This window comes from Glycine max, chromosome 6 (assembly GCF_000004515.6).
Source record: "Glycine max cultivar Williams 82 chromosome 6, Glycine_max_v4.0, whole genome shotgun sequence".
Taxonomy (NCBI): Eukaryota; Viridiplantae; Streptophyta; class Magnoliopsida; order Fabales; family Fabaceae; genus Glycine; species Glycine max.
Window position 1 is genome coordinate 26,338,382 of NC_038242.2, and position 72,089 is coordinate 26,410,470.

Sequence of the window (72,089 nt, forward strand, 5' to 3'; positions counted from 1 at the left end):
AAGGAGAAAAAGAGGGAGAGAAGTTGAACTTTGAAATGTGTCTCACAAGACTCTCATTCATCAAAGTTATGATAAGTGTTACACATGTTTCTATTTATAGCCTAGGTGATGGAAGCTTGCTTGTGGGGCTTCTATGGAGGCTGGATCTTTGAGCTTCGATGAGGTCCTTTAATGGTGATTTTCCACCATGGAGATGCAGCGGAAGACAAAGGAGAAAAGGTGAGAGGAGGCGCCATCCACTAGGGAATAAGCCATGGAAGAAGGAGCTTCACCACCAAGATGAGCCTTAGATAAGAAGCTTGGAAGGATGCTTCAATGGAGGAAAAGAAAGAGGGAGAGAAAGAGAAAGGGGGGAACACTAAATTGAAAGAATAAAAGAGAGAGAGAAGTGGAACTTTGAAGTATGTCTCACAAGACTCTCATTCATCAAAGTTACAACAAGTGTTACACATGCTTCTATTTATAGACTAGGTAGCTTCCTTGAGAAGCTTTCTTAAGAAAACTTTCTTGAGAAGCTTCTTTGAGAAAACTTCCTTGAGAAGCTAGAGCTTAGCTATACACACCTATCTAAAAACTAAGCTCACCTCCTTGAGAAGCTTCCTTGAGAAGCTAGAGCTTAGCTACACACACCCATCTAAAAACTAAGCTCACCTCCTTGACAAAATACATGAAAATACAAAAAAAAAGTCCCTACTACAAAGACTACTCAAAATGCCCTGAAATACAAGGCTAAAACCCTATACTACTAGAATGGTCAAAATACAAGGCCCAAAAGAAGGGAAAACCTATTCTAATATTTACAAAGATAAGCGGGCTCATACTTAGCCCATGGGCTCGAAATCTACCCTAAGGCTCATGAGAACCCTAGGGTCTTCCCTTGGATCTCTAGCCCAATCTACTTGGAGTCTTCTATCCAATGCCCTTGCAGGGTAGGATTGCATCACTAGGTCACTAACTAAATGAAAGCTTCCTTGAGAAGCTAGAGCTTAGCTACACACACCCCTTTAATAACTAAGTTCACCTTCTTTAGAAGCTTCCTTGAGAAACTTCCTTGAGAAGCTAGAATTTAGCTACATACACCCCTCTAATAGCTAAGCTCACCCCCATGCCAAAATACATGAAAATACAAAAAAGTCCCTACTACAAAGACTACTCAAAGTGCCCTGAAATACAAGGCTAAAATCCTATACTACTAGAATGGCCAAAATACAAGGCCCAAAAGAAGGAAAACCTATTCTAATATTTACAAAGAAGAGTGAACCCAACTTTGGCCCATGGGCTCAAAAATCTATCCTGAGGTTCATAAGAATCTTAGGGCCTTCTTTAGCCGCTCTGGTCCAATCCTCTTAGAGTCTTTTATCCAATACTCTTGGGGGGTAGGATTGCATCAGAAGTAACTCCTAAAATTAATGCTTTTGATGTCAATGATGAGGAGGTTGACCTTTAAAATGAAGATTTTTTTGGATCAAGTGGCCTCGGAATAATTAAGAAGGGGGGGTTGAATTAATTATTAATGTACCTTGACTAATTAAAACTTATCCTTCTTAATGTTACTAGATTCAATTAGGCTTTACTACTAAGTTATGTAACTTAAACAAAAGTAAAGCGTAAAAGTAAAGTGCACAACGGAAATTAAAAAGTGTAGGGAAGAAGAAAACAAACACAAGAATTTTATACTGGTTCGGCAACAACCTGTGCCTACATCCAGTCCTCAAGCAACCACTGGTTCTTGAGATTTCTTTCAACCTTGTAAAATCCTTTACAAGCAAATATCCACAAGGGATGTACCCTCCACTTGAACTGATCCACAAGATATGTACCCTCTCTTGTTCTCAGTTACAACAACCCAAGTAGATGTACCCTCTACTTGTACCACAAAGGATGTACCCTCCAATGTGTTAAGACAAAGAATTCTCAGGCAGTTAGTCCTTTGAATCTTTGTAAGGGGAAACAAAAGATATCTCAGGCAGTTAGTCCTTTGAAATCTTTTGTTTAAGGGAAAGGGAAGAATCAAGAGAAAACTCTTGGAAAGGGAAAAGGGAGACACAAAAGAATTCAGGCAGTTAGTCTTTCGTTCTTTTGGAAAAGGAAGAAGAGAGACACAAAAAGAATTCGGGCGATTAGTCCTTGTTGAATTCTTTTTGGCAAAGGGAGAAGAGAATGAAAAGATAGAGCACACTTTTGTTTTCTGCAAAATTTTCACTTGCAGAAGAACAAGGTTTGGAAAACAGAAAACTTAAAAATCTTTTTGACAAAGGAAGAAGAAGAAGAAAGATGAGTAGGAAAGAATTGTAAAGGTAGTAAAGGTTTAAAGGTTTCTCAAAAGTTGTTCAAGAAGTTGTTCAAAAAGATTATTGAATGCAAGTCAAGGTGTTGCTTTTATAGACTCTTCATGTCTGGTCAAGAAAACCATTGGAAGAGTTTTAACCTTGAGAAAAGCATGTCAAGAGTTACATCTCTTGACCTTTTATTCAAAACTTGTCACTGGTAATCGATTACCATAACCATGTAATCGATTACACAATGCATTTTAAGAAACGATGTGACTCTTCATAATTGAATTTGAATTTCAATGTTCAGATACACTGGTAATCGATTACCAATATATTGTAATCGATTACACCATTTAAAAATCATTTGGAACGTTGAAAATTTAGTTAAAAGCTTTTGAAATCAAACTTTATCACCAGTAATCGATTACAGGAAACTGGTAATTGATTACCAGAGAGTAAATACTCTGGTAACTTAGAAAAATTTGAGAAAACTCTTTTGTAAAACAAAACTGTGCTATGTTTGGTTTTTTGAAAAATCATTTTCAATACTTCCCTTGTGAAAGCATCTTCTCTTAAATCTTGATTCTTTTTTATGTCATTTCTTGAATCTTGAAATTAATCTTGATCTTATCTTGATCTTGAACTTGTTGACTCAATCTTGAAATCATTCTTTTGGGCTTTTTGTCATCATCAAAACTACTTAAGTCATACTTGATTCATCATCATGAAGCTTGCTTCTACAGATTTGTGTTGAGGGTGGGTTTGTTAAGTGAATTATGGAAGCTATCATTAAAATGGGAATCTTTGTTGCACCAAAAATCCCAAAGCAAATGGATTAGTCAAGGGGATGCCAACACATTTTTTTTCCATTTGGTAGTGAATGGGAGAAGGAAGAGGAACAACTTGAGAGGATTGAATATTGAGGGAAATTGGGGGGAGGATCCACAAAAAGTCAAAGAAGAGGTAAAAAATTATTTTGAGAATAGATTCATAGAATATGGCTTTGAAAGGCCAACATTGGATGGTGTGAGCTTTAGGGAACTTCAAAATGGGGACAATGATATGCTTTTGGAAGAATTTGAGGAGGAATAAATCAATGGGGCGGTGTGGGATTGTGAAGGAGATAAGAGCTTGGGACTTGGCGATTTCAACTTCAAATTCATCAAGGAATTTTGGGAGATCCTCAAAGGAGATTTCTTGAGACTAATGATTGAGTTTAATTCTCAAGGGGTCTTACCAAGAGGAGGTAACCCATCTTTCTTAGATTTGATCCTTAAAAAAGATAATCCACAATGCCCTAGTGACTTTAGACCTATTTCACTTATTGGGTGTATTTACAAAGTCATTGTGAAAGTACTATCCATTAGGTTGAGAATGGTCATTGGCAAAGTTATTGATGAGAAGCAAAGTGCTTCTGTTGGGGGGGGGGGGGGGGATATGTTAGATGGGGTGTTGATAGAAAATGAAGTGGTAGAGGAGGCAAGTAGAGGGATAGGAATGAATGTCTCATTTTTAAAGTAGTTTTTGAAAAAACATATGACTCGGTGTCTTGAGAATTCCTTTATTATATGATGGGGAGACTAGGCTTTTGTCAAAAGTGGATAATGTGGATCAAAGGGTCTGTGGAGTCGGGCACGATCTCAATATTGGTTAATGGAAGTCCTACATAGGAATTTAGGATGCATAGGGGTTTGAGGTAAGGAGATCCTTTGGCTCCTTTTTTGTTCCTTATGGTGGTCAACGGATTATCCGGTCTTATGAGGCAAAGCTTGATGAAAAATCTATTTTCAGGGATAATTGTGGTAGTAAATGTTTGTTTGCTACATTTTGTTGACAATAATATTTTCTTTTGAAAACTCACTTTGCAAAATGTTATGTGAATCAAAAGTATGCTTAGATGTTTTGAATTATTGTCTCGGTTGAAGGTGAATTTCCATAAGAGTATCCTTGTAGGTATAAGGATACAATACCGTTGTGAATAATTTTGCGTCTCTCCTAAATTGCAAAACAATGTCAATCTCATTCATCTATCTGGGGATTCCGTTAGGGGAAAATCCTAAGAGGAAAACAACATGGGAACCGGTGATACAAAAGATTGAAAAGAAGCTTAATCTCTCGAAGTGTAAAACTATGTTTCCTGGTGGGAGAATTTGCGTCATAAATTTGGTTCTTTCGGCTCTTCCTTTGTTTTACCTCTCTATAAATTGCCTATGGTTGTTAAAAATAAAATTTTGAGCATTCAACAGATTTTTTTGTGGGGTGGGGTAGAAGAGAGAGAAAAAGTACCACGGGTTAAATGGGAGACGGTATTAGGAATTAGGAATGTTCGGGTGTTTGATAGAGCATTATTGTGTGTACGTGGCTTCATAAGTGGTAGGGCGAATGCACTCTTGGGGAGAAGTACCCTCAGCTTTTTGTGAATTCGGAGCAAAAAGAGAGCACTACAGGGGAGAGTGGCGAGTGGGTGGAAGGAGTCTAGGTGTGGCAATTTGTTTGGAGACGAAATTGGTTTGAGTGGGAGAGAGTGATGGTAGAGACGTTTTTGGAGGAGGTAAATGGATCTCGGTTATTGGAAGATAGACTTGACTCGTGGCTTTGGAAAAAAAACTTCTATAGGAGTGTCCACTATCAAAAACGCAAAATTTGGAGGCTGAATCTGAGGAGGTTTTCTCGCGTATTTGTCATGTTCTGGTTCCATCTAGCATTCAAGCTTTTGTATGGGGCTTAATGCTTGATATTACCAACAAAATTCAATCTCAGCAACAGAAACATTCCTTTGGCTGAGGAGGATACGCGGTGCCCATTGTAATGCAACTGAGGAGAGTGAAAATCACAAGTTTTTTGCTTGCTGGTTCTCATCACAAATCTGGAATAAATGTTATAAGTGATTGAGAGTATAGATGGTACAACACTGCAACCCACGACAACACTTTGTTCAAGACTATGTGGGAAGCTTCACGAAAGAACCAACAACCTTGGCTTTGGCAGTGTGGTGTGCCACAACATGGGTTCTTTGGAAAACTGAAACATGGCTATATTTCGCAATGAAAGGATTGATGCACACAGAGTTTGGAATTTAATCATTAGTAAATCATGGTTCTGGCTAACAAGTAAAGTTACTTCTTTCTCACACTCGTGGCACGCATGGGCAACACTGCCACGAGTATGCATTTTTGGGATAATCACATAATGGTACATGTTCTTCAAAAGACTCGTGCAGCGGTATGTAAACCAGGTGGTGTTTTAAAGGATACATGAGTGCATTAGGGAGAGTATTCACGAAATTGCATGAAGTTGGTGTTTTAAACCGCTGATGGTTTGGTTGTCAGTTTTTATAATTTCTTATGTAATGTGGTAGGAAATACTGATAGTATAGTGGTGGGGAGCATTTGCATGGGGTTTAGATTAGGAGTGAATAAATTGCCTAATGTCCATGACCGGCTCGCGGTTCGTGCATGTCATGGATCAAATTTTCTTAAAAATTCATTATTATACAGAATTTTGGGTCCATTTCACATAATTCGCGGGTTGTGATTGTGCGAGTTTGAACCATAAGTTGGCCTATAAGTCCGCAATCACTCACTAAGCCCAACCCAAACTCAATTAAGCTTAAAAATTCAATCCAATTTTTTTTTCCATTTATGTTAAAAATTTATTTGGTTGTATTAAAATATTTGTAATTGAGTATTTGTTAGAGATTTATTAAGACTTTTTAATATATATATATATATATATATATATATATATATATATATATAAAATTGAGTGTAATTGACTTTTTTAATAGAAAAAATATATTTATTTTAAAATTGTAGTTTCTTTTTTAAAAAAACAAAATTAGGTCCCTTTGGTTCGTCGGATCCACGGGGTGGAGGTGGACCAATATGTTATGTTCATGTAAGAGTGCGGGACAGACTAACCCAGTCCACTACCAATGCAGACTTACGCAAGATAGATCGACCCGCTTACTTACCCCTAGCTGAGATCATTGTTGTCTTTATTTCTATACAATCATGATCATAAACAAGTTATAACCATTTATCTCAAACCTCCATCGAATTGCAGGTTCATATGTGGAGAGATTTGATGTCAGAATTACTTCATGTAACCTTCAATGTGGTACTTCTTGTATCGTTATATATAATATTTTTTGTTGATCTAAAAAAATATTAATAGTGTAAAATAATTTTACACTATTATCTAGTCATAATTTAGTGTTGGTGTGACTTTTAAGGTTTTGTTTGGGTAAGCTTGTCTAGAAGGACTTCTAGGAAAAAAAAATAAAAAAAAATAAAACGAGTTTTTCCATAGATTCAAATTAACTCGTGCACAAGCTAATTTACAACTGTTCTATTATCTTTTAGGAAAACTATATGAGAGTTTTTACAAATTAACTTATAAATAAGCTAATTTTAACTTGTAAAGAAATTCATTTCATTTTTCGTTCCTATATTCTTCTCCCAGACTTTATTTTGGATAAACTTGCCCAAATAAATACTTAATGTAGTTATTGAAAAAGTTAATAAACTTACAGTTTATGTTAATTTGTGATTGAGTAATAATTTAAAAATTTTATATTATCAGTATATAATATTTTTTTCTCTAAATAAAATTATATTCTTTTTTATTTTTTATCTATGATAAATGATATTCTTTATCATATATTTTTTTTTGGGAATACCAAAATTTTATATCTACTCATTTTGAATAGGCTTTTTAATATCAACCAGACGTATTTTTAACTGAATAATTCTATGTACGCGCTTAGTGGTTATTTCTAAACATTATTTCCATGTATATAGCGTAAAGACTAAGACATGAGAACGCAAAAAGTTCTCAACCATTCTTCCATGTCAGGCGCGACCATATGTCACAATTATCATTTTAAGCAATACCCCACAATTGTTGCTGATCTGGAAACAGAACGCAGCAATTGTTTCTTAAGGAGTACCCCTGCTCCACAGTGACAGGGAAACACATCCAGTGTTCTATTATTGTCAGCTATTAACAATGGGAGTTTATCATTACGAGTAATTCTTGTGTTGACACATATGTGCTGACAAATCAAAGGTTTAAGATACATTAAAATAATAATATAAAAGATAACACAATCTGTACTTTCATTATTTTAATACTCTCTTCAATATTATAACATAGGCACGTACTCATGCAAGAATTGCTTCTCATGGTTTCGAATTGGATTCTACTTGGTCCAATAGAGTGCGTGCATGTGTAAGGTGGTTCAAATGGGGGGTCCAATAATCAATACGAAACAGGATTCTAAATGGTGGTGGTGAGTGTTTTGATAGTAAAACACATCTCTTATTATGTGCCATTTAATATTAGTCTAGGCCATTGTTGTCTTGTCATAATTATAATGTTTTCTAAACCGTAATGTCCCATAATTAATGTTTTACATTAAAATGCATAGTGAGAGATATGTATCATATAAGTGTGACTCAATTGGTAATATACAATGAGTTTGTTAACAAAGAAGGTTGAGTTTAATTTTCACAAAAGCATCCTTGGAAAAAGATTAAAAGGTTTTAAGTGTAGCTAAGTCTTGGACATTTTATATTCAATCCAAAGGATAAAAGTTTATGGATTCCCGCCAGAAAGTCAAAAATCCTAATTATGATAGGTACTAAACAAAGTAAGATATGTGTTCATCTAGGGAAAAACACCTAGGTTTTCTCTAAAATGAGATGGTGAAAAAGAACAAAGAATTGGTTACGTCTATTGCCTGCTGCCACTGGCTTCAAAGAAAATTCTAATTACTGATCCTTTAAACTGTACAAAAAATTGTACACCAATTTCTAAGGCAGAAGCCTGGTACAGCAGAAAGGGTACGATATTGATTTAATTTACTTGTGCTTTTAGCAAACTACAATCTAAGAATTCATCATGTTTAGGGACTGGATGATATTTATACAGATTCTCCTCCGTCATTACTAAATCTAAGACATCATTCAGAGGCGAAGCTCAAGTCCTCCATGGCAATAGACAGATCTGATTCCATGATGTTTTCACTCTCTTTCTGATCAGCATGATTGTCCATGATGCCATTCTCTTCCTTCCCTTCTGCTGCGGCTATACACTCCTCGAATCTGAAGCAACTGATAAGATGGTCAATGGTTAAACCAGCAACCTGCATGAAGGAATATACCACTGTGGGGCCAACGCCTCGGAAACCTCTCCTCACCAGGTCTTTGCTAATAACATCAGCCTTTGGTGTTTTCACAGGAACCTGTCTTGGATACCTGAATCTGCTAACTATAGGCTTGTGGTTCACAAAACTCCAAATATACTTGTCAAAGGACCCAAACTCATCTATGACCTGGTACCGGGAAAAACCTGCAAAAGGTTAGTTGGAATGACAATCATAGGCAGAGCCATGATGAAAATATGCAATTATGGCAGCTTAGAGATAAAGGGCATCATGCTGCTGATAGATGATGACTTTGAGATGTACTGGAATACCAACTCAGCTATGCATGCTGGCAGGTTAAAGAATCCAAATGATCGGGTATATCACTATTGCAAATTAGATTACTACAAGCTCACTCTGTACTGAAGATTAATATCATGTTTTGTCCCATATGGGGTCATGCAATTGAACAAGGATCAGGACCACCATCCGATTTATCTTTATTACCTAACCTACCTTATCAAATAATCATTAAACAGCAATTCCAAGTCATTCAATAGTTTGTTAGGGGAGGCAGAAAAAATAAAAAGAAGGAAAAAAAGCCATACAATTTATCAAGCAAAATATTTTTAAGAGGGGGGAAAATGTGACAATTACCAACACAAATGATTGATTCTATTTGCACATTTTGTTTTCGTAAACTGTGCACCAACCACTAACATGAATGCATTTAAGTTCAAGTGGTCCCATTATTTTGTCAAATTCAACTGCAGGCATAAAAGGGGAAAGCTACTTACACTGAAAAAAAACAGAATCACACATACCTGATTTTTAGTTTGAAATGGTTAAATAGAGAGACAGAGAGAAGCACTCATAAAACCATAAAAATTGAATCTGTTTTATGTTAGCACTGGTCATAAACCGGTTGTGCACATTATTTTGCCAAAAATAGAAACCATTGGCAGCCAAATTTTGAAAGATGACACTGTAAGTAGGATCATTCAATTTTACATTGGCAATTAATACTTTCAGTTTCCTTTTCTGAAATAGGTTTGACTTACTTTCCTATTTTTGGTAATTTCTCCAAAGATAAATGCAGAAAATGAAACAATTTTTTCAAAAATATTATAGAAAAAGCTCCAATCTACCTGCAAGACATTAAGTAGTTGACTTTCCCAATATATCCAAATAAGGATAAAACATGAAGGTGCCCCAGTATTTCATAGATAATGAATTTGGAAATTTGAACTACCAACTACTTCAGCTGGTAAAATTATTACAATGTTTTCTGGATGTTGTAAATATCACAGAAAATATAAGATAAGATTCAGAGATGGAAGTAAAATACTGCCAAAGCCTGAATCCCATGGTTGTCTTGGTTTTCAATAAATGGTCCAAAAATAAATAAACATTAATGAATTAACCCGAGAGTTTGCATATTCTGAAGGACACATAAGTTAAGGGAAAATTAATCTACCTTTGATATTTGACGAGCATTCTCAATTATAGCACGCAATTTAACTTCAGAAAGTAGGGAGCTCGCAATTGTTCCTGGTGTCATTATCTTCTTCTCATTCAGTTTTGACACAGCAACTGGCTCAAAGTCTACAAAAACTTCCCTGTAAAGAGCCTTATTAACAAAAATGATGTAAACATAGTCGAGGAAATAGGCTACAGATGAGGACAAAGTCTTCAAGCAGACAGATAGTAAAGATTTGAAGCTAAGAAGAAAAAAAGTACAAAGTACAGCGAAGAATACCTAAAAATATGTCTTTTGCTTAGAATGGCTGGCCAAGTGTGTTCAGCCAGAACACTTGAAAGTACAAGAAGCTCAAATAGTTTCCTGCATGAGATAAAAAATGTTCAAGCAAGGCATCCAATAGAAGCTATATTCCTCTTCCAAGCAGCATAAAATATTTGTTCAGTGTATGACATACTTGTCATCATGTACTGGAACTCCCCATTCTTCATCGTGGAAAGTAGCATAACATGGTTCTAGTATAAAGATAAACTTGGTCAGAAAATAAAACAATAATGAAAAACAGTTTAGTTCAGAACTTAGAACTCGGTATCATGGTGGAATACTATGAAAGATATGGTTGACTCCATATCCATCAACATATTAGGTTCATATCATCTAACAGCTTAGAATTCCCGAATTTCTCTTCAATGTGCAAAAACATCTATTAAAAACAAGGTAAACATTTAATGCATCAATATGTAACACAAGCAAATGGAAGGAACTTTATCTTAAAAAGCACCTTTAATAAACCAGAGTTCTTTCTCATTTGATAATTTATATGGAAAAAGTAGGCTACCCAAATGGAGCTATATTACTTTATGTAACACCAAAATATCCAAGAATTAAAACTTAAATTAAATGAGAACAGCACAATTCACAAGATCAACTAAATTAACGCATGCCAAATTAAAATGAACTACCATGTACATATTTTTTAGAGTACTTCTACATTCAAAAGAAACTAAAGCATCTGCCAAAAGGCTGAAAACTTAGTATAAACGTTGTCATAAATATATCTATGGCCTATGTTATTTTACAATAAGTACTAATATAGAAAAAGCCAAGAACAAGAACAAACCAGTATTAGGAGTGACCCAAGCACACCTCTTGTTGGATTGTGATCCATCAGTGGGAGATTCCAGCACACCATCAGAGGCAACACTTCTTGGCTTTGACACATAGGGCTTCCTTCTGCTACCTAGGCTATAAGACCGAGTCAATCTCCCGGTAGATGCTCTGCTATGAAATGAATCTGTAGAGGCATCAGATGAACATGAAGCATTCAGGGACAGATTAGAATGCAGTAACTGCTCATGCCGGGGGAGCAGCAAAGAAACACTGGCTGAATGTGACTGTGGAGAGGAAGTGGCAACTGAAGACAACAACACTTGATGGGGTTTCTTCTCTTTGACTGATGCAATCTCATCCAGCAACTTATCAACCTTCTTCCTCAGTGGCTTTGAAGCTGTTTTCCTTGAACTCAAAGAGCCAGTCTTGTTTCCAGCTGGTCCAAGCACAGGCCTTGCCTCTGAATCAGCAACATTCATAGACCTCAATCTTGGAGCTCCAGACATTGATGATAATCACCTCAAAAACACTCCACTGGATATGAATTCTGCAAGCTCTAATTGTCCATCAGCATCATCAGCTACCTACAAAATTCACTTAAAACCTCATTTTCTTTTCCCATTACTTTAAGGAAACCAATATCAAACTTTTGACAAACACCAAGTGCACAGTGATTGAGCTCCCCAAACTCCCAAAACAGATCTCAAAATTTCATATCCAAAATGAACTAACTGAAGTAAGAGCTGTGTTAGGGGTATCCCTCAAAATCCTCAAATCACACAACTACACACTCAAAACCTCAACTTTAAGAGCCAGTGTAACAGAACACCTAACCCTCAAAATTTCAAATCAGCCCCAAACCCAGAAGAAAGCTCGAATCCAATAATAGGGGGTTTGTAAAAATGGGTTCACCTTTTGACCAGAAAGAAAGTTTAGGGGTTCAAAATGGAGCCAAAAAAGGGTAGCATTCCATGTTGCTGATAAGTTTCAAAAACGAGTTTCGCAGACAGAGCCTCGAAACTCTGAGATTCCATTGTGCATTGTGGAAAACGAGAGAGAAAGAGAGAGAGAGAGAGAGAGAGAGAGAGAGAGAGAGAGAGGCTCTGCAACCTCAAAAGGAAAAGGCTGGTTCAAAGCTCAATTTTTTTCAGTCACCCCACATGGAGAAAAAAAGCTGACACATTCCTTTGCACTTCTCATGATGCTTCTTTTATATATTTTCCCAGAAAACACCACGGAAAGCTTAGTTTTCCGGGAAAAGGGTGGCCTCTCAGAGTGCTTGCTTGCTTATTCAATACTTAAATTTAATCTACTAACAACGCTATAGGCTATAAGGCATTGTGTGAATGCCTGTGTTCTTTTTTTTTTTTTTTTTTAAATTTCAAAAGGATGATGAAATCAAAGATTGAGAAGAAGATAGGAGAGAGAGAAATACAGAGTAAAAGATTAATCTTTTACCGGCCGTGAACGTTACTTGTATGTTGGATGTGCCTTCTTGCTTGACATGTGTATTACCTTCTTACTCTCAATTTTGGTTGGACCGGACACTACATGGTTTCAATTTCATTAAAACTGTTATTAGTATATTATGTATATGTTTTTAGTATATAATAATATTTACTTGTTGATAATTAAATTTTTACTGGGAATTCAACTTATGACCTTTAGGGACATTTGGTAGGCCATAAATTTTTTATGTTTAGAAATCATGATTCATGTGAATCATATTTAGTTGATTATTAAAAAAATTTAGATAAATTTTCTAAAAATAAAAAATTTACGTGATATTTTTATCAATAACTTTAAAATTTACCACATTGAATAACTTAATAAGAGTAGCACCTGTTTTTATTATAGTGAAGCAAAAAATTAAACTTTAAAAAGTAAGATTCTACCCCTCATCCTTCTCCATGGGATTTTTTGTTTTTGCAAGAATGTGAGTTAAAAATTATTCCTAAGAATCATAGTTTTATAGTTTCCTAAAAACATGTTTCTTAAAAATACATATCAAACATGAAAAATTAAGTTTTAACTTTTTTAGTAACTTTGTTTGAAGTTACATTTTCTTAAAACATTAATTTCTAGCTAGCTTTCCGGCTAGTTGTCAAACATAGCCTTTAATGAAAAGAAAGAGAAAGAAAGAAAAAAAAATGTTTTTATTTTCTTTATCCATAAAAATCGAACACAAATACTAGGAAAAAAAATCATGTACGTTGCTCAACAAACTAAACTAGACTACCTCAGTCTTAATTAGATATCCTATTTGACTAATGATCATCTTAAGATATCAAATCTTGTTTGAAATGACTTGTTTAATCACAAGACTTAAATATGTTTGAGGCCCCTGATAAATGGATTGATTTTTGTTTTGGGTCTCTGATAAAAAAAATTGTTGCATTGGATGAATCCCTAATATATCAAAACTTTCATTTTGAGTCTCTGTCGTAAATTAAGTGATGATGAGGTCCCTAATATATAAGGCTTAAACTAGTATTAGTCTTTCAACTATATTCATCATTGTTTTTAGTCTCTCCCATCAAATATCACTATTAAGTGGTGATGTGAGGTCACATAACTTTTCATGTGGACTATTAGTTTGACGTAATAGTCACATGGTAAAATGTTGTTGGTTTGCAATATTTTCTAGTGGTTCCAAGCTGCTATGAATTCTTTGGCAATGTAAAATTGGTAGAAAAGGACTTAAAAATTTGAAGAAAAAAATTGAGAAGGTGTAGTAAGAAAAATCAACAACCCATAATACACAATCAACAACTTACTTGAAAAAAACAACTACAAGGAGCAAAATAAAAGAGGAAGAAATGGCATGATAAAGTGATGTAATCATCTCTAGAAATGGATTAGCGAAAGATGCATTTTGTTAGTATAGATAATACAAATTGCTTCACTTAAGTAATCATCAACAATATAGTCTCATACATGCACAACCTCTAGATGCCTTTTATTCTAGTGTGTATTTGATTAATTCATGCCTCTCATACATCCACTTACTTGTTGGAAGCTTGCTAGGAGTTGGTCCTTGTCCATGACTATCTCGTTAGTGCTTGGGATGTTACATGCCCATCAACTTCCGCTTGATTTGTCCTCTAACCACACCATATTGGTAAGGCCTTCCTTTAATATCACTTGCAGCACCAAACTACTTTCAAGATCGATTACTATCCCCTAAACAAACACAAGACTTTTCAACATGCTTTAACATTACTCACTTGATTCTTGGGAAATTTCCAAGGAGGTAACTCATCTGGTAATTGTTCCAAGCCAAACACACTTAATTGTAAAGTTCTTAAGCGAGAAGCTACCAAAAAATAAATTCATCTTATTGGTATAGGTAATATAAATTAATTTATTTAAGTCATCATCAACACTATAGTCCCAAACATGCATAACTTTTAGGTCACTCTCATTCTAGTGCATATTGGATTCATTCATGAGCCCATCTTGTTGGAAGTATGCTAGGAGTTGCTCCTTATATGTGCCTGTCAGACTCTAATTTCGTCCGGGAACTATCATTCGCTGATGTTTTGATTCTCGCTAACCGAAAGGTGTTGTGCGACACCAGTTTTTGCACAAGGCGTGAGATCGTTTGAGGTTTTGGTCAAGGATGCGAAAGATACCCAAGGGGAGGGGCAAAAGGGTCATTTCAAGCAATTTTTTGGACCCTGGCTTGCCTAGGCCCCCAAATTGCTTAGGACTGAAGGAACCAGGGCGAGCTGCCATAGTCCCAAATGCCCCCATTTCCTATAAATAGATGTGAGGGAGATTGAGGAAGGGGTTAGGCATTCAACATTGAGAGGTTTTTGAGAGAAATCAGACAGAAGAAGAAGAAAGAAGAGAAAAATGAGGCTGAGGCACTACCGAATTGCGACTGTAATAAACTTCTACATCGTTCTTCGTTCGTCATCCAGTTAGTTTTTGTTTTAAGGATTTGGATACAATCTATTCACCTCTAGGGGTCCTCTTTGTTGTTTTGTGCATCTTCATCTCCTTCTTCTATCATCAGTAATCTCTTTTCTTCTTGTAAAGTAAATTTCAACCGATCATTAGTGTCGTAAATCATCTTTTTAAAGAAATTGAAAGTTAATGAACAAAACCAAGATTAAAATCAACATATAATTGAATTTCCCTCCATTAAAGTCACTTGAGATCGTTCAAGGTCTAATGCCTTAACGACCTATTTTTGTTCTTGCTAGTTAAAAAATGAATCTTTCAAAAGCCTAAAATCAACTCAACACACAACTTTCTTGCTTTAAAGAACTACGTAGGTCTAAATTCCTCATCGCACCTGAGGATACGTAGGAGCAAGGGCAACACCCTTGTCAACCCCAAAAAGTAAAAATATAAAAGGGGAAAATAAATAATTTTGAAGTCACGTTGCGCACACTCGATTAAAGGCTATCATCCCTTGTGATGGGCGTGTGTGGTGCTAACACCTTCCCCGCGCGTAAACAACTCTTGAACCCTTATTTTTGAAATTCACAGACCTTTTCTTTTTGGGTTTTCTAATGTTTTTCCTTGAATAAGCATTGGTGGTGACTCCCGTGTGTTCTCCTGTTTCGAAGACGCACATTTTCATTTTGCCTCGCCCTCCCTTCGAATAGTAGGTTGCGACAGTTGGCGACTTGTTGGATTTCCCCTGCGGTTACTTTTTGTTCCACTTTTTCTTCGTACAAATATATTCAAGGGAAATCTGGTTTGCCGGAAAGCGCACCGGATCATCAAGTATTTAAAAATTAAAACGGATGAATCCGAGTATCGAACTCAGGGAAACTAGTCTAAGATCGGGTTAAATTCATAAATAAGGCATTGTTGAAAGAAACATAGATAATTGATGGTTTAAAATAGAATTAAACTAGGTTTAGGATAAAAATAGTAAAAATGCAAGTAAGTAAAATTGATAGCAATAGGTAGAAGTGTTGGGTCTTTCTAACAGACCAGTTGATGCATAAAAGGATGTTTCTCTAATCGATCATGCGTTTGTGTTCTATGTTGTAGCCTAAATTACTAAACCTCGATTCCTAGTTGGACTGAACTCAATTTAGACAGCCCTCCTAGGTTTAGACTAACTTAAACTAAGCTTCATCCTCAGATCCCTCTTGTTGGATTAGACTTAGCTTAAATAGCTTACGAAAGTTTAGCCTAATTTAGCCTAAGCTTTGTCCTCAGATCCCTCTTGTTGGACTAGACTTAGACTAAACAACATTATTGTAACAACATACTTAAAACCAAAACTTAATCCGTAGATCCCTCTTGTAAGACTAAGTTTCAATTCTGCTTCATTCAAGTTCTAAGGCAACAATACATTTCCCAATGTTAAAATCACCTAACTAGGCACACAAATGGTTGATCAGACCAAGAGCATACAAAATTTAAGCACTGAAAGAAGCATTGAACACAAGAAACAAAATCAATTAGATATGAAAATAATTACATCAGTTGTTCATTAGAAATCCCCAACAAGGGTGTTTAGCCAGCCATTACAGACGAAACCCTAACAATAATAAGCTTACAAAACCTAGGTATCTCTGCGAAAGATGCTCCCCTTGCTGCCTCCAGAGCTCTTTTCCCGAAATAGGCACTGTGGTGTGTTGTGGAATTATATGCCCTGGTCCTTCATAAAGTTGTACCCTAATTCTGCACAAGACAGGCTTTAAATAGGCTCTGCATTCGCGACGTTGCGCTTAGCGCCACCCTCGTGCTTAGCGAGAGTAAGTGGATTTGAGCTTAGCGCCAGTCGTGCGCTGAGCCTGGCTGAAGACAACTGTTGTGCTTAATGCATTGATCTCGTGCTTAGTGCGCGGCCTTGATATTGATGCCTTGCCAAATTCTTCTGTTGCGCTAAGCGTGCTGAAGCTGCGCTTAGCGGTGGATGCGCGCTTAGCCCACTGATGAGCTAAGTTCAACTGTCACTTTTAGCACTTCATGACTTAGCCTCATTTTCACCTGAAATTGCACATATTTCATCATTAAATCCAATGGACATATTCTAGAGACAACTTTAACCATAAAACAAGATTTATTTACAAAAATCACTACAAAATAACCATAAATTGGGGGAACTATACAAGTTTTGGAAAATGTTTTCTATACAAAAGTTAGTCCTATAAGACGACTAACACGACTCCACCGAGGACTTGTTAGAGAGTTAAGCCATTTAATCTGTGTGCAATGTTTATCGTGACCCTTTCTTTATTTAGTTTCCCTTTTCTCTTTTATATTCTTGTTTTGTCCATATTTATATAACACTTTTTCTATGCTTTTGTGTTTGGTGTGTGGCTGTCTACCTATTACATGCATAATTAGAAATATTTGTTTGTTTAATGCACACATGACACCTACACCTTTGCACACACAACAAGTTATTAGGCCCTATGCCCAGGTCTGTGTGAGACATAGGAAGTGGAGGTCGATTTGTGGTCATGCTGAATCTCCGACTTGCTTGATAACTGTGAAACCTCATCTAGTGTTTTCCTTTTTTGATGATACATTGTCGCTGGTAGTCCCTACCGCCACAATGTCTCTAGAAACCTTTGAAAGTTATGTACGACCACCCTTGTGAGTTGTCACTAAATAGAAAACTTTTAATCCCTTCCATTAGGTTCCTAAATTAGGGACACATAACAAAGACACTATGTTTTGTTTCCTTGATCTAGTCATGCATATCTTTATGACATTGTGATTGTGTATATCATTCTTGTGTTTACCATGTTATTATGTTCACACGTGGCATTTTGGCATTAAGTCATTGTGTGATCATGCTCATTTGTTTAGCATGTTCTCTTTGTGCTACCAACCACATACTTTTTGTTGTCATTAGTCATTACTTTCACGCATGCATACTCATGACATGCCATTGCTTATGCCTTGCATTTGTTTTTGTCATCTTCATCACGGGAAGACAGAAAGTCTGCATTGCCTTCTTAATTGCATGCATTGGGCACCATGGTCATGACTGCAAATGAACCATGATACCCAATGCATAGCATAAACATGCCCTAATGCATTCATCATACCTCCTCTATGATAGGGTGTTGACGTATTGGTCATCAAAATTTTCATTCCCGCAAACATGGGGTCAGACCAAGCACCCTCCTTTGAAAAGAGGTTCTATCATGTCAAGGTCAAGAACCTAGAACTAGCCAGCTAGTGAGAACTAGGACAGCGGATGGATCAAGTTCGACGTCAAGCCTTCAGCAAGGCGTATAGGAAAATTTGAGATTTGGCCATGGTAGAAGTATCCGTTGAAGCCATCGCATCCCTTGCTCAATACTACAACCAGTCGCTCAGATGCTTCACTTTTGAGGATTTTTAGTTGGCACCGACCATAAAAGAGTTCGAAGGGATCTTAGGATGCCTGCTAGGAGGAAGGAAGCCATACCTTTTTTCGGGGTTCTATCCTTCTATGGCTAGAATAGCAAAAGTGGTCGAAATTTCGGAACAGGAGCTAGACCGGTTGAAGCAAAATAGAAATAGGGTAGTTGGGATACCAAGGAAGTGCTTGGAGGAGAATGCAAAAGCTTTGATAAATCAAGGGGAGTGGACCTCATTCATTGACATATTAGCACTGTTGGTGTTTGGGATGGTACTATTCCCGAATCTAGATGGGTTGATGGATCTAGCAGCGATCGACGCCTTTCTCGCTTATCATCACAACAAGGAAATCCCGATCATCGTTGTTCTGGATGATGCATATGATACGTTTGACCTGAGATGCGAGAAGAGCAATGCAAGAATTGTCTATTGTACGCTTGTTCTTTATGTGTGGTTGGTCTCCCACATTTTTTTTCATGAAGGTAGACCTGTCTGTCCTCTACAAGGTCATTGCATGTGCATCGAAAAGGGAAAAGCAAATTGGGAAGAACTCCTGGCAGGTATGGTAGGAGCGTCCATTAGCTGGTTCCCCCGGTGGAAAGAAGGAAGGGCAGGAGTGTTATGCTCGTGTGAAGGATTCCCAAACGTCCCCTTGATGGGAACGAGGGGTTATATTAATTATAATCCCATGCTGGCCATAAGACAACTAGGCTACCCTATGAAAGGTGCACCGTTAGAGGAGATCATCACGCCTTTCGTTGCGTGAGGTTTCAGTGAAGCCAATGCGAAGATACTTCAGAGAATCCATTAAGCATGGAATACAATGGAAAGGAAAGATAATAAGCTTAGGGGAAGTAGCAATGGCATCATCGGTGGTTATCAAAAGTGGTTGAAGTCTAGGACGCAAGAAATAAATTGTCTCCCAAAGCTAAAAGGCCTAAGTGGGAAGAAAGCTGAAGTCCCTGAGGAAAGCGAAGAAATGCAAGCTTTGAAAGCGGAGCTCGAAAAAACAAGAGTGGTCAAGGAGAAGCTAAAGATGACAGTCACTAGGGATAGGAAAGAGTGTGATGAGCTGAGAGATGTCAACATGACTATGGACGAAGCAATCGAGCAGGAAACAAAAAGGGCCCGAAAGGAAGAATGGAGCAGGAACAAGTTCCGAGGGGCTCTATGGGGCAACAACAATGAGCTCAAGCTTAGAAAGGATGAGAGGGACGAGTCAAGGATGGAAACCATGGTGTTAGAGGATAAGTTGAAGGCTTATCAAAGGGTGAAGAGAAGTTTGACGGAATAGCTGAGCAGAATGGAAGAGAATATGTTTACAATTATTCATCAATATACGGAGAAGGTGAACCTAGCTACTAGTCATGGGCAGAGGCTGGAGGATGAACATGCGAAGGTATCGGTGATGTGTCATTATTTTCTTTTATTTCTTACCCCTTTCTGTCACCATTTTAATTACTGATTAGCCTTAATTGTCAAATTAATTATTCAGTTTTATCATTTGGGCCTACTTGACTAATTCTGTGTTTTAATTTAATTTCTGTAGAATTATAAGCAATTGGGCTTGGATCCAGAATTGGGCTGAACCGGCTTGGACTTGAAGAGAGCAGACAATTTTATTTTATTTCGTTTTTGGGCGGTATTTTTGTAATTGGGCCACTAGACCTTATTGGGCCCAATAATCAGATTTGTAAGCTTTGGGGCCTAGTGACCTTTAGTGAGCCCAACTGCTAGGGTTTTAAGTGGAGGCTGGTTACTGTTCACGAGATAGGAAGATTGTTTGGTTTTTGTTGGATCAAGTGACCTCAGAATAATTAAGAAGGGGGGGTTGAATTAATCATTACTAGACCTTTACTAATTAAAAAATTACTCTTAGGCTTTTACTATGTTGTTAAGAAAATAAAGAATAGAAAAGAAACTTAACCAAAAGTAAAAGCAGGAATTAAAGTGCACAGCGGAAATTAAAAGATTAGGGAAGAAGAAGACAAACACACAAGAGTTTTATACTGGTTCGGCAACAACCCGTGCCTACATCCAGTCCCCAAGCGACCTGCGGTCCTTGAGATTTCTTTTCAACCATGTAAAAATCCTTTTACAAGCAAAGATCCACAGGGGATGTACCCTCCCTTGTTCTCTTTGAACAACCTAGTGGATGTACCCTCCACTAGAACTGATCCACAAGAGATGTACCCTCTCTTGTTCTCAGTCAACAACCCAAGTAGATGTACCCTCTACTTGTACCACAAAGGATGTACCCTCCAATGTGTTAAGACAAAGTTCTCAGGCGGTTAGTCCTTCGAAACTTTGTGAATGAGGAAACAAAAGAATTCTTAGGCGGTTAGTCCTTTGAAAACTTTTGTTTATGGGAAAGGGAATAATCAAAAGAATTCTCAGACTGTGTCTTATTGAATTCATTGACAAGGGAGAAGGGAGACACAAAAGAATTCAAGCGGTTAGTCCTTCGTTCTTTTGGAAAAGGAAGAAGAGAGACACAAAAATAATTCAGGCAGTTAGTCCTTGGCGAATTCTTTTTGGCAAAGGGAGAAGGGAATGAAAAAGATGAATAGCACAAGTTTTTGAACAAAGAACTTTTCTTGGAAGAGAAAGTTTTGAACAAAAACTTTTAGAAAGATGAAGAGAAGATGAAACCAGAAAGTTCTGAAAGAAATCAAAGAAGATTTTGAAAGATAGATTGAAAGATAGAATGATTGAAAGAGATGATGGATATGAATGTGATTGTTAAAATGTTTCATGCCAAGGTCACATATTTATAGTTTCTTGATGACTCAAGTCAAAACTTGTAACTCTTGGAAATTACTTTAAAACTAATCACTTAAAAAGATATGACTTTTGAAAGAATCTTCATAAACAAGTCACTTGAAGAAATGTGACTTTTGCAAATGAATTTTTTGAAAACAGTCACTGGTAATCGATTACCATAAAGGTGTAATCGATTACACATCAACAGATGTGACTCTTCATTTTGAATTTTGAAAATCTTAACGTTTTAAAACCACTGGTAATCGATTACTATAATCTGGTAATCGATTACCAGAGAGTAAAACTCTTTGGTAATGATTTTGTAAAAACTTCTTATGCTACTCAATGTTTTGAAAAAACTTTTTAATACTTATCTTGATTAAGTCTTCTATTGATTCTTGAATCTTTGAGTATTGAATGTTGATCTTGATTATTCTTCAATCGTGAGTCTTGAATGTTGATCTTGATTATTCTTGAATCTTGAGTCTTGAATCTTGATTCTTGAAATCAAATTTCCTCTTGATCCTTGAAGTGTTCTTGACTCAATCTTGAACTCATTCTTGAATGTCATCATCTTTGTTATCATGAAGTGATCTTGACTTTTGAGCTTTTTGTCATCATCTTTGTTATCATCAAAACTCCTTGAATCAATCTTGATTCATCATTAAGCTTGCTTCTACAGTTTTCATTTTGAGTTTTGGTTTGTGTTACTGTTCACGCATGGTACTATTCACGTAGAACTCCATTTTCGTTTTTTGCATCAAATTCCAGTTTCATTTTCTGCTTTTTCTTTCAGTTTTGTTTTCATTTCTGTTGTTAATGGAAGGTTGAATCTCTAGTGTTGTTTTCTCTTCAGGATTAAGCATAGCTCTCTTTGAGGTTTTGTTATTAATATTAAATTCTAATCAGTTTTTCCCCTTCACCAATTATTCTGTATTTGTTGCTTATATTAATCCATGCATTCTTAATGCTTGATTAATTGTCTCTGTGCTTAATTAACATTCATGCTTAATGGACATGTGAGAGGGATTAATTGGTGTATGTGTTGCTTAATCACATAATGACAGCCTTGTGTTAATTTTCGCTTAGTAAATTAATTTCGGGTTGGATTAAGTGGTTGAACTGATTAGGGATAATTTCTCATAACCTAGGATAAGAGACATGCTTTTGAATCAAGGGGAAACAACATGTTTTAGTTTTTGTTATTTTTTTTAATTCAAGTTTGCTTGCTGTTTAAATTACAAAAACAAACAAACCCCTCCCCATTTCATTATTGTTTTATTATTATATGTTATGAACGTTTGTTTGATCATTGCTCACTGGGAGATGACCTAGGATCACTTCCTAGATACTGCATTTTAATGTTTATTTGATTCGGATACGGCTCCGATCAAATTTGGCGCCGTTGCCGGGGAGTAGTGGTCCAAAGGTTCATAATTATGTTTTTGTGTCTTTGTGTTTGTTTCTGTGTGTTTTTATAAAATCTGTGTTATGTGATTAATTTGCAGTGTTTAGTTGTTTTGTGTGTAGTTCTATTGCTTAGCGTTGTTTAGTGTTGTTTGTGTGTGTTTTGGGTGTGTGGTGTTGTGTAGTGTTCTGTTTTGTTTTTCAGAGGCGCCCCCTATTTAGAGGTGAATAGTGTTGTGAATAGTGTCAGATTTTGCTAATTAATCGTTGATTTTTGTTTTGATAGCTAGAGTTGTTATTTTTGGCTGATTTTTTGTGTGGTAGTTTCTTTTGATCCATATTTTGTGTGAAAAATACCAGAAGCACTTGGTGTGGCTGAATTTGAGAGATACAAAAAATTTGGGAACTTATTTTTAGCAAAACTTAAAACAGCCATAACTTTTGCTCCGGTTATCAAAATGACTATTATTATATATGCATTTGGGGTAGAAAAAAATTTTCCATGCTGTCCTAACCCGCTTTAGCCGGTTGCGATTCTCAGAACTTAAAAAATCAGTTGTTTACTAAGTTTTTTTTTTTAAGTATTATTGTCCCATTTTTCTAAATTTTTCTTAGGCAGTTTTCATAGTTAGACTTTGAATTATTGTCTGAAAATTTTTGTGCTATCTTTTCATGATTTGAGGGTGTTGCTCACAAATGTTCAGCTCATTTGGATAGTGTTTGAGTATAGTTGTAGTTTTACCCACTTTGGTGCTTGTTTGAAAAATACATGATTTGCTGCATATAGTGCATGACTAGGGGCAATCCAGGTGATTTACAACCCTTTGATCCTGAAATAGATGGAACCTTTCATAGATTAGTTAGGCATAGTGTGCTTCCTGAGCATTCTGTGCATTTTGTGCATTTTGTGCATTCTGAGCATTCTGTTGCTGGTGATTATGAATATTCTGATTTTGAGCATTCGGCTGCTAATTTGCATACTGAAAACATGTCTCAATCTCCACCTCGTGAAAGGAATCTTAGGGAGATGGCTGCACCTGACTTCACTTATGAAAGCTTGTGCATTCAATTTCCTGATGAGGATGTTCCATATGTTCTCAAGATTGGACTAATACATTTGCTGCCCAAGTTTCATGGTCTTGCAGGTGAAGATCCTCGTAAGCATCTTAAGGAGTTCCTTATTGTCTATTCCACCACGAAACCCCTTGATGTCCAGGAAGATCATATCTTTCTAAAGGCTTTTCCTCATTCTCTAGAGGGAGTGGCGAAAGATTGGCTGTACTACCTTGCTCCCAGGTCCATTACCAGTTGGGATGACCTTAAGAAGGTGTTATTGGAGAAATTCTTCCCTACATCTAGGACCACTGCCATAAAAAAAGATATTTCAGGCATCAGGCAACTTAGTGGAGAGAGCTTGCATGAGTACTGGGAAAGATTCAAGAAATTGTGTGCAAGCTGTCCTCACCACCAGATTTATGAGCAACTCTTTTTGCAATATTTCTATGAGGGACTTAGCAACATGGAGAGGAGTATGATTGATGCTGCCAGTGGTGGAGCTCTTGGTGATATGACTCCTATTGAGGCTAGGAATCTGATTGAGAAGATGGCTTCCAACTTCCAACAATTCAATGCAAGAAATGATGCTATTGTCCTTAGAGGAGTCCATGATGTGGCCACAGATTCATCTTCATCTGCTGAAAATAAGAAGCTTGAGGGAAAACTTGATGCCTTGGTCAACCTAGTAACTCAGCTTGCCATAAATCAGAAATCTGCATCTGCACCTGTTACTATTGCAAGAGTCTGTGGTCTATGTTCTTCTGCTGATCACCATACAGATCTTTGTCCTTCTTTGCAGCAATCTGGAATCAATGAGCAACCTGAAGCCTATGCTGCAAACATTTATAATAGACCCCCTCAACAGCAAAACCAACAACAACAGAATAATTATGATCTTTCAAGCAATAGATACAATCCAGGTTGGAGGAATCATCCAAATCTGAGATGGGCAAATCCTCCACAACAACAACAGCAACAGCAACAACCTGTCCCTCTCTTCCAGAATGTTGCTAGTCCAAGCAGGCCATATGTTCCTCCTCCAATGCAGCAACAACAACAAAGACAACAAGCAACTGAGGCCCCTTCTCAACCTTCCTTAGAGGAGTTAGTGAGACAAATGACCATCCAGAATATGCAATTTCAGCAAGAGACAAGAGGCTCTATTCAGAGTCTGACAAATCAGATGGGGCAGATGGCTACTCAGTTGAACCAAGCTCAGTCCCAAAATTCTGACAAATTGCCTTCACAAACTGTGCAAAATCCGAAAAATGTGAGTGCCATCACCTTGAGGTCTGGCAAGCAAATTGAAGTGCCTTCACCAGTAGCAGCACCTGCACCTGAATCTATCAAGCTTCAATCTACACCTAAAAAAGAGGATGAGCTAGCTACACAAAAGAGAAAGCTTCCTGATCATGAGGGAGCTAACAAAAATTTTCATGCAGGTGGACCTTCTTCTAGTAGTTATGACTTGCAGTAGCCTCCTATCCCTCTTTCATTTCCACCTAGAGCAATTCCAACAAAAAGATGGAAGAAGTGGATAAGGAGATCTTGGAGACCTTCAGGAAAGTAGAGGTGAACATACCTTTGCTAGATGCCATCAAGCAAATTCCAAGATATGCCAAGTTTCTAAAGGAGCTGTGCACCCACAAAAGGAGGTTCAAAGGCAATGAAAGGGTTAGCATGGGCAAAAATGTGTCAGCATTGATAGGTAAATCTGTGCACCCAGGTACTTTCTATCACCATTTTAATTACTGATTAGCCTTAATTGTCAAATTAATTATGCAGTTTTATCATTTGGGCCTACTTGACTAATTCTGTGTTTAAATTTAATTTCAAGAGAATCATAAACATTTGGGCTTGGATCCGGCATTGGGTTGAACCAGCTTGGACTTAAAGAGAGCAGGCAATTTTATTTCTCATCCAGTTTTATTTTATTTCGTATTTGGGCGGTATTTTTGTAATTGGGCCACCAGACCTTATTCGGCCCAATATTTAGATTTGTAAGCTTTGGGGCCTAGTGACCTTTAGTGAGCCCAGCTGCTAGGGTTTTAAGTGGAGGCTGGTTACTGTTCACCAGATAGGAAGATTGTAGGGTTTTCATTTTGAGTTTTGGTTTGTGTTACTGTTCACGTAGAACTCCATTTTCGTTTTCTACTTCAAATTCCAGTTTCGTTTTCTGCTTTTGCTTTCAGTTTCATTTTCATTTCTGTTGTTAATGGAAGGCTGAATCTCTAGTGTTTTTTTCTCTTGAGGATTAAGCATAGCTCTCTTTGAGGTTTTTTTATTAATATTAAATTCTGATTAGTTTTTCCCCTTCACCAATTATTTTGTATTTGTTCCTGATATTAATCCATGCATGCTTAATGCTTGATTAATTGTCTCTGTGCTTAATTAACATTCATGCTTAATGGACATTTGAGGGGGATTAATTGGTGTATGTGTTGCTTAATCACATAATGACAGTCTTATATTAATTTTCGCTTAGTAAATTAATTTCGGGTTGGATTAAGTGGTTGAAATGATTAGGGATAATTTCTCGTAACCTAGGATAAGAGACATGCTTTTGAATCAAGGGGAAACAACATGTTTTAGTTTTGTTATTTTTTTTAATTCAAGTTTGCTTGCTGTTTAAATTACAAAAACAAACAACCCCCCCCCCCCCCCATTTCGTTACTGTTTTATTATTATATGTTATGAACGTTTGTTTGATCATTGCTCACTGGGAGACAACCTAGGATCACTTCCTAGATACTGTAATTTAATGTTTATTTGATTCGGATACGGCTCCAATCAATCGGCTCTGCAAATTGAAAGGGAAGCAAGAGAGAGGGTGATAGAATCATTGCATGGGGAAGCTATGAAATGGATGGATATGTTTTCTCTCACTCTGAATGGGAGTCAAGAGCTTCCAAGGTTGTTGGACAGGGCCAAGGCAATGGCCGACACGTACTCGGCTCCTGATGAAGTTAATGTTCTTTTGGATTACTGCCAACACATGGTCGAACTAATGACCCACATAATTAGGAATCGCTGAGGCGTTTATGTTGTATTTATGCTTTGGCTTTGGCAAGATAAATGACGTTGTTTCTTAATGAAAATGGGATTTCATTCGACCCTATGTCTTTATTGAAAGTTCTGCGTGGATTCAATACTTCAATAACTTATCATTCTCATGCATTTATGTTTAGTTAGTTGTTGCATTACTCATTGCATTGTGTTTTTTAATAGTCATTGTCATCACCAAAAAGTAATTATAGTAACCAAAAAGAACGAATGCGCTTTACGACACCCTTACTGAACGCGCGCCAAGGCTAGAATCATGAGTGAGGTAGAGGAAGTTCAGGAATAGTTGAAGGTCGACATGGAGGCCATGAAAGACCAAATGGCCGCCATGATGGAGGCCATGTTGAACATGAAGAAAATAATGGAGAGCAATGTGGCTGCAATTGCCACTACCAGCATCACCGCTGAGGTAGATCTGACTCACCCATCTGGCTTGAATCAAATAAGTCATCCAATCCCGAACGTGGTAGGTCAGGGAGGAGAAGCATTGGGAAGTACATCCAGTCCCCATGTTGTGCAAGGCAAGATTTCTTTCCCACCATACGGCTTGCCTCACAACTATGCACCACCCAATGTTGTGCATGTGCCCGACGAGAATGCTGACCACTCCATTCTTGTTCCCCTTGAAAGCCAGCAACCCCAGTTGGGGCATGCACATTTTGCTCAGCCCATGGGGGGGGGGGGGCGGCACGTGAAGAGCCCCGAGACCACGCTCTGGCCGACTTTGAGCCTTACCCCAGATATGCCACTGAGGGACCAGCATTTGGTGGCATGCCCCAGCCTAACACCTCGGGGGGCCCTCAGCATCGCCCATTGCAAGCCTTACATTTCTCGGTGGGAAGACTACCTCCTGTCATGGAGGAAAGGGAGAAATTTGATATTATAGAGGAAAGGTTAAGGGCTATTGAGGGGATTGGAGATTACCCTTTTGCTGACATGGCAGAACTATGCCTAGTGCCCGACATCGTCATCCCTCCCAAATTCAAGGTGCCAGATTTTGACAAATACAAAGGGACTACTTGTCGTAAGAACCACCTGATAATGTACTGTCGGAAGATGGGGGCATACACGAAAGATGAGAAACTCTTGATGCATTTTTTCAAGAGAGTTTGGCCGGGGCAACAATCACTTGGTATACTAACCTGGAATCTTCCCGAATCTGTTCTTGGAAAGACTTAATGGCTGCCTTCATCAGGAGTATCAATACAACTCTAACATGGATCTCGATAAAATGCAATTGCAAAACATGTGCAAGAGGGAGCATGAGTCTTTCAAAGAATACGCCCAGAGGTGGAAGGATTTGGTAGCTCAGGTAGCACCTCCAATGATGGAGAGGGAGATGATAACAATGATAGTAAACACATTACCAGTGTTATACTATGAGAAGATGGTGGGTTACATGCCTTCAAGCTTTGCAGATCTGGTATTTGCGGGCGAAAGGATTGAAGTGGGCCTAAGAAGGGGCAAATTTGATTACGTTGCTTCAACAAGTGCTAGCAATAGGAGGACCAAAATAGGTGGAGCTAAGAAAAAGGAGGGAGATGCCCATGTCGTAACCGCAACTCTCACATGGCCAAAGTCCCAACAAACCCCTCACAACCCCACTTACCAAAATCTCCCGCACCAGTACAATTACTCAGTCAATATCGGATCTCCTCCCTGTCTGACACCCATCCAATAGAGAATTCCCACTAAACCACAAAGGCCTCCCCCACAAAATCCATTTCCTGCATAGCCTTGACCAATTGGAAATCCCAACCCCAACACAAACACAAACCCAAGGAGGAACTTCCCAAAAAGAAAACCTGCGGAGTTCACCCCAATACCGATGCCTTATACCGACCTGCTACCATCTTTGCTCAGCTGATGGAAGCTTGCTTGTAGGGCTTCTATGGAGGCTGGATCTTTGAGCTTCAATGAGGTCCTTTAATGGTGATTTTCCACCATGGAGATGCAGCGGAAGACAAAGGAGAAGAGGTGAGAGCATGCGCCATCCACTAGGGAATAAGCCATGGAAGAAGGAGCTTCACCACCAAGATGAGCCTTGGATAAGAAGCTTGGAGAGGATGCTTCAATGGAGGAAAAGAAAGAGGGAGAGAAAGAGAGAGGGGGGAGCACGAAATTGAAGGAATAAAAGTGGTAGAGAAGTGGAACTTTGAAGTATGTCTCACAAGACTCTCATTCATCAAAGTTACCACAAGTGTTACACATGCTTCTATTTATAGACTAGGTAGCTTCCTTGAGAAGCTTTCTTGAGAAAACTTCCTTGAGAAGCTTCTTTGAGAAAACTTCCTTGAGAAGCTTCTTTGAGAAAACTTCCTTGAGAAGCTAGAGCTTAGCTACATACACCCCTCTAATAACTAAGCTCACCTCCTTGAGAAGCTTCCTTGAGAAGATTCCTAAAGAAGCTAGAGCTTAGCTACACACACCTCTCTAATAGCTAAGCTTACCTCCTTGAGATGAGAAGCTAGAGATTAGCTACACACCCCCTATAATAGCTAAGCTCACCCCCATTCCAAAAATACATGAAAATACAAAAAAAAGTCCCTACTACAAAGACTACTCAAAATGCCATGAAATATAAGGCTAAAACCCAATACTACTAGAATGGCCAAAATACAAGGCCCAAAAGAAGGAAAAACCTATTCTAATATCTACAAAGAAGAGTGGATCCAACCTTGACCCATGGTCTCAAAAATCTACCCTAAGGTTCATGAGAACCCTAGGGCCTTCTTTAGTAGCTCTAGCCCAAGCCTCTTGGAGTCTTCTATCCAATACCCTTAGGGGGTAGGATTGCATCATCCCTTCTACCTTGGAAAGGATTTGACCTCAAATCCCGAGGTTCTTCATACTCTGGGCTCCTTCCCTCAACACCTGTAAAAAGAATAAAAACATATGTATTAGTTGTGTTGGGTATGCTACAATAGGGTAAGGTATGAAAACCCCTTTCATGGACATCTTGCCATGAGGGAACACTGTTCCTCACCAAGTCAATGAGTGGTGCTACAAGAATAGAAAAATATGGGACAAACCTTATGTAAAAGTTTGTTAAGTCATGGCCGCCCCAGATTTCCCTTATACTTGGTGGAGTGGGCCAATCAGGAATGACCTTTATTCTCTTAGGGTCCGTGGGAACCCCTTGATCACTATTTAAAAAATTAAGGAAAGTAATGAAATGAAGCGTACCATTTTCTGTATTTTTATGTTGATTATTCCTACAAAAAAATTCGACAAACCTACGGTGTCCCAATGAGCACCTAAGTTTGTATTAAAACCAAAAATAAGAACAAACCTACCTAATGAGTCCCTATGTACATGAATCATGAAGACGTTGGGTGCATGACTAATTTTACAAAAGAGGGTTGCAACACTCAACACATTCATCATATCACTTATTGTAGGGATTTGGTGCCTAATAATACCTATTTTGGGCACCAACAAAGCACAAGGATTTAAGCTCTTACGAACCAAACACTCATCCAACAACTCCTTTACTTGAGGAATAACCTCAAGCCCAAGAGGTGTGGCAGTGTTAACAAGTGTCTTTTTACAAAGGAGAAGATGTGGAGGTTGTCTATGAGGGGAAGTTTCTTTAATAATTGTCTTTATTTCAAAATGGCTTTCCTTCTTAACTAACCTCTTGGAGGAGACACTTACCTCCTTACACTCCTCCTTAACCATTAAAGGTTGTCCTTCTTCTTAGGGGTAGATTTCTTCACTAGATTCTTACCCTTTTTCTTCTTCACTTTCACTAGAGGAAGGTGAAGTAGTAGCCTCATCTTGGCTACTATAAATGTCTTGGCCCCTCCTAATCATGGTTTTCTTGGTGGGGCATTTAGAAGTAATGTGTCCTCTTCCAAGACATTTAAAGCACTTCAAGGAGCTAGTCTTCTCTTGCATACTAGCCTTAAGGGGTTGTTTTTCTATTGTCTTCCGCTTATCATCTTTGGTCTTAGAAGGTGTCACCCATAGGATGCCTTGGCCTTGGTCTTTCTTTGGATAAGAGTGAAAGCCATAAGATTTTGAAGTAGACTTCTTTTTAAGTTGTTGCTCTACCCTTATTTCCCAATCTAAGTTAGCCTCTACATTGTCCTTCCCATGGAAGTATGGGAGGTTAATGTTAGCCTCTTGAGGCTTTCTTTCCTTTTCTCTCCTATGGGAGTGAGGTCTAAGATGTGCCCTATGCCTTCCTTCATAATAGTCATGAAGTTATTCACTTAGGCTCTTGCAAGAGTTATGACTACTATAGGAGGCATGTTTTTCTTTTCTTTACTCTTTTACTATTTTCCTTCTTTCTTCTTCCCTTATTTTCTCTTTTTCATCTTGACTTATTTCTTCCACTCTTTTTTTTCCTTTTTCTTTTCTCTCTTGTTTTTCTTTCCACAACTTAAGGGATCTCAACTCATCTAATATCTTATACAAGGGGTCCTTAGGAGTAGAACCCTCACCATTAACACTAGATGAATGAATGAAGACTCATGTTGGTTCCTAAGTTGTGGTTCTTTCTTGTTGGAGGTTTGAAAACAAAAGGTAAAAGAAACTATGGTTGAAACTAGCCAAAATAAACACTAAAAGAGGTGTGAAAGATAAGGTAAAAAACTAATTGGTAAAAGGAAAGCTATTTAGGCGGTTTGACAATGGAAGGTAAAGGAAATAAGCTATGAAAGTAAGCAAGAAATGTAAACTAGGTGAATCCCAAGAGTGTTTGGATGACCACATTCAAGGTTCCCAACAAAACACTCACTATCCTAAGGAAAAATTGCCTAAAATTATTACACACAAATGGAAGTTTGGTAACCTATTGGAGGCTCCCAACACACTTCCAATGAAAGGCCTTTTTATTACAAAACTTGAAAGCAATGAAGGTAAGTAAATTGAAAATTACAAAATTACAAAACGGTCCTCACTTTTGGTGGTGGTTCTCTCTTTGATGATTCACTCAATTTGGAGTGCTTCTTAGTCCAATAGCTCTTAAGGTGGTTGACCCCTTGCTTCTTGACTCAAATTCTTCAAGGGATAGCACCAATCCTTCTTTCCAATTCCCTATATGGCAACTCACAAACAAGGAAACAAAGAGACAAGCAATAACCAAAGACAAAAAAAAAAAGAAATGAAAGCTAAATCAATGGAGTTTTAACAAGACAATATTTCAAGGATTATTCAACAATTAAAGCAATGAAAAGGACATAGAAGCAAGCTAGGACTCAAAGAGAAACTTAGAATGGTTCTAGAGTAGAGTAAAAAAACTGAAAAAAAAGACTCAAAAAACCTCTAGCTTTGGCACTTGTCTTCACACTAATTTTCAATTGAAATTTACAATTATAGAATAAATTTTGAGCCAAAACAACAAGCACACTTCCCTTTCACCTTTTTTTTTTCTGGATACTGATTTTCCAGCCAACTTTTGTGATTTTTAGTATTTTTTCCTTTTATCCAAATCACTTGTTTATTTTTTTATAACTTTTTTCCAGATGTCTAGAAAATTCAGTAAAATTTCAGCTCAAAATTCGAAGTAACCAAATCTCAGTAATTTTTACAAGTTTGTATGTCCAAGCTGCCAGCACCAACGATTTTTTTTAAGCATTGTATATTGATTGCCTTGGGCTTACTTTCAACCTTCCTATGTATGTTGAACTCACTAGGATTGTTTACCACAGTTTTAGGAGTTCAATATTCACTTAGGATCAACATTTCAGCCAGCAATTCAATCACCAAAACTCAAATTCACAATAGACACAATCATAAGGAAACCTAGAAGTTCAAGAAAAGGTTCACAATCAAAGACTCTCTAAGAATTTTGCATGAATATGTTAAGGACTAAAAGAATATCATACACTCATGAACAAATGAGTCAGATAAAGAAACAAGAAAAATAAAATTCAGCACAACATAAGAAATCTTATGTGACAAGTTTCATGACTAGACATGACTTCTATGAAAAAACTACAATAGGTGAACAAGTCACTCTAGATTTTTGAGGTTTTCTTCTACTTTAATATTTTTGTAAGAATTTTATGGTTTAGGTTTCAGCCACAAAAAATAACAAGACAAAACTCAAAGGAACGTAAACTCAACACAATTCATGGTTCAAGAACAAGAACAAGAAATTTGAACCATAGAAAATAAAATCTAGCTTCTATAGCAAGTTTAATCGGTGAAAACTCTAAAGAATCATGTTAACAACATTTAGCACAAGACATTTGAGGAGATACATGGAGAAAAAATGAAGAAAAAACAATGGAGATTCCAAAAGAAGCTAGAGCTTAGCTACACACACCTCTCTAATAGCTAAGCTCACCTCCTTGAGATGAGAAGCTAGAGCTTAGCTACACACCCCCTATAATAGCTAAGCTCACCCCCATTCCAAAAATACATGAAAATACAAAAAAAAAGTCCCTACTACAAAGACTACTCAAAATGCCCTGAAATACAAGGCTAAAACCCTATACTACTAGAATGGCCAAAATACAAGGTCCAAAAGAAGGAAAAACCTATTCTAATATCTACAAAGAAGAGTGGATCCAACCTTGACCCATGGTCTAAAAAATCTACCCTAAGGTTCATGAGAACCCTAGGGCCTTCTTTAGTAGCTCTAGCCCAAGCCTCTTAGAGTCTTCTATCCAATACCCTTAGGGGGTAGGATTGCATCATCAACAACCAAATTGCTGTGGTGAGCCTAGGGAAGGTCTATCAACCTCCTTTTCTCCAATGGTACAATCCCAACGCAACCCACGCCTATCATGGTGGTGTTCTGGGGCACTCTATCGAGCAGTATGTAGCCTTCAAGCACAAGGTACAAAGTTTGATTGATGCTGGATGGCTGACATTTCAAGAGGATAGTCTGAATGTGAGGACTAATCCACTCGCTAATCATAGAGGCTTGGCAGTGAATGTAGTGGAAGAATGGGAGTCTCGTGCGCTGAAGCAGATAGGGAATGTGAACCTCTAGACGGTTCATATTGGAAGCATTGCGCGTGACTGGTATGATTGACCTTGATGGTGACAAAGGAGATTCTTGTTTAATGCATCCAGGGACATTGCATGATGTGGAGACCTATCCAATAGTGGAGGAGCTACTACAAGGAATGATGAATAAGGGGCAAATTGAAGTCTACAGTGCGAAGAAAGGGGAAGGAGATATATGCATGCACTCAGATGACAAAAACCCGTGTAAGCCCAAGCCTTTGGTAATCCACTTCACCAGGGACGTCACCACTCAAAGGCCCCAAGGCTTCCATCCCTTTACAGTTAAGACGCCTGTGCCCTTCCCTTATAGAAGTGATAAGGTGGTGCCATGGAAATATGCCGCACAAGGGTCTGACGGAAGGAAGGATGCACCCGTCATACGTGTTAAGGAGGACCTACTGTTCACTTCTCTACACTATTGTGAAATTTATCAGCAAGTGTACTGAATCACAAGTAATATAAAATGGTAAGTACCAAGTATCGAATCACAGAGAGTTTGTTTCATTCGGAAAAGCATTCATTCAATAAGTAGACATTTGTATAAAATCATGAAATGGAAATAAACACAGGATATAGTTGCAATTCCAAAGATAACAACAAAATTAACTATGTAAATGTGAGGGATAAACAGTTGATTAAAACGTTCGGTCCTTCTACTGAGTAACTTGATGCAATTAAAGGTTTTTCTCTATTTAAGGTTTTTTTTTTGTGTTCTATGCTGAGGGCAAATACACCATACATCGATTCCTCGCGTGAATGGACTAATTCTATTTAAACCTCGCTCTAGGATGTCTCATCGACTTAGCCTAAACGAATTGCATTATGATTACAACATATTAAAAACTAAATCCCTGCACTGTGTCCAGACATACAGTTATCTAGCCCTGCTCTATCCAGTTCTAAGGATTCAAAACATTTTCCAATGCTAAAAATCCTAACTTTACACACACATGGGTGATCAGTCCACAGACATGCAATAATTAAATGCAGATACAAGCAATGAACACATCAAAACAACATTAAATAAATAATAAAGAGTTTTTACATCAAGGCTCAGCAGAAATTCCCAACAGAAGCTTTAGCCTTCCATGACAGGTTATCACCTTTCAGTTACAATAGGGGGTTTTGGAAGCAAAATTCAGATTACACAGTGGTGGGTGTTCGAACCCGGCAAGTGCACCGGATCGCGTAAGTAGTATAAAATGGTAAGAATCGAGTATCGAACTCTCAGGGAACTTGTGTTACTTGGTAAAGCTATATTCAGTGAATAGGTGTCTAGTACGAAAAGATATGTGTGGACTATGAATAGATATGTAAACTACTATTAAAAAGGAAAATCACATGAGTAATAATGTGTAAAGACAACTAGACAACGTGCTGGTCTTCCTAGTAGGTGCCTGATGTTATAAGGATATTCTCTACTTAACAATGCTCATGTGTTCTATGGTGTCTCTTGAAATGCTAAACCCCGATCCCTCGTGATAGTCTAGCCTAATCCTGATCAAGCATCGTCCTCAGATTCCTCTTGTTGGACTAAACTCGACCAGAACCACATTAAGACAAACATACAAACAACTAGGTTATTGTACCTTGATCCTTCGTGATAATATGATAAACTAGCTCTGTCCTATCAAGTTCTAAGAATCAGACCAGTTTCCACTATTGAATGATCCTAACAAAGCATGCATCTATGTGATCAAGGCAAAAGCACGCTGAAATGACGTACTGATAGCACGGAGAACACATAAAACATCATTAAATAGATATGCATGTATTTACATTAAGTACCTACAAGGAAGAACCAACAGAGGATTTAGCTCTCCATATCTGGGAAGCTTCCTTTACAACAAAGAGAAGAGAAAAATGATGGATTGAAGAAATACAAGAATTGGGGATGTCTCCTGCACCTCTAGAACCTCACAATCACTCACAAACTTATGTCATGCTCTCAAGATGGCTTCCTCTTCAAGCTCAGTTCTCTGCCAGTCTTTGCACAACAAATGCTCTCAAAACTCTCTGGAACTTGGAACTTTCTCTCTCTAGAAATCTCTAAACATGCAAAAGCTTTGAGAATTGCCCAAACTCCTCTTCCATTTCTGATTTCAGGCTTAAATAAGTTGTTGTTCGAACCCGGCAAGTGCACTGGATCGCGCAAGTAGTATAAAATGGTAAGAATCGAGTATCGAACTCTCGGGGAACATGTGTTACTTGGTAAAGCTATATTCAATGAATAGGTGTCTAGTATTAAAAGATATGTGTGGCCTATGAACAAGTATGTAAACTAACTATTAAAAGGAAAATCACATGAGTAATGATGTGTAAAGACAAGTAGACAACACGTTGGTCTTCCTATTAGGTGCCTGATGTTATAAAGATATTCTTTACTTAACAATGCTCATATGTTCTATGGTGTCTCCTGAAATGCTAAACCCTGATTCCTCGTGATAGTCTAGCCTAATCCTGATCAAGCATCGTGTACAGCGTTCCAACCTTTACAAGTGAGCCGAGGTGAACTCTGGAGATGGCAGTGGTGCGTCTGCAGCTGCTTGCTGCTGGCCCTCCTCTGGCTGTTGTGGTGCCTAGCCCTGTGCCTGCATGGGCATGTAATACTTCTCAATGAAAGCCCTGTTAATAGGAGACCAGATAAGATTTCTAGGGGTGACCGGCACTCCATAGAACTGACAGAGGCCTGTAATCAGAGCAGGAAATCCCAAGGCCCTATTGGACATCTCTGGGTCCACCGGGTGTCTCGTAGGCACAATCCCTGCAAACTGGTAAATAGCATCAGAGATCAGTTGAGCCACATGTACACTCACCTATGTCAGTATGCCGTAGACCAGCTGACACTTTGGCAAGGGAGGTCCGAGTTATGGTCGCTAGGGAGAATGTAGCTAAGCAGCAATGTCATCCAGATTTGCGTGAGAGTGGTCATGCTGGTACGCATGATCCGTACCCTTCTCCCCGCGGCAGTCCAGGCAAAGTCCTACCCCGGCACGCACAGAAACTGGCTAATAGCCTCCTCATCAAAGCCTGAGGTTTGACATTAGCATAAAACTCCATGACTATTTCAAGATACAACTTAGCCATGGGTGATACGAGCGGAGCCCAATGCCTCCGGGCTATCTCCTCTTGGAACTTAGCAAACTCTTCGTCTCTCTGAGGAACGACCAGCCATTGATGGTCTCAAACCGCTATTGGTGTTCGGCACTTTGGACCTGTGACTATTGAAGTCCACATTAGCCTGTGGGGCCGCACTGGAACCCTCTCCAACTATGTCTTTCTTGGACCTCTTGGCGAGGAGCTTTCTCGGAGCCATCTCCTGCAAGGACACATTTGTAAAGTTAGTTTACAAGAAAGCAACTTATCACAATAAAAGCTAAATCAAACAAAAATGGCGTACACTTCCTTCCAAAAAAAATGCAAATGTCAATGTTAATTTAGAGAAAACATTTACTCATCGATGTGTAGGTTTCTCTAGGACATACATATATTTATGCACACATTTTTTCCCTTGGTGAAAAAAAACATTTTATGACATACACCTTTGTCGCAACCTACCCTTCGACAAGAGGGCGACGCGGGGCTCACGGGTGCGTCTTCCAAGAAAGGAAAATGTGCAAAGTCGCCACCAATGTTTATTTGAGGAAAATGTCGCAAAAACCAGAAAGGTGTGGTCTACGAACTTTAATCGTGAAAGGTTCAGGAGTTTTTTTTACACACGGGGAAGGTATTAGCACCCCACGCGTCCATCACAAGGGACGACAACCTTTAATCAAGTGTGCAAATATGACTTCAAAATGTTTTATTTTCCCTTTTTTATGTCTTTTTGTGTTTTTATGCTTTTTATGTTTTTAATTTTGGTGTGGTCGACAAGGGTGTTTCCCTCGCTCCTATGTATCCTCAATTGCGATGAGGAAATCAGACCTACGTAGTTCTTTCAGAACTAAACGTTGGTTAAGTTGTTTTGATCTATTTCTACAAGATCAATTTTAACCGAACAAAGGTCATTTAAGGCGTTGGACCATTAAACGATCTTTTGATTTTGAAAGGAGAGAAACGTTAAGGCGTTGGACCATTAACGATCTCTTGAAAGGAGAGAAACATTAAGGCGTTGGACCATTAATGATCTCTTATTTTTGAAAGAAGAGAAACGTTAAGGCGTTGGACCATTAACAATCTCTTGGGGTGGTCGATAAAAGCGGGGCTTTTGCTCTTACGTATCCTCAATTGCGATGAGGGAATCAGACCTACGTAGTTCTTGCAAAAGTGGTAAAGTTACATGTTGATTTTATGCTTTTGAATGGTCCATGTTAACTAATAAAAGCAAAGAGGACCGTTTAAGGCGTTGGACCTTAAAACGGTTTTTAGTGATTTTTGCGGACAAAGCTTGATTTGTGAGTTGATTTTAGCCTTAGTTTCACTTTGGTTATTTATTAGTCAACTCATTCAAGGAAACTTCCAAAGTAAAACGTCTGATTGATTTTTTTGATTATTTTATTCAAAGATATTTTGATTATTTTTTTATTATTTTTTCAAGATATTTTGATTATTTTATTATTATTTTGCTTTTTTTGGTTTAATCGAGGTTACAGCGTGAACGATCGGTTAGATTTTGCTTTAACAGTGATTAAATGACATTACAACACAAATGATCGGTTGAAATTCATTTTATCATTTATTAGGCGAGATAACGGCTTAAATAAACGATTAAAGCACATTAAAAACTGAAGAAAAGAAAATCGAAAATGAACGAGATGAAGATGAAAGCAAACAAAATAAGAAATGAATTGAAAGTCTCGAATTGGAACACTTGCCAGTTGAAGAATGAAGAACGAACGAAGAACGCAGAAAGATCTTCACAGATTTGCTCACGGAAACGTCTCAGAAGCGTTACGGAAGCACTTTGACTCGATTTTTCTTCACGAAAACATGTTTTTTTTTACCCAAAATAGCCGAAATGCAAAGCCTAGGGGTCATGAACATTTTGGAACAGCCCCTCCTCCCCTATTTATAGGGAAAAAGGGAGGTGCTTGCCGCCCAGAGGCTTCTTGAGGAAGATTTCTAAACGCACCCCAATTACTAAGTTCACCCCCCTTTTTGTACTTTACGGAAAAGTTATAGAAGCCTTACGGAAGTGTTTCGGATTTGATTTTCATCTTTTTTTCTCTTCCCTTTCACCAATATTAAGTGAAATATGCTTACCCAAGGTTTTCAGAAATTTTACGGAAGCATTACGGAAGCCATGGATGCCCTGGACACCATTTTTCAACAAAACGTGGAGGAGCTTTGATGCAATACTACCCCGCAAGGGCATTGGATAGAAGACTCCTAGTAGATTGGGCCAGAGATCCAAGGGAAGGCCCTAGGGTTCTCATGAGCCTTAGGGTAGATTTTGAGCCCATGGGCTATGTATGAGTCCGCTTATCTTTGTAAATATTGGAATATGTTTTTCCTTCGTTTGGGCCTTGTATTTTGGCCATTCTAGTAGTATAGGGTTTTAGCCTTGTATTTCGAGGCATTTTGAGTAGTCTTTGTAGTAGGGATTTTTTTTGTATGTTCATGTATTTTGTCATGGGGGTTAGCTTAGCTATTATAGGGGGTGTGTAGCTAAGCTCTAGCTTCTTTAGGAATCTTCTTAAGGAAGCTTCTCAAGGAGGTGATCTTAGTTATGAGAGGGGTGTGTATAGCTAAGCTCTAGCTTCTCAAGGAAGTTTTCTCAAAGAAGCTTCTTAAGGAAGTTTTCTAAAGAAAGCTTCTCAAGGAAGTTTTCTCAAGAAAGCTTCTCAAGGAAGCTACCTAGTCTATAAATAGAAGTATGTGTAACACTTGTAGTAACTTTGATGAATGAGAGTCTTGTGAGACACAACTCAAAGTTCAACTTCTCTCCCTTTTTCTTCCTTCAATTTCGTGCTCCCCCCTCTCTCTTTCTCTCCCTCTTTCTTTTCCTCCATTGAAGCATCCTCTCCAAGCTTCTTATCCAAGGCTCATCTTGGTGGTGAAGCTCCTTCTTCCATGGCTTATTCCCTAGTGGATGGCGCCTCCTCTCACCTCTTCTCCTTTGTCTTCCACTGCATCTCCATGGTGGAAAATTACCATTAAAGGACCTCATTGAAGCTCAAAGATCCAGCCTCCATAGAAGCCCCACAAGCAAGCTTCCATCAAGTGGTAATCAGAGCACAAGAGCTTCAAGTAGGTGCTCCTTAAACCTCCATTAATTTTTTGCTTTACCTTCTCTTCCATTGTTGTTTCTTCATTTTTCTCCATGTATCTCCTCACGTGTCTTGTGATAAATGTTGTTAACATGATTCTTTATAGTTTCCACCGATTAAACTTGCTATAGAAGCTAGATTTGATTTTCTATGGTTCAAATTTCTTGTTCTTGTTCTTGAACCATGAATTGTGTTGAGTTTAGGTTCCTTTGAGTTTTTGTCTTGTTATTTTTTGTGGCTAAAACCTAAACCATAAAATTCTTACAAAACCATTAAAGTATAATAAAACCTCAAAAATCTAGAGTGACTTGTTCACCTATTGTAGTTTTGTCATAGAAGTCATGTCTAGTCGTGAAACTTGTCACATAAGATTTCTTATGTTGTGCTGAATTTTATTTTCTTGTTTCTTTGTCTAACTCATTTGTTCATGAGTGTATGAAATTATTTTAGCCTATTATTTGATTTGAGTCAAATCTTTCATGTTAATTAGTCCTTAACATGTCCATGCAAAATTCTTAGAGAGTCTTTGATTGTGAACCTTTTCTTGAACTTTTAGGTTTCCTTATGATTGTGTCTATTGTGAATTTGAGTTTTGGTGATTGAATTGCTGGCTGAAATGTTGATCCTAAGTGAATATTGAACTCCTAAAACTGTGGTAAACAATCCTAGTGAGTTCAACATACATAGGAAGGTTGAAAGTAAGCCCAAGGCAATCAATATACCATGCTTAAAAAAAATCGCTGGTGCTGGCAGCTTGGACATACAAACTAGTAAAAATTATTGAGGATTGGTTACTTCGAATTTTGAGCTGAAATTTTTAATGAATTTTCTAGACATCTGGAAAAAAGTTATAAAAAAAGAACCAAGTGATTTGGATAAAATGAAAAAATACTAAAAATCACACAAGTTGGCAATAAAATCAGTATCCAGAAAGAAAAAAAAAGTGAAAGGGAAGTGTGTTTGTTGTTTTGGCTCAAAATGTATTCTATAATTTGTGCCTATGTTATACCAATCTTAGTTCCGAAATTTCAATTGAAAATTACTGTGAAAACAAGTGCCAAAGCTAGAGGTTTTCTGAGTCTTTTTTTTTGTAGTTTTTTTACTCTACTCTAGAGCCATTCTAAGTTTCTCTTTGAGTTCTAGCTTGCTTCTATGTCCTTTTCATTGCTTTAATTGTTGAGTAATCCTTGAAAAATTGTCTTTTTAAAACTCCATTGGTTTAGCTTTCATTTCATTTTTTTTGGTCTTTGGTTATTGCTTGCCTCTTTGTTTCCTTGTTTGTGGGTTGCCATATAGGGAATTGGAAGGAGGATTGATGCCATCCCTTGAAGAATTTGAGTCAAGAAGAAAGGAGCCAACCACCTTAAGAGCTATTGGACTAAGAAGCACTCCAAATTGAGTGAATCACCAAAGAGAGAACAACCACCAAAATTGAGGACTGTTTTGTAATTTTGTAATTTGTAATTTACTTACCTTCATTGCTTTCAAGTTTTGTAACAAAAAGGCCTTTCATTGGAAGTGTGTTGGGAGCCTCCAATAGGTTACCAAACTTCCATTTGTGTGTAATAATTTTAGGCAATTTTTCCTTAGGATATTGAGTGTTTTGTTGGGAACCTTGAATGTGGTCATCCAAACACTCTTAGGATTTGCCTAGTTTACATTTCTTGCTTACTTTCATAGCTTATTTTCTTTACCTTCCATTGTCAAACCGCCTAGATAGCTTTCCTTTTACCAATTAGTTTTTTCCCTTATCTTTCACACCTCATTTAGTGTTTATTTTTGGCTAGTTTCAACCATAGTTTCTTTTACCTTTTATTTTCAAACCTCCAACAAGAAAGAAGCACAACTTAGGAATCAACATGAGTCATCATTCATCTAGTGTTAATGGCAAGGGTACTAGTCATAAAGACCCTTTATCTAGAATCATAGATGAGTTGAGTTCCCTCAAGTTATTGAAAGAAAAACAAGAGAGAAAAGAAAAAGGAAAAAAGAGAGTGGAAGAAATAAGTCAAGATGAAAGAAAGAAAATAAGAGAGGAAGAAAGAACAAAAATAATGAAAGAAATGAAAAGAGAAAAACATGCCTCCTATAGTAGTCATAACTCTTGCAAGAGCCTAAGTGAAGAACTTCGTGACTATTAAGAAGGAAGGCATAGGTCACATCTTAGACCTCACTCCCATAGAAGAGAAAAGGAAAGAAAGCCTCAAGAGGCTAACATTAACCTCTCATACTTCCATGGGAAAGACAATGTAGAGGCTAACTTAGATTGGGAAATAAGGGTAGAGCAACAACTTAAAAAGAAGTCTACTTCAAAATCTTATGGCTCTCACTCTTATCCAAAGAAAGACCAAGGTCAAGGAATCTTAGGGGTGACACCTTCTAAGCCCAAAGATGATAAGGGGAAGACAATAGAAAAGCAAGCCCCTAAGGCTAGTATGCAAGAGAAAACTAGCTCTATAAAGTGCTTTAAATGTCTTGGAAGAGGACACATTACTTCTTAATGCCCCACCACAAAAACCATGATTATGAGGGGCCAAGACATTTATAGTAGCCAAGATGAGGCTACTACTTCACCTTCCTCAAGTGAAAGTGAAGAAGCAAAAAGGGAAGAATCTAGTGAAGAAATCTACCCCCAAGAAGAAGGACAACCATTAGTGGATAAAGAGAAGTGTAACGAGGTAAGTGTCTCCTCCAAGAGTTTAGCTAAGAAGGAAACTCATTTTACAATAAAGACAAACATTAAAGAAACTTTCCCTCTTAAACAACCTCCACATTTTCTGTTTTGTAAAAAAACACTTGCTAGCATTGCCACACCTCTTGGGCTTGAGTTTATTCCTCAAGTAAAGAAGTTGTTGGATAAGGGTTTGGTTCGCAAGAGCTTAAATCCTTCTGCTTTGTTGGTGCCCAAAATAGGTATTATTAGGCACCAAGTCCCTAAAATAGGTGGTATGATGAATGTTTTGAGTGGTGCAACCCTCTTTTATAAAATCACTCGTGCACCTAACATCTTCATGGTGTGTGTACATAGGGACCCATTAGGTACATTTGTTCTTATTTTTAGTTTCAATACAAACTTAGGTACTCATATGGGACACCTTAGGTTTGTCATACTTTTTGGTAGGAATAATCAATATGAATATACAGAAAAAGGTATGTTTTATTGCGTTACTTTTTCTTAATTTTTCAAATAGTGATCAAGGGGTTCCCATGAACCCTAAAAGAATAAAGGTCATTCTTGAGTGGTCCACTCCACCAAGTATAAGAAAAATTTGGGGCTTCCATGACTTAACAAACTTTTACAAAAGATTTGTCCCATATTTTTCTATACTTGTAGCACCACTCATTGAGTTGGTGAGAAACCATGTTCCTTCATGGGAAGATGCCCAGGAAATGGGTTTTCAGACCTTACCTTACTTCAACATACCAAACACCACTAATACATATGTTTTTGTTCTTTTTACAGGTGTTGAGGGAAGGAGTCCAGATTATGAAGAACCTCAAGATTTGAGGTCAAATCGTTTCCAAGGTGGAGGGAATGATGCAATCCTAGCCCGCAAAGGCATTGGATAGAAGACTCCAAGTAGATTGGGCCAGAGATCCAAGGGAAAGCCCTAGGGTTCTCATGCGCCTTAGGGTAGATTTTGAGCCCATGGGCTATGTATGAGCCCACTTATCTTTGTAAATATTAGAATAGGTTTTTCCTTCGTTTGGGCCTTGTATTTTGGCCATTCTAGTAGTATAGGGTTTTAGCCTTGTATTTCGAGGAATTTTGAGTACTCTTTGTAGTTGGGATATTTTTTGTATGTTCATGTATTTTGTCATGGGGGTTAGCTTAGCTATTATAGGGGGTGTGTAGCTAAGCTCTAGCTTCTTTAGGAATCTTCTTAAGGAAGCTTCTCAAGGAGGTGATCTTAGTTATGAGAGGGGTGTGTGTAGCTAAGTTCTAGCTTCTCAAGGAAGTTTTCTCAAAGAAGCTTCTTAAGGAGGTTTTCTAAAGAAAGCTTCTTAAGGAAGTTTTCTCAAGAAAGTTTCTCAAGGAAGCTACCTAGTCTATAAATAGAAGTATGTGTAACACTTGTAGTAACTTTGATGAATGAGAGTCTTGTGAGACACAACTCAAAGTTCAACTTCTCTCCCTTTTTCTTCCTTCAATTTCGTGCTCCCCCCTCTCTCTTTCTCTCCCTCTTTCTTTTCCTCCATTGAAGCATCCTCTCCAAGCTTCTTATCCAAGGCTCATCTTGGTGGTGAAGCTCCTTCTTCCATGGCTTATTCCCTAGTGGATGGCGCCTCCTCTCACCTCTTCTCCTTTGTCTTCCACTGCATCTCCATGGTGGAAAATTACCATTAAAGGACCTCATTGAAGCTCAAAGATCCAGCCTCCATAGAAGCCCCACAAGCAAGCTTCCATCAAGCTTGCCGCCCAGTTACTTCCTCTTTAAACAACCCAACTTCCAAAATGTTCTAGAGGGGCCTAGATTCAAATTTCTATTTATGCCCTATCTTGATAAGTTCACCCCCCATTTTCGTGTTTTTGGCTGTTTTCTTTCTGAAATCTCACGAAACTTTATGGATTCCCCCGCGATGAGTGTTAAGCCTTCTGAAGCGATAAAAAATGGTCCTCAGATGAAATTAGAGTGCAACAGTTTATTTACACACACCCAACTTTGCTAAATACACTCCCGTTTTGGTATTTTTGACCGGTTTCTTCCCAAAACATCTCGAAACATTTTGAGGTGGTCAAACGAAGATTGCATACTGACAAACAATGGTCCCTGGACGAAATTAGGGTATGACAGTTGCCCCTCTTTACTTATCTTTTATTGGAGATAAAAGGGAAGTAAAGATAAGACACAAATTTCGTTCGAGCTGAATCTTTACCCGATCGGCCACTAGCGCAAATCCAAGCAGTAAAACCCGTGAAGGCATGAAGATATTGAAATTCCTTCTTTTCTTGTTTAATTCATTTTCATTTTCATTCTCCTTTTTTTTAAAAGCGTACAAACAAAGGACGCTGAGTCCTACAAAGCATAGGAAAGAAGGATATTGAAGTTTTTGAGGTGAAGACATTGTCGTCTTCGAAATGCAAATGAAGACATTGTCGCCTTTTGAAGACATGCAATGACTGAAGACATTGTCGTCTTCGACATGTAGATGAGGACATTGTTGCCTTTGAAGGCATGCAATGAATGAAGACATTTTTGTCTTTGAAATGTGTACGGATTACCGTATAGGGCGTCTCCGCATGCTACTAGACTTCTCACAGGTCGGGGTAGCAGAACTGTGTGTGTACGGATAACCACTTGGGGTATTTTCGCCTGCCACTTGACTTCACGGGTCAGGATTAATAGAAGTGTGTTTGTACAGATAACCACTTAGGGTATTTTCGCCTGCCACCTGACTTCACGGGTCGAGATTCACAAAAGTTGTCTTTGTACAGATAACCACTCAGGTATATCCACCTGCCACCTGACTTCACGGGTTAGGGTAACAAGAGGGTGAGACTAAAAAAAGTCTCGGCCGGAAGACGCTGACATCTCCGGCAAAGGTGCAAATGACGACGTTAGTCACTACATGCTATCGGGATTTGAGTCTTACGGATAGCAAATGATACTTTTTCATAGTCTCAACTGGAAGATGCTGACATCTCTGGGAAAAGCGCAAATGACGATGTTAGTCACTTCATATTGCAAATTTTTATGTAGGACATGGGGTTGAATCAATTTAGATTTTCAACATGGTCCATGACATCTTGGTCAAAGTGAAACTGGAAGTAACAGGGACATCAACAGTCCTAAATGTGTTTAGCAATAAACAAGGTAGCGATGTAACTCGATTAATCTTTTGCCCTAATTTACAAGTTGGTTACTTTCATACTTAACCTTGACTTGATGAACCTTTTCTAGAAAGCATGAGCTTGGTTCAACCCTATAATCCAAGGAATGGCAATTTCAATTGCCAATAATTTGACAACATTTCATAGAGATGAATGACTCGAGCATACTAAAGCTATGCATGGTGTCATACCCTAATTTCGTCCGGGGACCATTTGTTTGGTGGGATACAACCTTCGCTTGACCGCTTCGAGGTACTTAACACCCATCGTTAGGCAATCCGTAAAGTTCCGCGACATGTCGGGAGTCGAAAGGAAGCATTGTTGCGCAATCCGTAAAGTTTTGTAACATTCCAGAAGTCAAAGAGGGGATGGTTGCGTAATCCGTAAAGTTTCGCGACATTACGGAAAGAAAACAAGTATCGTTACGTAATCCGTAAAGTTCCGTAACGTTACGGAAAAAGAATCAGCAAAAAAGGGCAAAGGGGGTATATTTAGTAAACAGAGGTGTGCAAATAGCAACCAAGCCCACTTGGACCTTCCAGGGTGTTCCAACAGAAGGCGAGACCTTCAGGTGGAAGCAACCCAGCTCGCTTGGGTAAGCTGGGCGGCAACCACCTCCCTCTTTTACCCTATAAATAGGGGAAAGAGGGCAGAGCAAATTCGTTCAACCCTCCTGGTATCTAGGATTCACTTGAAATTAGTGAGAAAAATTGTTTCCGTGAAGAAAATCCAAGCCGAGGCGCTTCCGTAACACTTCCGAGACGTTTCCATGGTTGATTTCGTGAAGATTTTCCACCATTCTTCATCGTTCTTCGTTGTTCTTCGGTCTTCAACTGGTAAGTTCCCGAAATCGAACCTTTCAAATCATTCTATGTGCTCTTAGTGGTCCCCACTTGTTTCGCGTGCTTTTATTTTTATTTCGTTTGCTTTCCGTACCTCCTTTTGACGTGCTTTAACTATTTATTTAAGTCATTTTCTTGCCTAATCAAAAATAAAATAAATTTTCACCGATCATTTGAGTTGTAATATCTTTTAATCTCTATTAGAATAAAATCCGACTGATCTTTCACGCCATAACCACGTTTAAAACCAAAAAGAGGCAAAATAATAATATAATAATAAAAAAATATCTTTAAATAAAATAATAAAAAAATCAAGCTTTTGTCATTAAAAATCACCTAAAAACCATTTTAAGGTCCAACACCTTGAAATGGTCCTCTTTGCTTTTATTGGTTAAACGTGGACTTTTGAAAGCCTAAAATCAACACATAACTTTGTCACCTCTTTCAAAAAACCAAGAGATCATTAATGGTCCAATGCCTTAATGTTTTTCTCTCCTTTCAAAAGAATCAAAAGATCATTTAATGGTCCAACGCCTTAAATGACCTTTTATTCAGTCGAAATATATCTTGCAAAAAAAGATAAAAACAACTTAACCAACGTTTAGTTCTCAAAGAACTACGTAGGTCTGATTTCCTAATCACAATTGAGGAATACGTAGGAGCAAGGGAAACACCCTTGTCGACAAAAAAAAGATAAAAATACAAAAAAGGCATAAAAAGACATAAACATAAAAAAGGGGAAAATGAAACATTTTGAAGTCATATTTGCACACTTGATTTATGGCTGCCGTCTTTTGTGACAGATGCGTGGGGTGCTAATACCTTCCCTGTGCGTAAATACAACTCTCGAACCTTTCACACTTAAAATTCGTAGAACACACCTTTTCTGGTTTTTTTGACGTTTTCCTCGAATAAACGTTGGTGGTGACTTCGTGCATTTTCCTTTCTTGGAAGACGCACCTGCGAGCCCCGCGTTGCCCTCCCGCCGAAGGGTAGGTTGCGACACATGGAAAATGTAATTATGAAATTCAGATGCCCGAAGAAACATCTTTTCTTAGTTAACCATGCATTAGGTACCATGTTCAATCGTTTTGTTTTTAAGTGAAACGGGTTTATGATCCCAACATGGTTGGCTCATGGTACCGAACATATGCAACTAAGAATGCAACATGAATTTTCATGCTTCCTTTTTTGTTTTTGTTTTGCAGAGGAAAATGCAAGGATCATGCATGAGTAAACATGAAAACAAATGGTATACAAAAAACATGTTAGATGCAGATGCATGGTGATGAAGTGACTTATGCAAAATGCAATGCATGAATATGGTAAGTGACAAATGCAGGAACGATATGTCCATTATGATGCCATGAAGAGATGCTTATACGGTGCATGATATGAATGCATTTACGAACACGAGAGACCGAAAAATCATCTCTTCTTACTTGCGCATTTGGGGGCGCAATGCCCCATGTGTGCAGTTAAGAAGGTGATATAGACCTTCCGGCTTCCCGTGACAAAAGACGAGACCAACATACAACGCGTGCGTGACGACATGATGCAAACGTGCAAAAGCACAACACGGGGATATACACAGTATGGAAATATGAACAAATAATCATACAGCAAAGGCGTACAAGACATTTAGGTTATATGCATGGTAGTGTTTAAATGGCATGCAGTGTGTTCACTTCGTGCCCCTATTTTAGGGACCTAAACAAAAGGAACTAAAAGGCTTTTAGCGATAATTCCCAAGGTGGTCATATCTCTCTTGATGGTTTCTAGAGGTATCATCGTCTTCAAAAAAAAACATATTGCGGCAGTAGGGACTACCAGCAACAATATGTTATCAAAGAGAAAAACTCTAGATGAGGGTTCACTGTTATCAAGCAAGTCGGAGACCCAGCATGACCACAGATTCACCTCCATTCCTTATGTTCCCATGGAGCTAGGTGTAAGGCCTAGTATCTCAATGTGTGTGTGAAGGGTAGGTGTCATGTGTGTGTAGAAAAATGGTATTTCTAACTATGAATGTAATTGATAAACCTACACACCAAACACAACAACATAGCAAAGGTTATGTACAAATATGGACAAAAACCAAAGATAAAAGGGAATGGAGAACATAAATAAAGATGAAGTCATGATGAGATGTTGCACACTGATTGATTGATCTAACTCTCTAAAAAATAATCCCAAGTGGAGTCACCAACTGTCGCAACCTACCCTTCGACAAGAGGGCGACGTGGGGCTCACGGGTGCGTCTTCCAAGAAAGGAAAATGTGGGAAGTCGCCACCAATGTTTATTTGAGGAAAATGTCACAAAAATCAGAAAGGTGTGGTCTACGAACTTTAATCGTGAAAGGTTCAAGAGTTTTTTTTACACACGGGAAAGGTATTAGCACCCCATGCGTCCATCACAAGGGACGACAACCTTTAATCAAGTGTGCAAATATGACTTCAAAATGTTTTATTTTCCCTTTTTTATGTCTTTTTGTGTTTTTATGCTTTTTATGTTTTTAATATTAGTGTGGTCGACGAGGGTGTTTCCCTCGCTCCTACGTATCCTCAATTGCGATGAGGAAATCAAACCTACGTATTTCTTTCAGAACTAAATGTTGGTTAAGTTGTTTTGATCTTTTTCCGCAAGATCAATTTTAACCGAACAAAGGTCATTTAAGGCGTTGGACCATTAAACGATCTTTTGATTTTGAAAGGAGAGAAACGTTAAGGCGTTGGACCATTAACGATCTCTTGAAAGGAGAGAAACGTTAAGGCATTGGACCATTAACGATCTCTTGGGCTGGTCGACAAAAGCGGGGCTTTTGCTCCTACGTATCCTCAATTGTGATGAGGAAATCAGACCTACGTAGTTCTTGCAAAAGTGGTAAAGTTACATGTTGATTTTATGCTTTTGAATGGTATAGTTAACCGATAAAAGCAAAGAGGACCGTTTAAGGCGTTGGACCTTAAAACGGTTTTTAGTGATTTTTGCAGACAAAGCTTGATTTGTGAGTTGATTTTAGCCTTAGTTTCATTTTGGTTATTAGTTAATTCATTCAAGAAAACTTCCAAAGAAAAATGTCCGATTTATTTTTTTAATTATTTTATTATTATTTTTTCAAGATATTTTGATTATTTTATTATTATTTTGCTTTTTTTTTTTTTTAACCGAGGTTAAAGCGTGAACGATCGGTTAGATTTTTCTTTAACAGTGATTAAATGACATTACAACACAAATGATCGGTTGAAATTCATTTTATCATTTACTAGGCGAGATAACGGCTTAAATAAACGGTTAAAGCACGTTAAAAACGAAAGAAAAGAAAATCATAAGTGAACGAGATGAAGATGAAAGCAAACAAAACAAGAAATGAATTGAAAGTCTCGGATTGGAACACTTACCGGTTGAAGAACAAAGAACGAACGAAGAATGGACGAAGAACAATGAAGAACGGAGAAAAATCTTCAAAGATTTGCTCACGGAAATGTCTCGGAAGCGTTACGGAAGCACTTTGACTCGATTTTTCTTCAGAGAAACGTGTTTTTTTACCCAAAATAGCTGAAATGGATAGCCTAGGGGTCATGAACATTTTGAAACAGCCCCCCTCCCCTATTTATAGGGAAAAAGGGAGGTGCTTGCCGCCCAGAGGCTTCTTGAGGAAGATTTCTAAGCGCACCCTAATTACTAAGTTCACCCCCTTTTTGCACTTTACGGAAAAGTTACGGAAGCCTTACGGAAGTGTTTTGGATTTGATTTTCATCTTTTTTTCTCTTCCCTTTCACCAATATTAAGTGAAATATGCTTACCCAAGGTTTTCAGAAATTTTACGAAAGCATTACGGAAGTCCCGAAAACCATTTTTCAACAAAACGTGGAGGAGCTTGCTGCCCAGTTGCTTCCTCTTTAAGCAACCCAACTTCCAAAATGCTCTTGAAGGACCTAGATTCGAATTGCTATTTACACCCTATCTTGATAAGTTCAGCCCCCATTTTTGTGTTTTTGGTTGTTTTCTTTCCGAAATCTCAGGAAACATTACGGATTCCACCACGATGAGTGTTAAGCCTTCCGAAGTGATCAAGAATGGTCCTCGGATGAAATTAGAGTGTAACAGTTTATTTATACACACCCAACTTTGCTAAATACACTCTCGTTTTCATGTTTTTGACCAGTTTCTTCTCGAAACATCTTAGAACTTTACATATTCCATAACGATGGGTGTTAAACATTTTGAGGTGGTCAAACAAATGTCGAATGCTGACAAACAATGGTCCCCAGACGAAATTAGGGTATGAGAACCTTCTGTCGTTTGCAAAGAATTTTCCTATGTTACCTACTAAGCTATCCAACATACATGCACATTTGCAAGGCACTTTGCCTACCTATCTAGACATACTTACATATTTGCAAGGCATTTTTACTACCTATCTAAACATGCATATTGGCAAAGCATTTTTGCTACCTATCTCAACATACATGCATATTTGCGAGGCATTTTTGCTACCAATTGTATGTCATGAGAAGAAATTCAAAAGTTGGGACTTATGTTGGTTGTTGATTGAGAAATTGCATAAACACTTGTGCTTGAGTGAAATAGTGACCGTAAGGCATTGGCTTCATGAACCTTCCTTTATATCTGTCTTGCTTGCTAGCTTATTTCACTTGTGTTGCTTAATAATCATGTTCCTATCTTTGAAATTTTGCATATCTCTATGAAAAGTTGTTGGTTGAAAGCATTGCTTGCCACTTGTGTTCATGTGATTGAATTCTTTGGAACAAACACAATTTTGAATAACCACTGTGAGCTTATCACTTGAGGACAAGTGAACTATTCTTTCTTTGCTTGAGGACAAGCAAAGCTGTCAATTTGGGGGAGTTGTTAGTTGTCATTTACGACTAACTTTTGTATTGAAAAGCATTATGAATTTTATGTCTTCTGTAACGTCCTGGAAATTTCTACCCGGAGTTTTTGAAAACGATGTATTTTGAATGATTATATATATATAAGTATTATTCAGTGTATATGCATATATGTTCTTGATAGAAGTAGGAATAGTAGGGGCAAGATATGCGGGTTAGGCTAATTAAGGAAGAGAAATCCATAACTGGGAGGTTATGGGTTAATTCTTAATCAATTAGTTTAAAAATCATCGTTTTGCGTGCGACTTAAAATTTAACGAAACCAACCTCTGAACCATGCTCGGGGTCTTATTCTGAGAATTTTGATATATATATTGATTACTTTTGAAAACTGGCCCCGACGGACGCAGAGAAACGCGAGGAATTGGAATCAGAGAAACGGCACGCAAACCAAGGCAGGATTTTAGCATTTCAAAGGTCAGATTTTTCTCACTTTTTGTGGCTGAGTATGAGTCACAATCAAAAGAGAAAGTGGGCCCTTTTGCTCCACTCAAATGGAGACATGTGGCATAGCTTAAATAAAATAATAGAAAACGAGAAAACTTTTTTTAAAACCAAAAAGCAACTCTCTCTTTCCTCACTCAGCCCCACATTTTCAGAAGCTCTCTCTCCCTCTCCCTCACGTTGCTTTTCTTTCTCCCTCATTCTCCATTGAAGCTCCAAACAAAGCTTCAACCTTTGGTGCCCATTTCTGCTCCAAATCGCGAAAGGATGGCATTTTCGGAGTCGTGAAGCGCGTCTCTACGTGTGGGACTTCGAAATTTCAGGTTTGGGTGGACTTCTTTCTCCTTTGATATTCGTGGGTATGGGGTTTTGGGAGATATGATGGGTAGTCTTGCTAGGTTTCTGCTTTATGATGATTATTTGTGAAGAAATTTGTGGAAAGCATGTTGAACTTGCCATGTTTGGATGAGTTAAACATACCCATTCTGTTTTAGGTTTTTTTTTATGATAATGCTTGTGATGTTTATGTGCTGAGATCGCTTATGGAAAACTGTTAGAGATGAAGGGTAGAGTTAACCTAGGGTTAGAAGGTGAGAGTATGGTGTTGTGAGTGGAAAAAAGAGTGAGACCTTGAGGGTTGGAAGGTTAAATCTGGATTATGTGGTATTTGGAGGTTAGAGTGAGTTAATCCTAGCTCAAAATGTCTTTTAGGACTTATGAGAAAGCTTGAGATGTGCTAGAGAGAAAAACAAATGACCAAAGTGAACAAAGAGCCATTTCTGGGGTAAATTTGGGTGTTGAGGAGTCAAATTTTGATTCGATGAAATTTTAGGTGTAACTCCAGTTTGAACAAGTTTAAATTGATGTTATAGACTTGTGTGAGGTGAGAGTTTGCTTCAAATTTACCCCATCCTCAAAGTTATGAACAAGTTTAACGAACTGGAACGAAGGAATTGTTACTGGGGTCTTTAAGTGAGAAAAGTTATGATTTTGGTTGGTGTTTTGGGCAGAGTTTTCTGCCTTTGCCCTGTTTTCTTGGCTGTGATAGTTTGTGCTGTTTTAATGTTGAATTAATTGGATGTTTGGGAAGCTTGGGAGGATTGATGGGGACCCGGTGTTGAGAGAAACGAGAATATGGGCTACGTGGGAGTACGTGAGCTCAGTTGGAGGTGGGCAACAGGGGATGGTGGGTTTATGCGCGATTTGTGGATGTGGAAAACTTGTGGTGCACCATCGCCCGACCGCCACCTAGTACCACATGCGATGGGTACCCTATAATCCTACAAGCTTGAGATGAGGAAGTGTAGAAGGGTGAAACTTCCTGCTTTTATTCGTTGACCACAGAGTGGTACCTGGAGATATGTCGCGGGGGTCAGGAGACCTTGGGGACGTCAGGTGGGGTGCTATTGCCCAAAACCAAGCTTGACCAATCCCGACCCAACCCGGGCATAGTCAGTCAGTGAGAACCTGTGACGTACCTAAACAGGCGAGCTCTTGGCAGTCAACAAATAAAAGGAACAAAGACCACAAAGCAAGGAGGCTTGTGTGGTGGCTGGCCAGCTGTGAATCTTGTGTGATATATGGATTGTGGCCTCTGGTAATCGATTACCAAGGGTGGGTAATCGATTACAAGGCTTAAAAATGAATACAGGAGACTAAGATGGTCTCTGGTAATCGATTACCAAGGGGTGTAATCGATTACCAGGCTTGAAAACGAGGTCAGGAAGCTAGGGGAGCTTCTGGTAATCGATTACCAAGGGATGTAATCGATTACCAGGCTTCAAAAGGGAACTGGAAGACTGTGGAGGCCTCTGGTAATCGATTACCAGTCTGTGTAATCGATTACACAGAGGAATGGGTCACTGGTAATCGATTACCAGGTATGTGTAATCGATTACACAGTGCCTTTTTCAGGTTTTTATGTCCTGAAGCTTTGTAATTCGATTTTGGCCTCTGGTAATCGATTATCAAGGCTGTGTAATCGATTACCAGAGATGAAAATCCTTAATATACCCTTTTTACTTGCATGTAGTGGTTATGAGACGAATTATGTTGCAGCATAGTTAGATTCTTGTGAAAGAGTCTACCCCTTTCTTTTATTCCTTGTAGATCGTGATGGCGGCGCAGCTAATCCATGATCCAGTAGAGATGGAGTGCCTAGAGGGAGCTTGGGAGACCCTCGAAGGCAACACGAGGTGCCGATTTCGGGGCACGATTCGATTTACGGCTACTTCATTGGTGCATCCAGATGAAACCGTGCGCACACTTCAGCGCACTGTGGAGTGGATACTACCCACGCCTACACCATAACGTCTAGTGGAGCCAGTCCAAGTGATCGAGGTGACGTCATCTGAGGAAGACCCTGAGGAGGATCCCGAGGAGCTACCTCCTGAGCCCGCTGTGGATGCTCTTGACTTTCTAGAGGGTGATGAGGACCCACTTCCTGAGGTGGATCCTCCCGAGGAAGTCATGTCGGCATCTGAGGCAGACTCTACGGAGGATAGTGGCCCGGGGGAGATGGCGATCAGCGGAGGCTCTTCATCCTAGTGGACAGCTCTTCGGACTAGTTTTATATACTTTTTGAGGGTGGGTGTATCTAGGACTGGCTGTTAGGTTTACTCTTTTGTTTTTGTATGGGTAGACCTGTTGTATAGGAATTTGATGATTGTATACATGTGGCTGAAGCCACCACTGTGGACACCTTTGCTCTGGATGACACTATGTATTTTGTAAAACTCCCATATTTTGGACAGCTTTAAATGATGAATGTATTTATGATCAGTCTTGTTATTTGAAAAGAAAGCATTAGCAACTTTATTTGTAAAAGAGTTTATCGACCGTATTTTATTCTTTTATTTTCACGTGGCGACCTGAAGTAATGGCTGGTATACTCTTCCTTTTGAAACAGCAAAATAGTTTAGAGATCACGAGTGGTAAGAAAGAAATGACTCCGAATAGAGTTGTGAACTGGCCATTCAGGACTCTATAGTGAGGATTTTCCTTCTAAACCTAGTTATGGTGAAAAGAGAAAGAAATGAAAAAGAAAAAGAAGAAAAAAAAAGTTACCATGGTTTTTTGTTATTTAAATCATTACTATCAAACCAGTCATTAATTTAGGGACGCCACATCTTTTCCCCAATTTATAGTTCTTTCATACTAGACACCTATTCACTGAATATAGCTTTACCAAGTAACACAAGTTCCCCGAGAGTTCGATACTCGGTTCTTAGCGTTTTATACTACTTGTGCGATCCGGTGCACTTGCCGGGTTCAAACAAGTTTTTGGCGCCGTTGTCGGGGAACTTCTTTTTATTTGGAAAGTTAGTTCAATCCTAGGTGTCTATTCTTTATTCTTTGATAAACTGTGAATATTTACTTTCAATTCATATTTGTTTTCCTCTTGAATTGGATAACCGCCGTTGCTGTTAGTGTTTTATATGCATAGATCTCCCACATGCAATTTAGTTCCTCTGGACTTGGAAATTGAAGCTACATTGAGAAGGAACAGAGCCAAGAGGAGAAGAAAATTACTGCAAGACAGGACAATAGTGTCTATTCTTGAGGAAGAAACTCATTTTTTTGATTCTTCATCATTCGACTCCCTATCATCAAGGGAATCCACGACTTATTTACCAGAAGCCCTTAAGAGGCAACTGAGCTAATTGAGAATATGTCAGCCAGCGATCATGCCATTCTGCATGACAGAGTTCATCAACCCACAAAGAAAAGCTTGTTAGAACTATCATCACATGATGCTTTATTGGCACAAAATAAGTTTCTTTCTAAGCAACTTGAGATTTTAACAGAAACACTTGGTAAGTTGCCAACTAAATTGTCTATTGGTCAACCTACACATTCTTCTATTTTGCAGGTTACAGGTTGTACCATCTGTGGTGAGGCTCATGAAACAGGCCAATGTATTCCCATTGAAGAAAACACTCAAAAAGTTCACTATATGGGTGTCATACCCTAATTTAATCCAGGGACCATTGTTTGTCGACATACAACCTTCGTTTGACCACCTCAAAATGTTTAACACTTATCGTTGTGGAATCCGTAAAGTTCTGAGATGTTTTGGGAAGAAACTGGTCAAAAACACGAAAATGAGAGTGTATTTAGCAAAGTAGGGTGTGTGTAAATAAACTGTTACACTGTAATTTCATCCGAGGACCATTTTTGATCGCTTTGGAAGGCTTAACACTCATCACAGTGGAATCCGTAAAGTTTCATGAGATTTTGGAAAGAAAACATCCAAAAACACAAAAATGGGGGGTAAACTTATCAAGATAGGGGTGTTAATAGCAATTCGAATCTAGGCCCTTCCGGTACATTCTGGAAGTTGGGTTGCTTAAGGAGGAAGCAACTGGGCGAGAAGCTCCTCCACCTTGTTGAAAAATGGTTTGCATGGCTTCCGTGGCTTCCGTAATGCTTCCACAAAATTTCCGAAAACATTGGGTAAGCATATTTCACTTAACATTGGTGAAAGGGAAGAGAAAAAAAGATGAAATTAAAATCCGAAACACTTCCGTAACTTTTCCGTAAAGTACGAAAATGGGGGTGAACTTAGTAATTGGGGTGTACTTAGAAATCTTCCTCAGGAAGCCTCTGGGCAGCAAGCACCTCCCTTTTTCCCTATAAATAGGGGGGGGGGCTGTTTCAAAATGTCATGACCCCTAGGCTATGCATTTTGGCAATTTTGGGTAAAAAACACGTTTCCGTGAAGAAAAATTGAGTCGAAGTACTTCCGTAACACTTCCGAGACGTTTCCATGAGCAAATCTGTGAAGATTTTCCTCCGTTCTTCACCGTTCTTCGTTCGTTCTTCCTTCATTCTTCGTTCTTCAACCGGTATGTGTTCCAATCTGAGACTTTCAATTCATTTCTTGTTTTGTTTGCTTTCATCTCCATCTCATTCACTTTCGATTTTCTTTTCTTCCATTTTTAACGTGTTTTAACCGTTTATTTAAGCCGTTATCTCGCCTAATAAATGATAAAATGTATTTCAACTGATCATTTGTGTTGTAATGTCGTTTAATCATTGTTTAAGCAAAATCTAACCGATCTTTCACGCTATAACCTCAGTTAAACAAAAAAAAACAAAATAATAATAAAATAATCAAAATATATTGAAAAAAATAATAATAAAATAATCAAAATATCTTTGAATAAAATAATAAAAAAATCAATCGAACGTTTTTCTTTGAAAGTTTCCTTGAATGAATAGACTAAAGTGAAACTATGGCTAAAATCAACTCACAAATCAAGCTTTGTCCGCAAAAATCACTAAAAAGCATTTGAAGGTCCAACGCCTTAAACGGTCCTCTTTGCTTTTATCGGTTAACATGGACCGTTCAAAAGCATAAAATCAACATTTAACTTTACCACTTTTGCAAGAACTACATAGGGTTGAGTTCCTCATCGCAATTGAGGATATGTAGGAGCAAAAGCCCCGCTTTTGTCGACCACCCCAAGAGATTGTTAGTGGCCCAACGCCTTAACGTTTCTCTCCTTTCAAAAATAAGAGATCGCTAATGGTCCAACGCCTTAACGTTTCTCTCCTTTCAAAAACAAGAGATCGTTAATGGTCCAACGCCTTAACGTTTCTCTCCTTTCAAAATCAAAAGATCGTTCAATGGTCCAACGCCTTAAATGACCTTTGTTCGGTTAAAATTGATCTTGTGGAAAAAGATCATAACAACTTAACCAATTTTTAGTTCGGAAAGAACTACGTAGGTCTGATTTCCTCATCGCAATTGAGGATAGGTAGGAGCGAGGGAAACACCCTTGTCGATCACAGTGCTAGGCAATCAATTCATGGGACTCCGGATAAGATTTGAGGGTTGACCGAATGGTCCACTAGGTTTTTTCACCTAAAAAGGAGAACATGCTTTAGCAAGGAAAAATAAATCATTCGCGAGAACACCATATCTTAGAGAAACAATATACCCATGCCAAAAGTAATTTTCCTTGTAACCGAAAATGAAGGGCAGGATGCCAACATTTAGCTTTTAAATGAACATTCAGGGGAAACGTCGGGTCAAACTGAAACTGGGAATAAAATCACTCATAGTGTATAAAAACTCACACAGGTAACTATTTTACCCTAATCCCAAACCATAGCTGCACCATGACTTTATTTTGCATATGATTTCCTATTGAACCAAAAGATCACACGCACGATCACAGATCAATAGGATTTTCTCGAGGGTAGTGTTTTTTGGAGAGGAAGATGGGTGTTTCGGTCTTTTCCTCTTTGTTTATGTGGGGCAGGATATCGCCAGTCGAGAGCGACTTTGAATGGCAATTCCAAAGGAAGAACTACTTTAAAAATGGGTTTTCCTTTGCCGGCACTCATTTACCCTGCCGAAAATTTATCTGGTCCGAAGATCTCCTATTTTCTTTCTTGTTTTCCATTATTGATCGAGAATTATTCTATTTTCCTTTGATCCTTTCCTTTTTACTTTCTTCCGATCTTCAATCGGGAATCCTTCTTTTCCTTTTCTTTTCTTTCTTTTCATTTCTTCCTTTCTGATCTTTGATTAGGAATTCGGGTTTTAGCATTCGTTATTCGCTATCCCTTGAGGAGATTCTGTTGTCCTTTCGTCTGGGGGAAAGATGAGGATTCTTTTCATGGGTCAAGGTTCAAAGTAGCTTAAGGTTGTGTCTCAACATGGTCTTTTCATCGCGCGAGCCCGATTTTGATATCTGGGGCAAAACAAATTCGCGTATCAAGGTGTCGGTCTCGGGTTGAATTTCCATATTATTTCCACAGGCACACGTAACATTGATGATTTGGGAACAACGTGCAAAATTAGTCATGGCTACAGCTAGGTGGGTACTCAAGCATCCAGTTTATGACATTGTGATACTAAGGCTTGGGATTTACACAAGTAGACCCAATATTTCCAAATTATGTTCTTTCATCGGTTCAACGAATCCATCCATTCTCATCTCGGTTATTCTGGAAAATAAACTCTTAGTGTCAGTCTCTTGTTTCCAAAAGATATGTTTGCTCTCTACGAATGGTTTATGCTTCCTATGACCATAACATGCCGACCTTCGAGGTCTTTCTTTCTTTTTCTTTTTGTTTCATTTTTTATGTTTGCAAAAAACTATACATCCATCGCCGTCTATGAGAAAAGATTTTCTTTGTACACCTACATTCCTATACACGACAAACTTTTTCTGTATACACATGCATTAAAAACTCTTTCTCTTTATATCAACGCGGTCTATATAAAACTCTATTCCTGTTCAAAGATTTCTTTTTCGTTTTTCAACATACACTCGTGGTTTATACAAAAATTTCTTTACATACACTCATTGCTCACACACAAGAATTTCTTTTCACACATTATTTACACACACACAAAATCTTTCCATACACTTTTTACATATAAAAACTCTTTTCTTTTCACAACGCCTCTTTCTTTTTCTATTCTTGGTGTTATCATGATTTTTGTTCATTTTATTTTTAGGATGACGTTCCTAAAGGAAAACTCTACAAGGTTCTGGAATTTCAACAAACATTATCGACGATAACGAAGTAAGCACTAACGCAACAGTCCAAACAAAATGTATGCACAAAACAAAAGACGATTGAAAAAACACAACAAACGTTAGTCCCTCAAGTCATAGCAACAAGATAACATACAAATGAGAAATGATGGAACATACGAATTTGGGGATCCCACGGTCATGTGGCTCCGCATGCCACGGGACTCTTGGGTCATGGTAACAAAAGGTGGGGTGGTTGACAAAAGCCGGGCTTTTGCTCCTACGTATCCTCAATTTGAGATGAGGAACTCAGACCTACGAAGTTCTTGATAACTATGAGACTAAAATAGTCTCGGTGTTTTTTCACTAAAATGTGAACATGCTTTAGTAAAGAAACAAAACCTCCAATTGATCAGAGCAACATATGATTTTTTGATGAAAAACAATGTATCCATTGGGGAAAGAGAGTATGCTGATGAAATTTTCTCATAACCATAAACGAGATTTTGGATGTTAGCATTTCGTTTCTAATCAACCATTTAGAGGAAACACTGGGTTCAACAAAAATAGAAGAAAATCACTCAAAGTGTATCACTCTCACATAGGTAAGTGTTTTATCCTAATTCCGAACCATAGATATGTCATGACTTGATTTTGCAAATCATTTCCTATCAAATCAAAGATTACATGCGTGATCATGGATCAATAGGATTTTTTCTTGGGAATGGTTTGTTTTTCTTGGTGGGAATTTTGGCTTTGAGTGTTTTTTGGCCTTTTCCTTTTTTTGTTTTTGTTTAGTGTGAGGTGAACAAGTCACCGACGAACAGGATTTTGGTTGGTAATCAAAGGGAGAGGACCACTTTAGGTCGTGGTTTCCTTTCTTTTCTTGTTTACTTGGTGACAATTCTGTATCGTTCAGATATTGTCTGGTCCAAAGGCCTTTCTGCACATTTCTTCTGTTTTCTTCTGATCCTTGATCGAGAATTTTCTTTCTTTTTTTTGCTTTCTCCCACTCTTTGATTGGGAATTTTCTTTCTTTTTTGCTTTCTCCCTTTCTTTTGATTGGGAATCTTCCTTTTTTTTTGTTTTCTTTTGAGGGCAAGGATTGACATTCTCACCCTAGGTCAAGGTTTATGATAAGTTGGGATTTTGGCTCAAGACCTGTAGAACGGCTGGTCATGATATATGTCAGGGTTTGGCCAGCGATTCAGGGATAAAGGGGATGTCCTACATTATTTCCATGACACACATGCAATAATGATGATTAGGAAATTTTATGCAAAACTGGTCATGCATGCACCTATGTGGACACTCAAGCATCAAGTTTTTATGGCCATGTGACACTAGGGTTCAGGATTCATTTTCCCTACTTAAGTCAACCTAGCGTTTCCAAAATATGTTCTTTTATGCATTCATCCGAGTCCATTTTGGACGTTCGGGAAAATTTTCAAAGCATTCACCCTTCAGGTGTATACACATTTTTTTCCAAACCTGGTTATGATCAGTGAATTTTTCAAAGAAAAGCTGGAAGTTATCTCTTTTCAAAAGCATGTTGGTTTTTTAGCTGAAACATACATTTTTTGTTCTCTTTTTGTTTTTGTTTTTGTTTTTGTTTTTTTTTTTGAGGTATCTTGCTACCTAAACATGTGTATATCTTTGTGAGGTATTTTTGCTATATACATGCATATCCAAGGTGTCTTGCTACCTAAACATATATATATTGTGAGGTATTTTTTGCCACATACATGCATATCCAAGGTATCTTGCTACCTAAACATACATATATGCATGTTGTGAGGTATTTTTGCTATATACATGCATATCCAAGGTATCCTGCTACCTAAACATACATATATGCATTTTGTGAGGTATTTTTGCTATATACATGCACATCCAAGGTATCTTGCTACCTAAGCATACATATATATTTTTTTGTGAGGTGTGACTACCTTTCGAGCTTGTGCTGGTTTAATTTAAATTCCTAGGATCATGAGCAACTAGGTGTGTCCTACTATGACTTGAGAAACAAAGGTAAGCAAAAATTTAAAAGTTACTAGGTTGCCTCCTAGTAGCGCTTCTTTAACGTCTTGAGCTGGACGCGTGATGACTTGTCGGTCACGGACTTAGTACTTTGCTTACCTTTGGCTTTGGACTTGGTCGCCTATTGGTCGGCCATGTGTCGTAGGCAACGTTCTAACCTTTTTGTGGATAGTTGAGGTGAACTCTAGAGGTGGTGGCGGTGCATCTGTTGCCCGCTGTCAGCCATCCCTAGGCTGCTGGGGTGTTTTGCCCTACGCCTGCCTGGGGGCACAGTACTTCTTGATGAAAACTCGATTAGTAGAGGGCCTGATGACCTTGCTGGGGGCGACATGCACCCCGTAGAACCGATAGAGGCCCGTAATCAGAGCTGGCAACTCCAAGACCCTGTTGGACTTCTCCGGGTCAATAGAGTGTCTTGCGGGCGTGATCCCTACAAACAATAGATTGCATCAGAAATCAGTTGAGAGATGTGCATATTTACCTATGTCATGATGGCATGAACTTGCTGGGGGGACGGGCGCCTTGTAGGACTGACAGAGGCCCATAACTAGAGCTGGAAACCCCAGGGCCCTGTTGGACTCCTCCGAGTCCACTGGGTGTCTTGTGAGCGCTACCCCTGCAAATAATTGATGACATCAGAAATCAGTTGAGCGATGTGCATACTTACCCATGTCATGATGGCATGAACTTGCTGGGGGGACGGGCGCCCTGTAGAACTAACAGAGGCCCGTAACCAGAGCTGGAAACCCCAGGGACCTGTTGGGCTTCTCTGGGTCCACTGGGTGTCTTGTGGGCGCTACCCCTGCAAATAATAGATGACATCAAAAATCAATTGAGTGATGTGCATACTTACCCATGTCAGAACAGCACAGACCAACCGATACTTTCGCAGGGGGAGATCGGCATTGCGGTCGCTGGGAAGAATGTTGCTAAGTAGCAACGTCATCTATATCTGTGTAAGAATGGTCATGTTGGTGCGCATGATCCGCACTCATCTCTTTGCAGCGGTACGGGTGAAATCTTGCCCCGGTATGCATAGTAGCTGTGTGATAGCCTCCCTCTCTGGATGTGCTCGCACAGTTGGTCATCCTCCAATATCAGGGAGTAGCCCAGGAACTGATAAAAGGAAACTACTCGCCCCTTAATCGGGAGGGCAAGTCTCGGTTAAGCATTAAGGGCAGAGGACCTTAAATTCTCTTAAGGTGTGGCTGTGGAGCCCCCTGAAAGTGAGGACACATAGCCTTCTAAAGTCAGTGACGTGTCACCCTTTGAAGGTGAGGGCGTCTAGCCCACTAAAGGAGAGGGTGTGCGGCCCTCTAAAGGCGAGGACGTGCAACCCTCTAAAGGTGAGGACGTGTAGTCCTCTACAAGGGTGGATGTGTAGTCCTTTGAAGGCGAGGACGTCTAGTCCTCTGACGACGAGGACGTCTAGTCCTCTGAGGGCGAGGACGTCTAGTCCTCTGAAGGTGAGGACGTGTAGTCCTTTGAAGGTGAGGTCGTGTAGCCCTCTGATGGCGAAGGCGTACTGTCCTTTGAAGGTGAGGACATGTAGTCCTCTAAAGGGGAGGACGTATAGTCCTCAGAAGGTGAGGGCATGTAGTCCTCTCAAGGGGAGGACGTATAGTCCTCTGAAGGTGAGGACATCCAGTCCTCTGAAGGCGAGGACGTGTAGTCCTCTGAAAGCGAGGACGTGTAGTCCTCTGATGACGAGGGCGTGTAGCCCTCTAAGGGTGAGGGTACTAGTACCCAAGGGTCCACCCTTTTGAGAAAGCAAGAGATTGATTCATTGAGAGGGTCGGTCATCCCATATTCCAAAAGATGGGACATTAGGTGTAGGAAATCTATGCAGTGACATGATTTTTAGGGATGCAGATGTATGCAACCTTTGAAATTCGGTAAATGTGGACTTCATATAAATGCAATGCAACGGAAAGTTGTACAATGTTCATGGCATTCTTTCCCTGATTTTGATTTTGATTTAATTTTTTTGGAAAACACAGATTGACTGTCCTTTTGAAAAAGGTGATAATTCATGAAACCTTATCCTATCTTTTGCAAATCTCTCCGGGAACTCCCTCAGAGTGTATGTTCTGTTTGATTTAGTCACTTGACCATTTTGGAGTGACGACAATGGAGCTATTTGATGTTTAATCAATCCATTGAAATGCCAGGGTTTGTCCCCTTTTTTTTTGTTAAAAAACATCGACGGGTGAGAACTTTTGATCTGCCCCTAGGTTCGCTTGAGGCTCATGCATGATGCCCCTCATTGCCCCAGTGTATGGCTTTGAGGTACCAATTGTTGTCTTTCGTCATGATCTTGTAGCAGGGAACCTATTGGGTGAGAACTTCTAATCTGCCCCTAGGTTCGCTTAAGGTTCATGCACGGTGCCCCTCATTGCCCCAGTGCAAGGCTTTGAGGTACCAATCATTGTCTTGTTTTCACAACCTCGTAGTGAGGAAGAATGAAAAAGGCAGTCGATTCTTGCAAAAAGAATTTTCCAAGGACGAGAAATAGTTGAAGGATTTTTTTCAGTTGATGGATTAAGTCAAATGACTCCTATGTAGAAGCAAGATGTTTTGATGTTTTGATGATGCCAAAGGATCAAGTGCTTCTAAGTTTTATTCAAGACAAGAATCCAAGAATCCAAGAAAATCAAGATATATGATCAAGTTGATCTCTAGAATCTTAGGAAGAAGTTTCCAAATTGAAAAAGCAAAAGGTTTGGCCAAAGAATTCTATCTAAATCATTTCAAATTGAGATTTACTCTCTGGTAATCGATTACCAACAGCTGAAAATGTTTATAACAGCCACTAGAAATTTGAATTCAAAATTTATAATGTGTAATTGATTACACATGGATGGTAATTGATTACCAGCAGTTTATTGAACGTTTTAATTCAAATTTTTAAAGCCTGTAATCGATTACACAAGTCTTGTAATCGATTACTAGAGGAGATTTTTAGAAAATAATTTCCAAGAGTCACATCTATTCAAATGGTTTATGAATGGCCATCAAAGGTGACTTGGAAACACAAATTTAAAAAGAGTTTTCATTGCCCAAAAAGTTTTATCCTCTCAAAAGATTAAGAGTTTTTCTGAACTGAAATGTCTTATCCTCTCTAAAAGATTCATTGGTTAACCACTTGCATATTCAATAAGGAATTTTGATTGATCCTCATTGTACAATCTATCTCTTTTAAGAGAGATTTCTCCTTCTCTTCTTCTTATTTCTGAAAAGGGATTAAGAGACCGTGGGTCTCTTGTTGTAGAGGATTCTTGAACACAAGGGAAGGTGTCCCTGTGTGGTTCAGACTTTGTAAAAGGAGTTTTACAAAGATAGTGGAAAATCTCAAGTGGGTTGCTTGAGGACTGGACGTAGGCACAGGAAGTGGCCGAACCAGTATAAATCAAGTTTGCATTCCTCTCTTCCCTTAAACTTCTTTTATTTATTGTTATTTATCTTTTGCTTTAAAGAAGTTTATTTTGAGTTGTCTTTTGAGTAATTCATGTTAAGGGTGCATTGTTAATCCAAAAAGAGAGAGTGAAAGTTTAATTGGGGAATAGTCTTTGTATCTTAATTCAACCCCCCTTTCTTAAGATAATTGAGGCCATTTGTCCCACATCCTATTCTTGATAACTCACTTCTCTCTAAAAAGACAAACTTTCCGGAATGATAAAATGAGGTCACATGAACGTCTTGAAAACACAGTCAATCAAATGTTTTTTTTAAACTTATTTGTTTTAAACTTTACTCGTTGTTTCACGGCACCCCCACCAACGTGCAAGACGAGTAATTTCTGATTGAACGGTCTTGGAAGTCAGCGCTCATGAGCGCATGTCGCTCGAGAAAACAAACCAATGGCTTGCACCCACATTCCAGTGGAAGCAAAGATGTAATTACGAGAGGATGAGGGACAAAGATGTCAAATTTACCCATTTTATTTAGCATTGTAACTATGGTTTACAATAATGGCATAAACTTGAAGATCCTGATGAGCCATTAGAGACATCTAACAACAGCTTTCAAAATTGCCCCATGTGTGGTGTCGCTTGTCAATGTTAGGATTCGACAAGTGATTCTCCTCAAATTTCCGCCAGCCCACATCAATTAGACTTTGCACCTTATGCTTTAGGGGTCATACAGTACTCAATGGAATGCCCCAGGGTTCCTCCATGATATGCACATGTTGCGTTCAAGTCGTATCCTCAGAAAAATGGAGGTTGAGGAAACCTAGCAGAGGTTATGGCTACCATTGAATTATCGAGTAGATATGAGAGCAAGTTTAGCATATGACACCGGAATTTGGGGTGAATCCTACAGGCTTTTTCGCTGTGAAATTCCTTCCTTGGTTGGTGTTTTGGTTCGTGCTAAAGGTGGTGTTCATGATTGGAAGTGTGGTAGACAGGCATTGTGGTTGATTTAGGGATGGCCTTTGTGGAAGACTGGGTGGTGGGTAGTGAGAAGGGCTGATATTGGCTGAGTAATGACATTGTTTGGCTAGTGGGAAGTTTCCATGTAGGAATGGTAATCGCAGCATGGGTTTCTCCTTCATTCTCACCCTCTTTATTTGCCCCAATTTTTTTATTTTTTTTGCATTTATCAAAGCATGATGATCAGATTTGCCTCTTTTTAGACCCACTTCGATCATTTCGCCACCGAAGACCAAATCCGCAAAGCTTGAAGGTGTGTAACCCACCATTTTCCATAATAGAAAACTGGTATTGTGTCTACTATTTATCATTTTTTTCTCCGTCATTGAGGTGCCACTTGAGCTGCCAGGTCTCTCCACCTTTGGGCGTATTCTTTGAAGGATTCATGCTCCTTTTTTCATATGTTCTATAGTTGCATCCTATCTAGAGCCATATCAGAATTAACTGACACTGCCTAACGAAGGCAACCATTAAGTCCTTCCATGAATGGACTCGAGAAGGTTCCAAGTTAGTGTACCAGGTAAAAGCTACCCCAGTAAGACTTTCTTGGAAGGAATGTATCAGCAATTCCTCATCTTTTGCGTATGCCCCCATCTTCCGACAATACATCTTTAGATGGTTCTTGGGGCAAGTAGTCCCCTTGTACTTGTCAAAGTCCAGCACCTTGAACTTGGGAGGGGTGATGATATTGGGTACTAGGAACAACTCTTCTAGGTTTAGCAAAGGCATAATCTTTACCTCCTTCAATGGCCCTGAGCCTTTCCTCTAGATGATCCAACTTTCCCATTTCCGCCATAGCATGAGGGTTTTTACTCGCTGTGGAATGTGAGGGGTGTGGTTGTGGGTGATACTGAGGGCCCTCCAATGTGTTTTGCAGGGGTATATCAACAACTGCTTGCCCTTCAGTGGCATATCCGAGGCAAGGCTCGAAGTCGGCTAGATTGTGGTGGGGAATTTCATGTGTCTCCCCCATGGTTTGAAAGACATGTGCATGATAAGTTTAGGGTTGTTGGCTCTCATTGAGTATAGAAGTGGAGTTATTGACATTCTCATTGGGAGTGTGCGCCACATTGGGTGGTGTAAGTTGGGAGGCCAGCCATATGGCGGGAAGGCGTGCTCATTTTGAATTTGCACATAATAGGGGCCACCCATACTTCCCAAATCATAGCTGAGGTTGGATGATTCATTTGGTTGAAGCCAGATGGGGGCATCGGGTTCACTTTTGTAACAGCACTGGTAGCAGCAACTGCAACCGTATTATCTTCTTCATTCTCATCATGGCCTCCATCACTGAGGCCATTTGCTCTCTCATGGCCTCCATGTTGGTCTTCATCTACTCTTGTACCTGCTCCATAGTTGAAGTATTGCGAATTTTTACGCAGGACATGGGGTTGAATCAATTTGGATTTTCAACATGGTCCATGACATCTTTGTCAAGGTGAAACTGGAAGTAACAAGGATATCAACAATCCTAAACGTGTTTGACAGTAGACGAAGCAATGATGTAACTCGATCCATCTCTTGCCCCAATTTTTTGCAAGATGGTTACTTCCATACTTCAACTTGACTTGATGAACTCTTTCGTAAAAGCATGAGCTTGGTTGAACCCCATAATCCAAAGAATGACAATTTGATCGCCAATACTTCGACAATATTTCATAGAGATGAAAGACTCGGGAATACGTATGCTATGCATGGAAAGTGTAATTATGAGATTGAGATTCCTGAAGAGACATCCTTTCTTAGTTAACCACGCATTGGGTACCATGCTCAATAATTTTGTTTTGTTGTTTGTGTTTTTTTTATTATTTTAGAAATGGGTTTATGATCCCAACATGGTTGGCTCATGGTACCTAACACATGCAACTAAGAATGCATCATGAATTTTCATGCTTCCCCTTTTTTGTTTTGTAGAGGAAAATGCAAGGATCATGCATGAGCAAACATGAAAACAAAAGGTATGCAGTTTGTAGAACAAAAAGTATGTTGAACATATGCATGATGATGCAATGACTCTTGCAAAATGTGATGCTGGAATATGATAACGGACAAATGCAGGAATAATATGTTCATTATGATGCCATGAAGAGATGCTTATGCGATGCATGATATGAATGCATTTATGGACACGAGGGCCCGAAAAATTATCTCTTCTTACTTGCACACTTGGGGATGCAGTGCCCCATGTGTGTAGTTAAGAAGGTGATATGGATCTTCCGGCATACAACGCGTGCGTGACGACATGATGTAGACGCGCAAAAGCATAACACGGGGATGTACACAGTATGGAAATATCCACAAATAATCATACAACAAAGGCATACATGACATTTAGGTTATATGCATGTGTTTAAAAGTGGCACGCAACGTGTTTGCTTTGTGCCCCTATTTTAGGGACCTATAGGATAATATGTAGGGGTCTCTAATAACTACTCCCAACGATCCATATCTCACATGGTTGTTTTCTAGAGGTATCATCACTCAAGATAATAATATTGCAGCGGTATGGAATACCAGCGACAACACATTATAAAGAGAGAAAGCTCTAGACGAGGTTTCACTATTATCAAGCAAGCCGGAGACCTAGCATGACCATAGATTCACCTCCGCTCCTTAGATTTCCATGGACCCGGGTATAGGGCCCCTTTTTACTCAAACCCGTGGGTGCTTAGAATGCGGTGTAAAAATGTGGGAAAGACAGCATTTATTATTTTTACACAGTTCAAGAAAAAATGCACACACAAAGTTTCACAATTCCACACTTTCCTAAAATAGGCCTAACTCACAAAAACAATCCCTAGTGGAGTCGCCAACTGTCGCAAGCTACCCTTTCGCGGGCGAGCGAGGCGAGGCTCACGGGTGCGTCTTCCAAAGGAGGAAAATGTGCGGAGTCGCCACCAACATTTATTTGAGGAAAACGTCAGAAAAACCGAAGGAAACCGGTCATGAAGAATATTCCAGATTCGGGAGTTGTATTTACGTTTGAGGAAGGTATTAGTACCTCTCACATTTGTCCCAAAGGACAACAACCTTAATTTTCGAATTGTGTGAAATTGTGTACCTAAACTTTTATTTCTTTTTATTTTTGAGGTCGACAAAAGCAGGGCTCTTGCTCCTACGTACCTTCCATCAAAGAGGAAATCAGACCTACGTAGTTCTTTCTAAAGGGGCAAATCAAGCGATTCTTTTTACTTGGAAGGAGGTCCTTTTAAGGCGTTGGACCTTAAAATGACCCATTTTTACTTGGTGAGAAAAACTGAGGTATCGAACCTTCAAATCCTTTTTAACGATTTTTTTGCGGACGAGCTTGACTTTGCGAGTAGATTTTAGCCTTAGTTTCACTTTAGTTATTAGTCAATTCAATTGAGAAATAGAAATACCAAAGAGAAATGTCCGATTGATTTTTTTTGCTTTATTTTACTAAAAGATATTTTTTTATTATTATATTATTATTTTACCTCTTTTTGGTTTCCAACGTTGTTACGGCATGACTGAGCGGTCGGATTTCATTTTAACAGAAATTAACGGATATTACAATTCAAATGATCGGTGGAAATTTATTTTATTTTTTGATTAGGCGAGGAAATGACTTAAGTAAATGACTAAAGCACGTCAAAAGGGGGTACGAAAAGTAAATGAAACGAGAATAAAAGTACGCGAAACAAATGGGGACCACCAAGGGTACATAGAATGAATTGAAAAGTTCGATTTCGGGAACTTACCGGTTGAAGACCGAAGAACGACGAAGAACGAACGAAAAACGACGAAGAACGGTTGAAAATCTTCGAGAAGTCACCCACGGAAATGTTACGGAAACGCTACGGAAGCGCCTCAACTTGGATTTTCTTCACGGAAACAATTTTCCTCACTAATTTTAAGTGATTACGAAGTACCAGAAGGGTTGAACCCCTTTCTCCTCCACTTCTCCCCCTATTTATAGGAAAATAGGGGAGGAGCTTGCCACCCAGCTCGCCCAGGCGAGCTCAGCTCGCCCGGACGAGCCAGGTTGCTTCCTCTAGAAGCAACCGCCTTTTGGAGGAACATTGATGTGCCATCATTTTCTTCTATTTTCTAAACCCTTTTTGCAACATTTTAATTACTGATTGGTCTTAATTGTCAATTAATTAGGCAGTTTTATTATTTGGGCTCATTTAGCTAATATGATGTTTTTAATCTAATTTCAGGAATTAATGAAACATTGGGCTTAATCCGGATTTTGGTTGTGGACTTGAAGAGGGCAAATAAAGCAGCACTTACCTTAGTTAATTTCTAATTAGGAAATTTCGCAATTTTATTTTATGTGATTCAGTGTTTATTTCGTTTTGGGCCAGAGTATTGTAATAGAGCCCAGTGACTTTGAGTGACTCTTTTTAAATAGCAGCCTTGGGATTCGTGCAAGGCTATTCTGTTATGTTATTCATTATTCAGAGCTTTGTTTAGGGTTTTACGTTTTTCTGCTTGAATGCTACTGTTTCGTTCTTAATGCAATTTTCCATTTTCTGCTTCTAATAACAATTTTGTTCTTGTTTCTTCTTCTACTTTCATTTACGTTTCTGCTTCATTTACGTTTATGCTTTATTTACGTTTTTGGTTTTAGTTTCATTTGCGTTTTCTGTTTGAATCTATGGAAGACTAGATTTTCTGGTGTTGTTTCCTTTTGAGGATGAAGCCCAACTCTCTTTGAGGTTTCGTTTATAATGTGGCTTCCTGGCAGTTTCCCCTTCACCATTAAGCCAAATTCGTGAACATTAATCAGTGCACGCTTCGTGTTCGATTAATTGCCTCTGAGCCTAACTTGCGTTCATGCTTAATGGACGAAGGGCTAACTGGTGTATGTGTTGCCTAATCACGTATTGACAACCCTAAGCTGATTTTCGCTTAGTAAATTGAAATAGGGTTGGATTAAGTGGTTAACTGTTAGGGAGGAATTCTCCATAACCCGGGATAAGAGAATGACTTCTGAATCAGAGGAAACAACCCATTTTTAATATTAGTACTTTCGTATTCCAGTTTACTTGTTTTGTCCTTTAAATCACAAAACAAACAAACCCCGAAAATCGTTACTGTTACTACTAGTGTATTATGAACATTTGGTTTATCATTACTCGTTGGGAAACGACCTAGGATCACTTCCTAGTTACTGCATTTTCATGTTTATTTGATTCGGGTACGACCTCGACCAAACATCCTGGAAGGCCCAAATGGGTCTGGTTGCTATTTGCACCCCCTTTTTTACTAAGTACACCCCTTTGCTTTTTTTGGTGATTCTTTTTCTATAACGTTACGAAATTTTACGAATTTCGTAACGATACTTGTTTTCTTTCCGTAAGGTTACGGAACCTTACGGGTCACGTAATTACTCCTTTTTTTGCTTTCGGAATGTTACGGAAACTCACGGATTGTGTAACAATGCTTCCTTTTGATCCTCGACATGTCACGAAACTTCACGTATTGTGCAACAAAGGGTGCCAAGTACCTCGAAGCGGTCAAACAAAGGTTGCATGCCATCAAACAATGGTACCCGGACGAAATTAGGGTATGACAAGGCCTACTAGACTAATTTTGTGTTTTTTATTTAGTTTCAGGAGAATTATAAGCAATTGGGCTTGAATCCGGAATTGGGCTTGGACTTGAAGAGGGCAGCCAATTTTATTTTATCAAATCTTATCTAGATTTTATCTCATCTAGATATTATTTCATCCAATCTTATCTTATCTTATCTAGATTTTATTTCATCTAGATTTTATTTTATCAAATCTTATCTTATCTTGTCCAGATTTTATTTTATTTATGGGCTTGGACTTAAAACAGATTTGTAAACTTTGGGGCTGAGAACCTATATAACAGCACCAAGGTTTTAGTTTTAGAGTCTTTTCATTTTGGAGAGGAGGATAATTTTAGGTTTTGCAATTCCTGTTTTTACTGTTCATGCATACTATTCACGTAGCAATAAAATTCGTTTTCTGCTTCAATCTGCAATTTCATTTTCTACTGATTAATGGAAGGCTAAGTCTCCAGCGTTGTTTTCTCTTGAGGATCAAGCACAACTCTCTTTGAGGTTTTATTATTACTATTGAATTCTGATATGTTTTTCCTCTTCACCAATTACTTTGTATTTGTTGCTATTAATCCATGCATGCTTAGTGCTTGATTAATTGTCTCTGTGATTAATTTACATTCATGCTTAATGATTAGTTTCTTTCATGATTAATTGGTGTATGTGTTGCTTAATCACATAATGACAGCCTTATGTTAAATTTCGCTTAGTAATTTAATTTAG

The 72,089-nt window shown here is 38.6% G+C and overlaps 1 protein-coding gene and 1 non-coding gene across 5 annotated transcripts; both read right to left on the minus strand.

The window, feature by feature from the left end:
- Positions 1 to 8,106: 8,106 nt before the first annotated feature.
- LOC100801026 (probable GMP synthase [glutamine-hydrolyzing]) lies at positions 8,107 to 12,488 on the minus strand. 4 transcript variants are annotated; one of them, XM_014776655.3, is made up of 6 exons: positions 12,470 to 12,488; positions 11,022 to 11,595; positions 10,359 to 10,416; positions 10,181 to 10,264; positions 9,899 to 10,040; positions 8,107 to 8,610 (listed from the first exon to the last, which is right to left on the minus strand). In XM_014776655.3, the coding sequence occupies exons 2-6, from the start codon at positions 11,515 to 11,517 to the stop codon at positions 8,239 to 8,241; spliced, it is 1,152 nt and encodes a 383-aa protein (XP_014632141.1). In that variant the 5' UTR covers positions 11,518 to 11,595; positions 12,470 to 12,488; the 3' UTR covers positions 8,107 to 8,238. The 4 variants fall into 4 exon arrangements, with proteins under 4 accessions (XP_014632141.1, XP_003527169.1, XP_006582091.1 ...); XM_003527121.5 differs by having other exon boundaries at positions 12,122 to 12,484; XM_006582028.4 differs by lacking the exon at positions 12,470 to 12,488 and adding an exon at positions 11,924 to 12,451.
- Positions 12,489 to 23,876: 11,388 nt separating this feature from the next.
- LOC113001994 (small nucleolar RNA R71) lies at positions 23,877 to 23,983 on the minus strand. Its single transcript, XR_003267525.1, has one exon. It is a non-coding gene; the product is annotated as a small nucleolar RNA R71 (small nucleolar RNA).
- Positions 23,984 to 72,089: the final 48,106 nt, after the last annotated feature.

Bases quoted from the DNA above. Each gene is read 5' to 3' on its own strand.
- LOC100801026 (XM_014776655.3), bottom strand. From the start codon at position 11,517: ATGTCTGGAGCTCCAAGATTGAGGTCTATGAATGTTGCTGATTCAGAG. The intron at 10,417-11,021 runs GTTTGTTCTTGT...TCTTTATACTAG, and splicing joins TTGGGTCACTCCTAATACTG to AACCATGTTATGCTACTTTC. The intron at 10,041-10,180 runs GTATTCTTCGCT...GGCTCTTTACAG, and splicing joins AGCAAAAGACATATTTTTAG to GGAAGTTTTTGTAGACTTTG.